This window comes from Mesocricetus auratus, unplaced genomic scaffold (assembly GCF_017639785.1).
Source record: "Mesocricetus auratus isolate SY011 unplaced genomic scaffold, BCM_Maur_2.0 Super-Scaffold_4256, whole genome shotgun sequence".
NCBI classification, from domain to species: Eukaryota; Metazoa; Chordata; class Mammalia; order Rodentia; family Cricetidae; genus Mesocricetus; species Mesocricetus auratus.
In genome coordinates this window covers 82,573,711-82,645,799 of record NW_024429182.1, presented here as the reverse complement: position 1 = coordinate 82,645,799, position 72,089 = coordinate 82,573,711, and the positions used below count along the sequence as shown (strand labels likewise).

General features: G+C 41.9%; 1 protein-coding gene across 1 annotated transcript; it reads left to right on the top strand.

The window, feature by feature from the left end:
* The first annotated feature begins 16,275 nt into the window (after nt 1-16,275).
* Nucleotides 16,276-51,357, top strand: Nucb2 (nucleobindin 2). The gene is made up of 14 exons (XM_005075630.4): nt 16,276-16,401; nt 21,641-21,800; nt 36,369-36,512; nt 37,157-37,264; nt 38,846-38,972; nt 39,195-39,298; nt 40,420-40,605; nt 40,776-40,866; nt 41,604-41,662; nt 41,755-41,847; nt 45,555-45,644; nt 48,077-48,247; nt 50,715-50,796; nt 51,213-51,357. The coding sequence occupies exons 3-14, from the start codon at nt 36,369-36,371 to the stop codon at nt 51,218-51,220; spliced, it is 1,263 nt and encodes a 420-aa protein (XP_005075687.1). The 5' UTR covers nt 16,276-16,401; nt 21,641-21,800; the 3' UTR covers nt 51,221-51,357.
* Nucleotides 51,358-72,089: the final 20,732 nt, after the last annotated feature.

Sequence of the window (72,089 nt, the reverse complement as noted above, 5' to 3'; positions counted from 1 at the left end):
TTGGCTTCTCAGGTTCCCATATCTCAGCTCCCCCAAAGCCCTTGCCCCAGGCCATTACTGGCTGTTCCTGGTTTTAGATAAGGAACTATGTTCCTCCTCCATACTTCAGTGTCTCAGGGAAAGCTTCAGATTGGCCTGGCTCTCAACAGAAACTTTTCAATAAATGTGGACACTAGCAGGGCTGGCTCAGTGGTTAAGAGCACTTGCTCTTGCTGGGTTAGGTTCCCAGCTCCCACATGGCAGTTCATAATCATCTAAAACTCCATTGCTGGGATGAACCAGATGCCTGCTTCAGAATTCCTTGGGTACCAGGAACACACATGGTACACAAACCTACATGCAGACAGGATACTCATACACTTAAAATAAATAAGTCTATAAAAGAAAGCAAGCTTGTACTGCTCTTTCAAAGGACTACAGTTTGATTGCCAGCACCCATACCAGACATTCACATCTTCCTGTGAGGCCACATGCAGGATGACCCAATGTCTCTGGTCTCTATGGACACCTAAACTCATATACACATACTCACAAATGGAAACACACATATGCATAATTGAAAATAATGAAAAAATTTAACAATACCTGAATGTGGTGGCTCACGCCTGTAAACTTAGTACTTAGGATGAGGCAGGAGGATTGCCTCAACTATTTTGTAAATTGTTTTGTAATTTTTTTTAAGACAGGGTCTCACCATGTAACTTTGGCAGGTTTAGAACTTACTATGTAGACCAGGCTAGCCTTGAACTCACAGATATCTGCCTGCCTTTGCCTCCTAAGTTCTGGTGTTAAAGGCATGTATCTTCACACTTGGCAATTTTTTTTGGTAAATTTGAATTTTATTTATGAGTAGTATTAGTTTTAGTAGTTTTGTGTGTGTTTGTGTATGTATGACTATACATGCCTCAGTGCACAGGTGGAGGTCTGTCTTAGTTAGGGTTACTATTGCTGGGATGAAACACCATGACTAAAAGCAAATTGGGGAGGAAAGGGTTTATTTGGCTTACACCTCCACATTACTGTTCATCATCGAAGGAAGTCAGGGTAGGTACTCAGACAGGGCAGGAATCTGGAGGCAGGAGCTGATGCAGAAGCCATGGAAGGGTGCTGCTTACTGGCTTGATCCTCATGGCTTGCTCTGCCTGCTTTCTTATAGAACTAGAACCACCAGCCCAGGTGTGACCCCTCCCACAATGGGCTGGACCCTCCCTCATTGATCACTAATTAAGAAAATGCTCTACAGATTGCTTCCCAATCTTATGGAAACATTTTTCTCAGTTAAGGTTCCCTCTCAGACGACTCAAACTTGTATCACACTGCCATGAAACTAGCCAGCCAGCACAAAGTCAGAGGAAGACTTTTAGGAGTTAATTTTGTCTTCTTGTTATGACTTGGGGATGAAACTCAGGTTGGCAGGCTTGAGAGGCAAGTGTCCACTGAGCAATCTCACTGGATTATTACGGTTTTGAAGCTATATAGAGTTATAGGTCAACCTGGGATACCAAAGCAAGACCCTGCCTCTAAATAAATTTTAAAGTTTTGAAAAATAAGCTGAAAAACAGTTTGGAGGGTGGTTTGGGGTCACAAATGGGATTTTTTTCTTGCCAATGTTACATTATGGAAGTTTTAAGCATATAAAAAAGTTGAAAGAATTTTGCACTCACGTCACTGAATTCTATACTTAATATGTTACTCCTTTTTTTCTTTTAAAATTACATTTCTTTATCCAATAGAAAAGGACTTTTAAAGATGGAGAAACCCTGGTACCATACTCACAGGCCCAGGCAGTGACTCTACAGGCAGAGAAGGATTACAGAAAAGGAGAGAAATAAATAGCCGAAGAGAGGAATGGAGCCATTAGGTGGAGGGGGACAAAGTCAGTTTGAGTTTGGGTTACACATCCAATCAGGCTCTGCAGATTGATTCTGAGATATGGTGAGCACAGTGCTATTGCCTAACCAACTACTCGACTCTGTTCTTCCTTGTTAATGAACCCCGAATTTGGTGTGGGGGTAGCAGTATAGAAAGGGATTGATGGTGATTGGCACAGGTCAGTCATGACTATTGTCGTCGTCCAGTGTCCCCACCCCCCAGCTGTGGGACACTGGCTCTCCCAGGATACCCTGAGGAGAAGAGAGGGATTTGTTGCAGGGCCACTGTGAAAGAGGTTGAAAACTTTCTCAGAAGAGGCTCTTTGCTGCCTGTCCTGCCCAGTCTGTGACCTCCATGCTTTCTACTTTTCAAGTAAAGATTCATGATGTCACTAGGAGTGTAGTGGTATCAGCATTGGGGAACTGGAAGCAGGAAGATCAGTGTTGGGCTTTAAAAGGCTCAGATGTGAGGCCCAGTATAACCTCCTGAGCCTGCCTAGAGTTTGGTGACCTGTCTCTGGCCTGTAACCTCCAAGTGGGGGTGTCTCAGCAAGGCCTGATGTAAGACTGCCCCCTGCCTAGTTACCTGCCAGCTTGGTGGCACATTATCAAGCAGGGCCCCCCTCCCCCGCTCCTCATGTCACCTTACCCCATCCTAAGATTCCCATCCTCTACCTCAGCCCTATATAAGTTCCTGCCTGTTGGAATAAAGCTAGATCCTGCTTCTACAAGTCTCCTGACTCAGTGTGTGTTTCTCCCCAGTAACTAGGAGGGGGGTCTGAGTCGTCCACACTCACGATTCTGCTCAGCCCAGGGAAGAGACCAGCTGAACCTGCTCTTTCCCAGCTTTACCTGCCGGAAGACCTGGGCAGATCAAGAGTTCAAGGTCATCCTTAGCTATCCAGAGGCTAATCTGGGATGTACATGGTCCTGATCCCCCATCAATCCCAAATAAAGAAAAACAAAACAAAAATAACACGCGACTTGGGTTAGGTGATGAAGCTCAGTCTGAGAGCACTTGCCCAAGGTGTGAGCCTTGCGTTCCATCCTAGCATGACAACCCCTCACCCCAACAGAAACAGTAGTGACCAAACTGACAGAATTAAGTTCTCAACAAAGATGATTCACATTATCTGCTAAAAATGAGTGGGAGGGGAGGAAGAAACCCAAAGATGTGTGGGGTGGTCAGGGAGGGTGTGGGAGGAGGAGAATGGAGAGGGATGCTGGAAGGTTGCTGGGCAGTGTGATGGATAGGATAAAATGGGTAGATTATTGAATCTATTCTAAAAGGAAAAAAGGGAGGATATAGATATGATAAGATAAAAAGGTAGATTGTTGAATCTACTTTTTAAAAAACCAGCAACTAGTTTTAAATAATTTTACATTGGATTGAACTTCTGTATTTTATATACAAATATTGTATATTGATACATGTATGAAGTATCAGAATGAAAAGCCAGACACACTAGTTAGCTATAGAAGCTAGGCATCAGTGGCACATGCCTTTAATGCCATGATTCAGGATGGATCTCTGTGAGTTCAAGACCACCCAGGGCTACATGAGAGTGAATCAATCTAAAAGACTGACAGAGCCGGTGCTTTTAATCCCAGCCCTAGGCTGCATTCTGAGATGTAGTCCCCAGTCACGTTGAGGAGAGGCAGCAGTCTGAGGCTTGGAGGAGAGCTTGTAGCGACAGGATCAACCCTTTTGGTCTGATATAACAGTAAGAGATACTGGTTGGCTGCTTTGCTTTTCTGATCTTCAGCTTGAAGCTTGAACCCCAATATCAGTCTCTGGGTTTTTACAATTTGTGTTACGCGTGACTATGACTTTAGAGTGTGACATGTGACTATGACTTTAGAGACATATCTTGTCACTTTTCTCCCACAGCACAGGTAGGGAGCACTTTGGGTTTACCTGAGGCTGAGTTTGTATTAGATGAGAATTCCATAGGGAAATAAAGGCAAGGGAGCAGATGCCTGTGTGGGAGAGATTTATAGATCAATTACAGAAATTAAATAGGTTATGAGGGAAGAAATGACAGGATACCACTGATGTTAGAACCTGAATGGAAGCCGGGCGTTGGTGGCGCACGCCTTTAATCCCAGCACTCAGGAGGCAGAGGCAGGCGGATCTCTGTGAGTTCGAGACCAGCCTGGACTACCAAGCGAGTTCCAGGACAGCCTCCAAAGCCACAGAGAAACCCTGTCTCGAAAAACCAAAAAAAAAAAAAAAAAAAAAAAAAAAAGAACCTGAATGGAGCTGGGCATGGTGATATGTCTAGCACACAGTGTGGAGGTAGAAGCAGGATGGTCAGAACAGAGCAATTCATACAGGAATCCTGTCTCAAATAAATGAATAAATTAACGAATAAATGAATAATAATAAAGAAGGAAACAACAACATACAAGAGCCAAGTTTGTTCCCCCCCCAGGAACTAGCTAGTTAGAAACAGAATCTCTCGCTTTCTCATAGACCTAGTTAATCAAAAGTTGTGGTTTTTTTATCTGCTTTTTAAATTTTATTAATTTACAATCATTTTACATATCAATCTCCCTACCCCTGTGCCCTCTCCCTCCCATCCTCCCATGCCCCCTGCCTATCCCCCAATCCCCCCACCTCCCCCCACCCTGTCCATTCCCCAAGGATGGCGAGGCCTTGCATGGAGGATCAGCAAAGTCCAGCCACATCATTTGTGGGAGGCCTCTGTAGGGAGAAATCATGTACTTGCAACACTGACTATGTCCCTTGGAGTGTGGTCACAGGTAGGTACCTGGGAAAAATCAGGGATAAAAGAGGGTACAGTGTGGGTTCTTGCTCTCTCTTGGATTCCCACCGAAGTTTGGACCCAGTTCTCAGCTTCTCATGTAAGTTACTTCTCTCTATCTAAATAAATATCCAACTGCCCTTTCTTGGCATCCTTAGTGTGATTCGTTTCCTTTCACAGGCCTAGGTCCTCCTCTGTGTAGCTGGGGTGAAATAGTATCACTCCATAGGGAATGGGATCCCAAGGTCCATTTGTGCACCAGGGATAAATACTAATTCCACTGTTAGAGGACCCATAGACTGCCCAGGCCTCCTAACTGGCACCCACATTCACAGGGTTTGGTTTGGTCCAATGCTGGTTCTCCAGCTTTACGACTGGGGTACTTGTGCTCTCATTAGGTTGGATAAGATGGTTCTTTAGGTTTCTCCAGCACGGTCTTGACTACTTTGCTCATCCCTCCTCTGTCTTTACAACTGGATTCCAGGAGTATGGCTCAGTGCTTAGCTGTGGGTGCCTGCTTCTGCTTCCATCAGCTACTGGATGAAGGCTCTAGGATGGTAGGTAGATTAAGGTAGACATCGATCTCATTATAGGGGAAGGGCATCAAAGGCAGCCTCTCCTTGGGGTCATCTTTGTGGATCTCTGAACATTTCCCTAGTGCCATATTTTTCTTTAAACCCATACTGGCTCCCTCTATTAAGGTATATCTTTTCTTGCTCTCCTCTATGCCTCCACTGACTCAGTCTTCTTGATCCCTTCATGTCCTCCTCCCCCTCCTCTTCTTCCCTTCTCTTTTTCCTACCTCCCCCCCTCCTTCCGTGCTCCCAATTTGCTCAGGAGTTCTTGTACCTTTCCCCTTCTTCAGGGGACCATGCATATTTCTCTTAGTTTCCTAGTTTCTCTGGTGGTGTGAATTTTAGGCTGGTAGCCCTTTGCTCTATGTCTAATATCCATATATGAGTGAGTACATACCATGCTTGTCTTTCTGCGACTGGGTTACCTCATTCAGGATGGTTTCTCCCAGTTCCGTCCGTTTGCCTGAGAATTTCAAGATTTCATTGCTTTTTTTTCCGTTGAGTAATACTCCATTGTGTAAATATACTACATTTTCTCCATCCATTCTTCAGTTGAGGGGCATCTAGGTTGCTTCCATGTCCTGGCTATTACAAACAATGCTGCTATGAACATAGTTGAACATATGTCCTTGTTATATGAATGCACATATTTTGGGTATATGTCCAAGTGTGTAATTGCTGGATCTTGAGGTAGACTTATTCCCATGTTCCTGAGAAACTGACATACTGATTTCCAAAGTGGCTGCACAAGTTTGCACTGCCACCAGCAATGGAGGAGTGTTCCCCTTTCTCCACATCCTCTCCAGCACAGACTGTCATTGGTGTTTTTGATTTTAGCCATTCTGATAGGAGTAAGGATTGTTGTTTTGATTTGCGTTTTCCTGATGGCTAAGGATAGTGAACACTTTCTTAAGTGTCTTTCAGCCATTTTAGATTGCTCTATTGAGAATTTTCTATTTAGTTCTGAACCCCACTTTTTAATTGAATTGTTTGGTGTTTTGGTGATTAGCTTCTTGAGTTCTTTGTATATTTTGGAAATCAGCCCTCTGTCAGATGTGGGATTGGTGAATATCTTTTCCCATTCTGTGGGCTGCCTTTTTGTCTTGTTGACTGTGTCCTTTGCCTTACAGAAGCTTCTCAGTTTCAGGAGGTCCCTTTTATTAATTGTAGATCTCAGTGTCTGTTCAGGAAGCAGTCTCCTGTACCAATTCATTCGAGGGTACCACCTACTTTCTCTTCTAAGAATTTCAATGTCGCTGGATTTATGTTGAGGTATTTATCCATTTGGACTTAAGTTTTGTGTATGGTGATAGACACGGATCTATCTGCAGTCTTCTACACTCCAGCATACAGTTATGCCAGCACCATTTGTTGAAGATGCTTTCGTTTTTCCATTGTATAATTTTAGCTTCTTTGTCAAAAAAATCAGGTGTTTGTAGGTGTGTGGGTACATATCAGGGTTTTCAATTCAATTCCTTTGGTCTACCTGTCTATTTTTTTGTGCCAAAGCCAAGTTGTTTTCAGGCCTACAGCTCTGTAATAGAGCTTGAAGTCAGGGATGATGATGACTCTGGAAGTTCCTTTATTGTATAGGATTGTTTTGGCTATCCTGGATTTTTTGTTTTTCCATATAAAGTTGAGTATTATTCTTTCAAGGTCTGTGGATAATTGTGCTGGTATTTTGATGGGGATTGTATTGAATCTGTAAATTGCTTTTGGCAAGATTGCCATTTTTACTATGTTGATCCTACCTATTCAAGAGCATGGGGGATCCTTCCATTTTCTGGTAGCTTCTTTAATTTCTTTTTTTTAAAGACTCAAAGTTCTGTTATACAGGTCTTTCACTTGTTTGGTTAGTGTTACCCCAAGACATTTTATGTTGTTTGTGGCTATTATAAAGCGTGATGTTTTTCTGATTTCTTCCTCAGATCATTTATCATCTGTATATAGTAGGGCTACTGATTTTTTTTTTTGAGTTGATCTTGTATCCTGCCACTATGATGAAGGTGTTTATTAGCTGTAGGAGTTCCCTGATAGAATTTTTCAGGTCACTTATGTAAACTATCATATCATCTGCAAATAGTGAAAATTTGACTTCTTCCTTTCCAATTTGTATCCCCTTGATCTCCTTTTGTTGTTGTATTGCTCTAGCTAGAACTTCAAGTTCAATATTGAAGATATAGAGAGAGTGGACAGCCTTGTCTTGTTCCAATTTTTAGAGGAATGGCACTGAATTTCTCCCCATTTAGTTTGATGTTGGTTGTTGGTTTGCTGTATATTGCCTTTATTATGTTTAGGTATGTTCCTGTTATCCCTGATCTCTACAAGACCTTTATCATGAAGAGGTGTTGGATTATGTCAAAGGCTTTTTCAGCATCTAGTGAGATGATCGTGTGGTTTTCTTTTTCAGTTTGTTTATATGGTGAATTACATTAATGGATTTTTTTGTATGTTGAGTCATTCCTACATCCCTGGGATGAAGTCTGCTTGATCATGGTAGATGATTTTTTTCATGTGTTCTTGGATTCTATTTGCCAGTATTTTATTGAGTATTTTTTGCATCAATGTCCATAAGGGATATTGGTCTATAGTTCTCTTTCTTAGTTGTGTCTTTGTGTGGCTTGGGTACCAAGGTAATTGTAGCTTTGTAAAAAGAGTTTGGCAATGACCCTTCTGTTTCCATTGTGTGGAACTCTTTGAGGAGTATTGGTATTAGTTATTCTTTGAATTTCTGGTAGAATTCTGCACTGAAACCATCTGAGCCTGGGCTTTTTTTGTTTGGGGGATTTTTGATGACTGTTTCTATTTCATTAGGTGTTATAGGTCTATTTAAATTGCTTAACTGTTCTTGATTTAATTTTGGTAAGTGTTATCTATCCAGGAAATTGTCCATTTCCTTTAAATTTTCGAATTTTGTGGAGTACAGGTTTTCAAAATATAACTGAAGATTTCCTGAATTTCCTCAGGGCCTGTTGTTATGTTCCCCTTTTCATTTCTGACTTTGTTAATTTGCATGTTCTCTGTCTTTTGTTAGTTAGGTTTGTCTATCTTATTGATTTTCTCAAAGAAGCAACTCTTTGTTGCATTGATTCTTTGTATTGTCTTCTTTGTTTCCTCTTTATTGATTTCAGCCCTCAATTTGATTATTTTCTGGCATCTACTCCTCCAGGGTGAGTTTGCTTCTTTTTGTTCTAGAGCTTTCAGTTGCGCTGTTTATTCTCTAGTGTGACTATTCTCCAGTTTCTTCATATGGGCACTTAGTGCTATGAACTTTCCTCTTAGCACTGCTTTCAAAGTGTACCATAAGTTTGGGTATATTTTGTCTTCATTCTCATTGAATTCTAGGAAGTCTTTAATTTCTTTTTTTTATTTCTTCTTTGACCCAGGAGTGGTGCAATTGCACATTGTTCAATTTCTATGATTTTGTAGGGTTTCTGCAACTTGTGTTGTTGTGAAATTCTAACTTAAAGCATGGTGGTCTGATAAGATACAGGGGGTTATTCCAATTTTTTCCTGTTGAGGTTTGCTATGTTGCTAAGTATATGATTGATTTTAGAGAAGGTTCCATGTGGAGCTGAGAAGAAGGTATATTCTTTTGTGTTTGGATGGAGTGTTCTATAAATGCCTGTTAAATCCGATTGGGCCATAACTTCTATTAGTTCCTTTGTTTCTTTGCTAAGTTCCTGTCTTGTTGGTCCTGTCTAGTGGTGAGAGTGGGGTTTTGAAGGCTCCCACTATAAGTGTGTGATTTGAGTTTTAGTAATGTTTCTTTTACGAATGTGGATGCCTTTGTATTTGTGGCATAAATGTTTAGAATTGAGACTTCATCTTGATGAATTTCTCCTGTGCTGAATATGAAATGACCTTCTTCATCTCTTTTGATTTATTTTAGTTTAAAAGCTAATTTGTTAGATATTAGGATTGCTACACCAGCTTGTTTCTTGGGTCTATTTGATTGGAAAACCTTTTCCCAACCCTTAACTCTTAGGTACTCTCTGTCTTTGAAGTTGAGGTGTGTTTCTTGTATGCAGAAGGATGGTTTCTGTCTTCGTATCCATTCTGTTAGCCTGTGTCTTTTTATAGTTGAGTTAAGACCATTAATACTGAGGGATATTAGTGATCATTGATTGTTAATTCTTGTTTGTTTTGGATTTGTTGTTTGTGGTGGTATTGTGTGTGGATTCCCCTCCCCCTTTTTTTCTTTTGGCTGTTGGTAAAGTGGGATTATCTATTGCCTGTGTTTTTGTGCATGTAACTAACTTCCTTGGGTTGGAGTTTTTTTTCCAGAACTTTCTGTAGGGATAGATTAGTGGATATGTATTGTTTAAATCTGGTTTTGTCATGGAATATCTTGTTTTATCTGTCTATAGTGATCGAAAGCTTTACTGGGTATAGTAATGTGGGCTGGCATCTGTAGTCTCTTAGTGTTGGTAGAATATCTATCTAGGACCTTCTGACTTTCAGATTTTCCATGGAAAATTCAGGTGTAATTCTTATAGGCTTGCCTTTGTATGTTACTTGGCCTTTTTCCTTCTCTGCTCTTAATATTCTTCCTTTATTCTGCATGTTTGGTGTTTTGATTATTATGTGGCGAGGAGCCTTTTTTTTTGGGTCCACTCTATTTGGTGTTCTGTAAGCTTTCATTGCGTGTCTTTCTTTAGGTTGGTAAAGTTTTCTCCTATGATTTTGTTTAATATGTTTTCTTCACCTTTGAGTTGAGTTTCTTCACCTTCTTCTATACCTATACATATTGGTCTTTTCACAGTGTCCCATATTTCTTGGATATTTTGTGTTAGGGATTTGTTGGACTTAAAATTTTCTTTGGTCAATGAATCTATTTCTCCTAGTGTATCTTCAGTGCCTGAGATTCTCTCTTCCATCTTTTGTATTCTGTTGGTTATGCTTGTATATGTAATTCCTGATTGTTTACCCAGGTTTTCTATTTCCAGTGTTCCCTCAGACTGTGTTTTTTTATTGTGTCAATTACAGCTTTCAAACCTTGCACTGTTTGAATTGTTTCTTGCAATTTTTGGTTTGTCTTTTCCTACATTTCTTGAAATTTTGTTTTTTTTTCTACCATTTCTTTAAGGAATTTCTCTCAACACCTTTTTGAGGGTCTTTATCATCCTCATAAAGTTGTTTTTTGGGTCATTCCTTCTGCTTCATCTATACTGGGGTGTTCATGTCTTGCTGGTGTGCAGTCCCTAGATTCTGTTGGCATCATATTGATCTTTCTGTTCTTGAATGTGTTCTTATACTGTCATCTTCCCATCCCTTCTTCCAGTGGGTGCAGGTGGGGTCTCTTCCTCTCCTCTTGTCTCCTGGTGAGTGTAGGTGGGCCAAGACTTTGATGTTGGCATCTCTGGATGGTCCAGCCTCTCCTGGTAGTCTCCTCACACAGAGGGCATTGGGGGGCCAAGATTCAAGCTCAAGCTCAAGCTGAGGGTGTAGAGGGTCCAAGACTCAGGCAGAGGGCTTAGGGGAACCGAGACTGATATGAGGGCAGACTCTGGAAAGGTCGACTACCAGGGCGGTCAGCTATAAGTGGAGCAGACCCAGGAAGTTCCAAAGAGGGAATGGGGAGGGGAGTTGGGCCTGAGTTGGCTCCACACTCACTTCAAGCTGAGGGCATAGAGGGGCCAAGACTGCAATGTCCCGACTACTTGGGCAGTCCACTACAGGTGGAGCAGACCCAGGAAGGTCCAGGAAGGAGATGGGGGAAGTTGGACCTGGGCAGAACCCAGACTCACCTCAAACAGGGTGTAAGAGGGGCCAAGAGTGTGATTCAGGCTGACTCTGGAGAGTCCGACCTGCTGGACGGGTTTCCTACAGGTGGAGCAGACCCAGAAGTTCAAAAGTTGTGTTTTATCAAGCTCTCCAGGGCCAGGGAGATGGCTCAATGGGTAAAGGTGCTTTCTTCCATGAGTTCAATCCCTGGAACCATTAAAATTGGAAGGAGAGAACAGCCTCCAAAAGTTGTCTTCTGGCTACCCACTTACATCATGCATGCACACATAAAAAATCACAATAATAACAATAATTTTAATTACACCAAGAGGTTTGTATATACATGAAAGGCTGAGAAGTAATGGATTAGAGGACTTGATGGCAGTGAAGCATTTTTCTTTTTTGCACTAAGGATTCTCTGTGAATTATCTAGACCTTGATTTACTGGTCTGCTTTTTGTAAAGGACCACGTATTTTCTTGTTCCATGAGCCTGGATGCCATTTATGCTAAGAAAGCACTCTCCCACTGAGATATATATCCAGTCTTTTTACATTTTATCTTTAGATCATTTTGCTTAAGATGAGGCAGGTCTCAAACTTGCAATCTGTCTATCTCAGTCTCCTGAACAGTCTTGGATTACAGATAGGTGTATGCCACTGCACCTGGCTCATAATTTGCATCTTGAGAGCTGACTGGTTTTTAAATATCTATTCAGATCTGCCACTTCAATACCAAGGTAGCCAGAGACACTATGTAAAGATACTGTGTATGCAATGCGTGTAGATATTGAATATGGCTGTATGCCAACAAAACTATCTACAAAAGCAGGCAGTGGGGTAATTTGGTCCCATAGCCACAGGTTGCTGATTTGTGAACTAAACCTTAATACAATTTGTAAGTCTTGGCTCCCATGGTTTGCTGTTGGGTTTTTAAGTTTCTGAGTGCTTAATGTATCTGGAATAATAAGTAGTCTCTACCTTCTTCTTCTATCTTCTGAACACAAAGAGTTTGCCTTTGAAGCAAACTGATCAGCCAATGTCATATTAAATCCGGGAAGAAGAATACAGAGGGGCCATACTGAAGTATTAAAAAGTCATAATAGGCCAGGCATGGTGGTGCACACCTTTAATCCCAGCACTTGGGTAGACTGTGAGCACCCTGGATCTCTATGAGTTCAAGGCCAGTCTGGTATGTAAAGCCATGGCTGTTACAAAACCAAAACCAAAACCAAAACCAAAAAAAAAACAAAAACAAAAAAACCCCACCAGAATAGGTGGGACATGATGGCACAGGACGTACCTGTAATCTCAGAAGTCAGGAGACAGAGGCAGGAGGTTTGCCAATAGTTCAAGGCCAGTTTGGTCTACATAAGGAACTCTAGGGCATCCAGAGCTACAGAGAGAATCTGTAACAAAACATTAGAATATATACAATATATGTACATAAATATCACACACACATATGCACACACACACACACACACACACACAAAAAAAAACAAAATAGCCAATCCTTTAGAAGTTTCTTACACCATCTTTTCTCCTGAGGTACAAAGAACTACACTATGGGGCAGGGCTTAGAGCTGCTAGTTTGCTTAGATGTTTTCCTTTTCTTCTAACCTGCCCTCCAGCAAATTCATTTTGAGTTTCTTAGCTGAGCCAGGTTTCCTTGGAAATCAAAGAATCAAACTGTGTAGATCAAGTTAAGCTATATCCCATAAAGGCAATAATCAGCCAAGGTTTCCTAGGTAACAAGCAGAGGGTGTGTGAGGAGAGAGGATAAAATCTATCCAGTATCTTTTCCAGCACCTCATCTGAACCACAGGCTACAGGTGCAGAAATACCTATTTACACATCACTGTAGAACAGCATGCCAGACACCTGCTGACTTACTCTTCACTATCTCTGCAGCACGAACCACTACTGCCTAGAATCTTGCTGAGTGACATTAGCTAATAGGAATGGATTTGGGTTTAGTTAGTAATGTTAAGTAAGGGCACATTCTAAAGACAACGGGGTGTACTGCCCAAGGCAATACTTTCATTGATTATTGATATTTGGGAATATAACATTATGTACCCTATTATACTTGCCAGGCTTCTCAAGTAAGCCCCCCCCATCCTTGTGACCTCCCCCAAAAGAAGAGAAACAACAAAAAATAATGCGAACAAAAATGTTCAAATTGTGTTGCCCGTATACTCACTGGAGCATGGTCAAACTCCCGGGGCCAGCCCAATAAAAAATAAAAAGAATCCTTCCCCACCCTTTAATCCAGGTACATTGGCTTTCTGCTCATGCTGCCTCTCCATTCAGAGGTTGACTTATTGGTTACCTGGTGGACTGATTGGTTACTCTGAAAGAACACACACCAGAACTAGAGTCAGATAGCAAACTCAAGTCCAGACACAAATGCCAAGCATTTGAGGCAGGGTTGGGGATGGATCCTGACTTGTGCTATGTACTGGCTGTTCTTCTGTCTTCTCCCTATCAGGAAATTCTCCACCCTCGCTAAAAGCCAAATTTCAGGTCTTACTTACTAAGTAACATTTATTTTTCTTCTTAAAACTACATTTAGTGTGTGTGTGTGTGTGTGTGTGCTCGCGCTTGTGCATGCATGTCTGGAGGTAGGGGTGGGGAGTAGCGCATGTCACAGTGAACATGTGGAGGTCATGGACAACTTATTTGTCTCCTTCCACCATGTAGGTCCTGGAGATGAAACTCAGGTTATCCTCTGAGCCATCCTGATTTAAGAAGTAATATTTCTTCTTAAATTCCTCAGATAATAGGATGCATTCAGGACTCTCCTCCCTCCCTCCCTTCCTCCCTCCCTCCCTCCCTCCCTCTTTTCCTCCCTCCCTCCCTCCCTTTTTACTTTCTCCCTTTATTTTTTTCAGTGCTGAAGACTGAACCAGGACCTTGAATATACCAGGGAAGTAGTTCTCTGCTGATGTTATTTCCCTTTATCCATTTTTACTGTAAGAACTTTTTGTTTTTATTTAGTACTGTTTAGTGTGAGAGTTAGAGACAGGGTCTCACACTGCTGCTCAGGCTGGCCTCAAATTTAATGTGGATTCTTCTGCCTCAGTCTCTCAAGGGCTTCGATTAAAGGCATGAGCCACTACTCCAGGATTTATCCTCATGGCCGCCGTTCATCCTGTTTTTCTTGTCTTCTCCTTGCCATCACCCCAGAAGGTGTTACCGTCTCAGTCACCACATGCCATGATCTTCCTTTTATTACATCATTGGGTGAATCTCATCTTCTTGTTTGCCAGGTTTGCTGATTGCCATTGGATTTCTACGAATCATCCAGACAGGGCACCACCAGGGCTTCTAAGGTCTGCCCTTAGAAAAGCTATACCCAGTTTTTGTGCCTGGTCCAGATAGTATTTGTCCTTGTGCTAGGTAATAGTTAATAAAAAATGTTCAAGACGGTTCCTATCTTCAATGTGTTTACAGACTAGTATTTTGTTTGTCTTTGTTTCATAAGGCAGGGTCTTACATAGCCCAGGCTGGCCCTGACTTCCTAATCCTCTTACTTCACCTACCAAGTGCTAGTTCTAAAGGTGTGGGTCACCATGCTCATCAAGTCTAGTAATTTCCACAGTGTCAGGGTGTAAAATCAGCTCAAGGTTACTAACGACACCAATGATGTAGGTAGTATTTCCCGTGTTTATCAAGTTGAAATTTAGTGTCCCTACACCACAATCTTCTATCTTCCTCAAGTGTCATTATGTTTAACCTATTCATTTCCTTATATAGGTCTCTGCTATTAACCCTTCAGTGGAGACAGAGCCAAAAAATAAAAACTGGAGAACCATCCCTCTAAAACACAAAAGGAGCTTAACCTTGGGATATTAGTCTAAGTAAATGAATGCTTAAGAGTTAAAATCTAAACTGGGCTTTGGTGGTGCATGTCTTTAATCCCAGCACTCAGGAGGCAGAGGCAGGTGGATCTCTGTGAGTTCAAGGCCAGCCTGGTCTACAAAGCGAGTTCCAGGACAGCCTCCAAAACAATACAGAGAAACCCTGTCTCGAAAAACAAACAAACAAACAAACAAAGTTAAAATCTAGAGCTGAGTATAGTCTTAACATTTCAGGCACCAACCCAAGAAAGGCAGTTACTGCTTTCAATGTGTCATATACTTCTCTGTTGATTGGCTATCCTATAAGTGGGAGGTGTGTGTGTGTGTGTGTGTGTGTGTGTGTTTTATAGACCACATTCTACATACAAGGAAATGGAAGCACAGTGCTTTTATACGTTGCCCCAAACGCCCAAACGATGGGTTAGAGGCAAGTTGAGTGCTGCAAGAGAGGAAGTCTGGTCCCTAATGGTGCCTGCAACCATTAACCTATGTTGCATCTTGCTAACAGTAGCTTCCACTGTAGCTTGCCTTTCTCTGTATCTGTGGGTTCTACACTTGTAGATTCAACCAACTGTAGATTCTGGAGTCCTCTACTGCATTAGAGAGAGAGAGAGAGAGAGAGAGAGAGAGAGAGAGAGAGAGAGAGAGACAGAGACAGAGACAGAGAGACAGAGACAGAGACAGAGACAGAGACAGAGACAGACAGACACAGAGACAGAGCGCTAAGCACCAGCATTCATTTCTCTGCTTCCTGACTGGGATGCCTTGTGACAAGCTGTGGGCAAAATAAACCTTCTTTCCTTAATTGCTTTTGTTAGCTTTTAGTTGCAGCAAGTAATAATACACAGTAATACATAACCTAGGACCAATTTTTTTTTTAGAAAAAAATTAAAGATCAGTAAGGTGTGAGTAACTGGTTCTCAAGCTTCCAAGCCAGCTCCAAGGGCTCTAAAGGCTTTTCTAAGCCTCCAACTATGTGCATCCAGGAGCCCCATGGTTAAAATGAGACGAAGATGTCTCTGCTCCACGAGGCAGGGAGTAGAGAAGGCTGTATCTGAAGATGTACATAAGATAAAAATGAGGTAGACACAAGCCACAGTGACTCGAGGCCCAGGATAACTAGAGTTAAACACTATTCCAAGTCTCTGGACCCGCAAGAGGCCTGCCACCTTTTTCTCCATCACTCTGGACGCTGCAGGCACAAGAAGAGACCAAAAGCCCGGCTATCCCTAAGATTCTGTGGTAGATCCCCGGCTAAGTTCTGCTCCACAAACTAAATCAGAACACCAAGCTAAGGAAGAGGCGCGGCCTCCTCGCTGGCGTCGGAGAGCGCCACGTCCCTCTTGGCTAGATCTTCCCGAAGCTCCTACGCGTAGGCGCTTCCCTGAACCAACTCACCAATAGGCGTCCTCCGCGATCCGGAGCCCGACCAATTAGTGGCTGTCGGGGGCGGAGGCAGTCACCATGGCAACCAGGAGGCGGGCATGCAGGAGGCTGTGGAATAGAGCACGGCGGAGGGCCGTGGGCTGGGAAAGACTGGAGTTCGCGCGGCTGGCAACAGTCGGCTTAGCCTCGCACGCGGAGATCCTGCAGAGAGGTCAGTGGCGCGGAGCTGGATGCAAATCCCGGCCTCAGGGAGGCTTGGGCGGCTCCAAGGGGGAGAGGACGCAGATCTTCGCTTGTCTTGCCCGGGCTGTGAGCTTAAGAGGGCCGAGTTGTGGGCTGGCAGGGCTGGAGAGGGTCTCCTAGCTATAGCTCCAGGCTCCGGCTCCTCTCCACCGCTATTCTTACTACAGAGCACCTGATCTGTCTTCAGGGTCGGTGGCACAAGCAGGCGGTGTAGGTGCTGGACTAAAACTGGGGCGGGGTTCGTGGGTGAGGGGGATGCCTACTGGTGAGGACTCTGGATCTATCAATTCCGTGCAGATGCTCAGCGCCGCGGAGCAAAGCTAGGCCCAGGAACACAGCTCTTCCCTGGGGTATGTGAAGCCAGCATCTTTTGCTACTAAGGAGAAAGTTCATGCCAGCTGTGGTATCGTTTGCCCCAAAGTGACAAATTAGGCGAAAGAAGAGCTCTTTCGATATAGGGGAACAGAAAGATAACACTTTCTTGTTGCACCTGCTGAATGTTAACTCGGTGGACTGATGTGGTTATTGTGGTTGAAGCAGGCAACGGTCTTACATGGCAAGTATTTTGCAAAATTAGAAAGGGGTGGAGGGGGAGAGAACGAAAATGAACATAAATTGGACGCTGTGTGCTATTATCTTAAGTTCCTTTTTTAAGGCTCTGTTAAATTTGTGGATGAATAATATAAATACTACCGTCTCCAAAAAAAAAAAAAAAACCACCTTGATGATAACAAAAGGCAGGAAGCTGTGACTCACACAGTCTCAGTTCTTAGGGGAGCCTGAGGCAGGAGGATCTTTTGCCACTGATCTTAAGAAATCGATACTAGCATGAACAGCAGTCTCTCTCTCTCTCTCTCTCTCTCTCTCTCTCTCTCTCTCTCTCTCTCTCTCTCTCTGTGTCTCTCTCTTACACACACACACGCACACGCACACACACACACACACACACACACGACTTAAATGGAAATATTTGTTTTGGTGAGTTATGTTTGATTGCGGCATTTCCCTATTGGATAGCTGAAAGAGTTGAGATTACCCTAAACTCAGGAGGTGATAGGATTGTGTCAGGCATTCAGACCAGATAGCCTTTGGCTATTTAAAATGCTTCCCTGACTTGTTTTGTTAAGTAACTGTACTCTAGTAATATGCAGATTATTTTGTCTTGCCCTTCTTAGAAATTACATCAGGAGTTTTCCTCATTTAAGCTTGTTATAGTTTTATAAAACTCGAGCAAATTCAACAAATAATGAATGAATGTTCCTTGGTTAACACAATAGTGTGAAGTATTAAAATCATGGAAATTTAGAATTACAAATGAAATCTCAGATAGTATCAGTCTAGTTATTAAGTAAGCACAGAAGCTCTCAGCATCTGGTTTGTAGGTGTTCTCATTTCTGAGAACCATTTAGATGACTCAGTGAATAAAGTCTCTTACAGGCAAGCCTGATGTCCTTCTGTGTGACCCCTGTGGCCCATGTGGTAGAAGGAGGACACCAATTCCTGTTGTCCTTTGACCTCCACACAAACATCCATAAATAAAAAATTTAAAAACATCTATCTGCCTCCTTGTGGATTTACAGATGCTGTTCTTAGGACTTCCTGATTTTACCCACAGACCTGTGGTGGAGCCCCTGCTGTGTTTATTTTTCTCTGTTCTCCCAAGGTGCTTACTGTTTCAGTGTGTGTGTGTGTGTGTGTGTGTGTAGGCCAGAGGTCCATTTCAGTTCTTCTATCACTTTCAGCATGTTTTGAGACCTAGAGCTCACCTGTGTGGCCAGAATAGCTGGCAAGGAGCCCTAGGGATCCTCCTGCCTCTTCCTCCCTGCTGGGATTATAGGCATGCAGCCTGCCTGCCTTTTTATGTGGGTGCTTGGGATTCAAACTCAGGTCCTATGCCTGCCTCTGCTGGGATTAAAGGTGTGTGTCATCACTGCCCTTGTGTTTCCTACTTTCTAAGGACACTTTAAGTGGCTGGTGTCTGCAAAATATTTCTTTGGGTATTTGGGAGTTCAAGTGCCAGTTTTTTTTTTAAATATATTGAAGGGCTAGCAAGATGAGTCTGAGAGTAAAGGCGCTTCCTGCCAAGCCTGATGACCTGAGTTCAATCCCATAGCCATGTCAAGGTGGAAGAGGAGAACTGACTCCTCCAGGTTGTTCTCTAACTTCTGTTTGAATGTCATGGAGCTCATGTCCACATACATGAAGTAAATACATAAATACAGAAAAATAAAAAAAAAAGAATTCTTAAAAGTGATACTATGTGAGTTGTGTAACTGGCTCAGCGATTAGGAATGCTTGATTTTCCAGAGGATCTGTATTGGGTTCCCAGTACTCATATCCAGCGGTTCACAGCCACTTGTAACTCCAGTTTAGGAGATGACATCCTTTTCTGGCCTCTTCAGGCACACTCACACATGTGATACACACACACACACACACACACACACACACTACACACACACACAAATAAAAAATAAAACGTGTTGAAGATAACTTATATTCTATTAATAAAATTTAATAAATTTTATTTAATTTTAAGACAAGTTTCATGTAGCCCAGGCTGTCCTGGAACTCACTGTGTAGCCCAGGTTGGCCTCAAATTTAAGGCAATCTCCTGCCTTACCCTCCTGAATTCTGGGATTACAGGTAGTAGCCATCACGTCCAGTCTTATGGTCAGGAAATCAAGACTCAGAAAAATCAAGTCACAGACTAAGGATATGGCTCAGTGGTAGAGCTCTTTCTTAGCATCCACTCAATTTCAGGCGGGGAGTGGGGGGAGGCCAGTGGGGGTGGAGAAAAGTGCAGGTAACTGGCAAATAAATGAATGAGGCTAGGGTTCAATGTGCTGTTTCTTTGTTTTTACTATGCTGTATTGAAGACATGTACAAAATACAACCTGCATATTCTCGCTGCTCTATGTAGATAGTCTTATATTTAATATGCCACCTAAAAAGACACCTGTTACTAAAATTTGAAGAGGCTTGATTTGCTTATTTTCTTTGCAGACGACACAGAAAGACTTCTCTTCAGCACTGAGTTTCAACATGTGTGTCTTGTTTTACGTAGTGGGGTTTCAGAAAAGGCTTTGAAATGTACTGCTTTTGATCTCTGTGGCAGGGAGAGTTGGCTCAGTGGGTAAGTGCACTTGCTGCTGTTACAGAGGATCTGGGTTCAGTTCCCAGAACCCACATCAGGCTGCTCACAACTGCCTGTAACTTCCATTTCAGAGGCTTTGACGCCCTCTCCTCGCTCCCACAGGCACCTGCATGCATATGGTACACATCCAGATAAGTAGACACGCACACATAAAATATAATAATAATAATAGCAATATAACACATCTGTGACAAACTGGGATCAGTGTAATGAAAATATTTCAGTATTTATTTTTGTATGTGTGTACCATGGCATGCATGTGGAAGGTCAGAGGACAACTTAAGAAGTCATTTCTCTTCTACCATTTGGGTTCTGGGCCCAGGTGTGTCAAGCTTAGTAGCAAGTGCCTTTACCCACTAAGCCATCTTACTGCCTTCAAGTTACTTGTTTTAAGGTAGTAGTAAGTATAAGAATTTGTTAATTCTTCTATGATGAAATTCTCCTTTATTCCCCTTTCTTTCTTGTTTTGCTTTGGTTTATTTTGTTTGTCAGGTTTGGTTTTTTAGTTTTTCTTTTAAATCTTATTTTGTTTTGAGGTTGCAAGGGTGGGGGGATGGACGAGGATAGAATGCTTTATATGAAAACTTCAAAGAATCAATAGCAAGTTTTAAAAAAAGAATTTGTTAATTCTTTAATTTTTTTCGGACAGTCTCATTTTTCCATGACTGGCCTCAGACTCTATATATAGCCATAGATGGCTGATCCCCTGTTTTTTCCCTCATGCTGCATCAACAAGTTGTGTAATACCATACCTGACTTTCCAGCTAAGGACTTAACAGAACAAGTTATTCTTGGAGCTGGAGAGATGGCTTGAGGTTAAGAGTACTCGTTACTCTTGCAGGGGACCTGAGTTTTGTCCTCACAGTGGCTCACAACTACCTATAACTCCAATTCTGACCTCTAGGACGACCAGGCATGCAGGTGGTACTCATACATACTTACATGAAGGAACTCACACATACACATAGAATAAAAACAAATACCTTTAAAAAAGAAAAAGAAAAGGTTACCCTATGCTTTAGTCAATGTTTTATTTCTGTGAAGGGACTCTATGACCATGGTGATTCTTATAAAGGAAGGCATTTAACTGGGGCTTGCTTACAGTTCCAGAGGCTTATTACATTATTATCATGTTGGAGAGCATGGCAGCATTCAGGGAGAAGGAACTGAGGGTTTTACATCTGGATCTACAAACAGCAGCAAGAGAGAGCCACTGGGCCTGGCTTGGGTTTTTGAAACCTCAAAGCCCACCCCCAGTGACACACTTCCTCTAACAAGGCCATACCTGTCAATCCTTTCAAATAGTGCCACTCCCTAAGCTTTTAAATATATGAACCTATGGTAGCCATTCTTATTCAAACCACCACAGTGTTTGTCATAAAGTCTGTGTATTTGCTGAGAAAAACAAATGCTCTTATCCTGAGTTTTGTCCAGCGTGGTGCAACTTAGGCATTGTGAACAGAATCTGTTTGTTCTGATCTTTGACTGTTTATTTTACCATTAAACTGGCAGGTCATAAAAACATGATACCTCAGCCGGGTGGTGGTGACGCACGCTTTTAATCCCAGAACTTGGGAGGCAGAGGTAGGCGGATCTCTGTGAGTTCGAGGCCAGGCTGGACCGACAGCCTCCAAAACAATACAGAGAAACCCTGTCTCAAAAAAACCAAAAAAAAAAAAAAAAAAAAAGAAAAAAACATGATACCTCTCTCTTGTTTTCTCTCCCTTCCTGCCTCCCTGCCTCCCTCCCTCCTAACCTCTTCCTGTCTTTCTTTTCGTTCTTTTTTTTTCTTTTTTCTTTTTTTTTTTTTTTGAGACAGGCTCTCTTCATAGTCCTGGCTATCCTGGAACTCACTCTGTAGACCAGCCTGTCCTCAAATTCACAGAGATCCTCTGCCTGGAGAGCTAGGATTAAAGGCATGGGCCACTAATATTTTGCTTTTCTACTAATTGTATGCTATGTATATAATAGCACATATTCTTGTGTACTATTCCCACTGAATAAGGATACGGTTATAATTCATTGTCATGTTTAATCTCTCTCCATTTAGATTCCAAGAGTCAGTTTCTCAAGGGAAAAAACTGGGCCAAGAGCCAAGACCTGTTCTCCAAAACTTAATATTGTGTAGATCATCTTACCCCTTGAGATCTCAGTGGCCTCATCTGTGAAAAAAAAAGAAGAAAAAGATAAAACCTTTAACCTGTCTGAAGGTAAGTGTTAAGTGAAGAATTGTCTTTTGTGACAAACAAAAACAGAAGAAAACAGACATAATGGAAACGTGGTAGCAGTGTTGGTGGTGGCACACATCTTTAATCCGAACACTTGGGAGGCAGGGGCAGGCTGATCTCTAAGAGGTTGAGGCCAGCCTGGTCTACAGAGTAAATTCCAGGACAGCCAGGCCTACACAGAGAAACCCTGTCTCAAAAAACAAAACAAAACAAAAAAACAAAAATAAGGAAATAAAAAAATAACCCCCCCAAACAATGACAAAAACAATAACTAGAACAAAAACAAAAAAACAAACCAACAACCCAGGCACAGTGGTGGCTTAAACACACAGAATTTATTTTCTCATATAAAATATTTGTCTTTATGGGAGGAGAGGGGGAGAGAAAGTAAAGACAGCTCTCTGTGTAGCCCAGGCTGACCTTGTGCTGACAGTAATGCTCCTGCCCTAGCTTCCTGTGTGATGGGATTACAAGCACTCAGCACCACATCTGGCTTCAGCTAATTTCTTAAAGGTTTAGTTGATTTAGTGTGTAAGTGTATGCATGCTTCCATGAGTGCCTGCAGAGGCCAATCTCAGGCCAGTGGAGCTGCGATTGCAGGAGACTGAGCTGTCCAACACATGTGCTGAGAATGGAACATGGGTGAAGAGGAGTGTGTGCTCCTAACCCCTAGCCATCTCTCTAGACCATAAAATAACTCTGTTTTTCAGTTTCAATTTTATTTTATGTGGATGTGTGTTTTGCTTGCATTCATGTCTGTACCATGTGTGTGCCTGGTGCCTTCAAGAGACCAGAGGAGTGTGTCATAAACCCCTGGAACTGGAGTGACAGGCGGTTGTGAACAGCCATGTGGATGCAGGGAGCTGAACATAGGTTCTCTGGAAGAGCAGCCAGTGCTCTTAGTACTGAGCCATCTCTCCAGCACCTAAGTTAATTCTTGAAGTCATAGTTCAGAATAGGCAGAGTGACTTCGTAAAGTAGTCTGAGAGACCTAATCTTCTAGTTTTGATCTGTTGCCCCTAAGGGTCTCATAGGTCTCAAAATTAAAGATGACTGCCAGACCTCCACTGTCACAGTGGGGTTCCAGACAGCAAGGCAAAGACAAAGAAAAATGCATTCTCTCTCTTTGGAGACTCCTTGAACCAAAGCTCAGGCTTCAAGGAAGCATAGCTGGAGATGTGACTACTCTCAATAAAATGGGGTTTGTGCTACTGAGAAGGAAGGAATAATCTGGATATCAGCAGGAACGCAGAAGTTTCTGCCATAGGTGGGGTTTCCTATTCTCACTTCTGAGCTTGGGGCCTTGGCAGTGACTTACAGTGACCCCTGCCTAGAGAAAGAAACAATGTTTGCTCTACATTTCTGTTATTTTCTTGGGTGGTTTGTTTGTTTCTTCTAATTCTTTGTGTCTTTTTTTTTTTTTTTTTTTTAGACAGGATCTTGCTATATAGTCCTGGCTGATCTGAAACTCAAAATGCAGCCAGTCTGTTGAACTAGCTTGCTTCTGTTGTGATTACAGGCCCATGCCCTGGTGCTTGGCTCTGCTTTCCTTTCATTCCATGATTCATTACAGAGATACCTCTCTCTTGTTTGGAGGTTTTTTCTGGTTATTTAAAAACAACCACCCATATGTGTTCAGTGGATATTTGTTGTGCAACTGATGGATGTGTAGAGATGAGCTGATTTCTGTCCAATTGCAAGCAGTAATGTAAGCAAGACACTAGAATGATAGAGACCTTTTCTCAAGGGTGTCACCTGACCAGTCATTAAAAGTGACTGTATTGATAAGTGTATTCCCTCTTGGTGTATTCTTTGCATTTGAGATGGTCACACAGGACACTTGTTTGCCTGCCTTTCTAGTTGAAAGGAGTTGGTTGTTTTAAAATCACTTAGCTCTTACCTGTCAATTAATTTTTTATTCCACTACTGGCCCTTGCATAATTTAAGTATACCATTTTTGGGGGCAGTATTAGAATTGAAATCAGGGCCTCACAATGCTCCTTAACTCCTCTATACAGAGCTACATATACCCAGCCTCAAGGCAGACCAATATTTTCTTTCCAGATTTTCCTTGTAGTATTTACAGATACCATATTTTGTCATTTAAAATGGTTCAGATGGCCAGGTATTGGGGGACACGGTTGTAATCCTAGAACTTTGGCGGTAGGTAGAGGTTGAGGATCAGGAGTTGGAGGCTAGCCTGGGATACAAGGTTCAATTGTCATTATTTTGGTGTAAAAAGGTGAATTTAGATTAATAACAGCAATTCAGGGAATGGATTTTTTAAAATCTTTTTTTAAAATTTAAATTAGAAACAAGCTCCCTTGGGGGCTGGAGAGATGGCTCAGAGGTTAAGAGCACTGACTATTCTTCCAGAGATCCTGAGTTCAATTCCCAGCAACCACATGGTGGCTCACAACCATCTATAATGAGATCTGGTATCCTCTTCTGGCATGCAGGCATACATGCAGACAGAACACTGAATACATAATAAATAAATAAATCTTAAAAAAAAGAAACAAGCTCCCTTTCCCTCAATCCCAGCTCCCTCTCCCTCCCTCTCTCACTTCCCACCAACTCCCCCAGTCCCCTACTCAATCCTCACTCTGCTCCCCAGGTGAGGGGAGGGTGAGGCCATCCATGGGGGATCTCCAGAGTCTGTCATTTCATCCAGGGCAGGGCCTAGGCCCTCCCCCATGTGTCTAGGCTGAGAGAACATTCCTCAATGTAGGATGGGCACCCAAAGTCCACTTGTATGCCAGGGATAAATGCTGGTCTACTACCCAAGGTCCCATAGATTACCTAGACCTTCTCACTGACACCCACGTTCAGGGGGTCTGGATCAGTCCCATCCTGGCCTCTCTCAGCCATCAGCCTGGGGTCCAAGAGTTTCCCCTTGTTCAGGTCAGCTGTTTCTGTGGGTTTCACCAGTCTGGTCTTGACCCTTTTGCTCATCAGTCCTCCCTCTCTTTCACTGGGTTCCAGTTCAGTTCAGTGCTTAGTGTGGGTGTCTTCCTCTGCCACTGGATGAAGGCTCTAGGATGGCATACAAAGTAGTCGTCAAACTCATTATCAGGGAAGGGCATTTAAGATAGCCTCTCCACTATTGCTTAGTTTACCAGTTGGTGTCCTCCTTGTAGATCTCTGGAAATCTCACTAGTGCCAGATCTCTCCTCAAACCTATAATGGCTCCTCTATTAAGGTATCTCTCATCCTGCTCTCTTCTATTCTTCTCCTGACTCAACTTTCCTGCTCTCCTATGTCCTCCCCTCCCCTCCTCTTTTTCCCAGCTCTGGGGATGGAATTTTAAGTGAGGAAGAATCTAAGGAGCCAATCAGCAGTGTAGTGTTTATAGGCAGGAGATAAAGAGAGATTAAGATTTTATGCCTATGAAGTGTGTTTACATTTCACAGGCGCTTGTACTTTTCCTCTTAATACTTGGGCATGGCACAACTTCCGACTGGCCTTGATCTCACTGTGGAATTTAAAACGACCTTGAACTTCTGATTCTTCAACTTCTGCCTCTCTAGTGTGGGGATTACAGGCAGGAAGCACCATGCTGGGTTTTGTGCAGCCCTGGAACTCTAAGCAAGCAAGTTCTCTCCCATAATCAGTGTCTTCTGAGCCTCTTGTTGGATTCAAGTCCACTTGACATTTGAGTCACCAGACTAAATATGTCTATCCCTGAATACCACACTAATATCTCAGGTTTTGTTTTGCTTTGATGGCTTGACACAGTCTTACTCTGTAGTCCAGGCTAGTCTCACACTTGCTACCATCCCTCATGTTTTAGCCTCCTTCATGCTGGGCTCAGCTTAGTTAAAAAATTTTTTTTCAGGGCTGGAGAGATGGCTCAGTAGTTAAGAGCACTGGCTGCTTTACCAGTGGACCTGGGTTCTAGTTCCACCACCCACAGGTGTCTCACAACTGGCTGTAACTCCAGTCCCAGGGGATCTGACACCCTCTTCTGGCCTCTGTGTACACTACATACTCATGGTGTATAGACATACATGCAGGCAAAACACCCACATATCTAAAACTAAATGTGTATTGTTTTAAAAGTAACTTTACCCTCTCTAAATCTAAATTGCTTATTGATAACCCGCCTCTCTCACAATATTAAAGACTTCCATGTTGAAGAACCATCTATCCTACTTACCTTTGCTTTCTTTTGTAATATCTGATATGAATACTTAATATATAAACATTTGTTCAACACACACACACACACACACACACTCACTTCAGCCTTAAAAAGAAGAGCAAAAGGGAGGATTAAGGGAGGGAAATTTTTTTAAAAAGGGGGAGGAAGAAAAAAGATTCACAAAGTCAGGGGCAGGGCTAAGAAGATGACCCAGTGGATAAGAAGGCTTGGTGTGCAAGCATGAGGATCTGAGTCCAAATCCCTAGAACTTGCTGGGTCGTGGTGACACACACCGTTAATTCCAGGTGACAGAGGTAGGCAGATCTCAGTGAGTCAGAGGCCAGTCTAATCTACAGAGTGAGTTCCAGGTCAGGCTCCAAAACTACAGAGAGAAACTCTGTCTCAAAAAGCAAAAACCAAACCAAAACAAAACAAAAATTCCCAGAACTCAGGTAAAGAGCTGGGCATTATCCCTTGTGTACCTGTAGCCCCAGCCTCTCTGTCTTGCATGTGAACACACACCACCATACAATATTCCCGCCCAACTTACAGTTTATACTCCTAACTGGATCACTACTTGACTACTTGAGTGATTTCACAGCTAAGAAATCTGGCTCTGTGTGTGAGTCACAGCTTTGTTTTGTTTTTTTTTTCCTGGACTTGGAACTTGGGAGGCTTGTTTTGGATTTCCTGGATACATGGGGAAGACTCTGATTCCTTCTGGACCCATACATTTTATGTTGTCTTATCATGGGACTGGGGATGTGCTCATTTGTCAAGTGTTTGCCTGGCATTCACCAAGCCCTGGGTTCAGTTGCTGGCACTTAATGAACTGGGTGTGAAGGCGCACGCCTTAGTCCTAACACCCAGGAAGATGGAGGTAGGAAGATTCAGGTCACCCTTGACTGTATAGTAAGTTCAAGGCAATCTGGAAGCAAAATGAAACAAAACAAAACATCCTACTACGTCCCACTAGATGTGGTGGCTCCTGCCTGTGATCTCAGCATTGGGAAGGGTGAGGCAGGACTGCTTGGAAGGATACCAGCCTGGACTGTACAGTGAGTTTATTCTGCTCTTAAAGAAGTTATTGTCAGCCTGTAATGTTTGGCTCCATCTCCTGGTCAGCAGTTGGCACACTGTTTCCTTTCAGGGTCTGTATTGGAAGGAGAGGAATGATAAAGAATGGCCACTCCTACTGACTGTCAGTTACCTCTCCTCTTCCTCAGCACTTCTGTGCAAGATTCATACATTTTCCAGTTGACAGCAGTCTATAAATGGATCTGTCACTTTTGACATCATGTTGGTGCTTAAAGAGATTTCTCTGTCATTTCCTTTCACCTAATGTATGTGAACACTTCCCATTTCTTCTGTTGCTGTAACAGTTGATATTTATTGAATCTTTACTAAGGACCTAAGTGATGTTTAAGTTAATTGTTCTAGTTATATCTAGAATGAGCACAAAAGACTAAAATCTTATGGGGGATATATTTAAAATAGTTTTCTATTTTTGTTGTTGTTTTTTCGAGATAGGATTTCTCTGTGCAGCCTTGTCTGTCCTGGAACTCACTCTGTAGACTAGGCTGGCCTCAAAAATCTCAGAGATTCTCTTGCCTCTGCTTCCTGAGTGCTAGGATTAAAGGTGTGTGTCACCATTGCCTGGCTAGAATGGTTTCCATTGATCAAAAAGGAGTGAGCAGGTAAAGGCGCCACTGCTGCTGCTGCTGCTGCTGAGCCTATGACCTGAGTTCTGTTCATCCACCCAGGTGGTGGAAGGAGTGAACTGGCTTCTTCAGCATTCCTCTGATCTCCACATGGCATAGGGAGAGGCAGTGGCTATTAAAAGTCCAGGTAAATAGAAAGTCCTAAAGAAGATGGTAGATGCCATACTCTGTGTTTCATTGACAGGACACACGACTGTATGGCATGTAGAAAAAAAAATACTGTCCATGAAAACTGAGGCAACCATACATGTTATATCATGCACAGTTCCATTTTGCTTACTGAAAGAGCCTTTAAAGATTAGGCATACAGCTTTTGTGCAGCATTTATAAGATTTATTTTTCTTTTATGTGTGAGTGTTTAGCCTGCATGTCTGAGTAGCACATCTATTCAGTGCCCAAGGAGACCAGAGAGAGTGTCAGATTCCCTGGGATTGGAGTTACAGGCAGTTGCGAATCACTATTTGGGTGCTGCGAATTGAACTGTGGCCCCCTGGAAGAGCTGCCAGTGTCCTTAACTGCTGCACCATCTCTCCAGTCCTGCATTTTCTTGTCAGGCCCCATTGCCTGGCAGTTTTCTTCTAATCCTGTAGCTTGAATTTCCCAAGCTTTGGTGCTGGAGTTTTCTGTGTGTGACCATTAGCTGGCAGACAGCTTTCAGCTCTATGTTCTTCCCCAAACTCTTTAAATGGTTTGTTAACCAGAAGCACTGACAGCTGTCAGCTGTGGAGCAACACCACCAATCTGTGTTCTTTTCCAGGCGTCTTGTTCCTTAACTGCTCATCCACATGGTATCAGAATGCTTCGGGTGCTAAGCTAACATGCTTAGCAGGTTACACTGGGCTCTTCAGCATTTAACCCAGATTTACCCATTCTAATTTAGCTGCATGGCTCCCACCCCCACAAGAGCACACGGTGACATCTTTGGGAAGCTGCTTTGTAGTTTCAAATGTAACGTGTCCGCAGCTTTGGCCAGCTATTTTTTCTGATAGTCTTTCAGTGGAGTGCTCTAGAAACCTACTCATGGACTGGAGATGTAGTTCAGTTGATAGAGTGCCTACTTGGATGTAGGAAGCCCTGGGTTCATCCCAGCGTGTGGACCCACTGGATACAGTGTTCTCGAAGAGAGGCTAGCACCGTGGACATCCTCATAGTCGTCACCGAAATATCTTGTGCGACCTGATGAAATGAGCATTCCAATAAGCAAGTCTGCAGGAATCAAAAGTAATGGGCTGGGAATGGCTCAGTCTGCAGAGTGCTTGCCTAGCATGCACAAAGCTGTGGGGTCAGTCCCCACCACTGCGTAAGCTGAGCATGTCAGTGTATATTCATAATCTCAGCACTACCAGGAGGTAGAGGCAGGAGGATCAGAAGTTCAAAGCCGTCCTTGATTACCTAGGCCAGCCTGTCTAAGAACACACAAATAAATAAACATTTCAAAAAATAAAAACCATTATATGTACACTGTTGCATACCTGTAATCTCAACATTTAGGAGGCTGAGGCAGGAGGTCCCCTTGAGTTTGATGCCAGCCTGAGCTACATAGCAAGACCTTGTTTCAAAAGAGCAAAAGCCCATTCTCTCATGCCAGTCTCTTTCTCACTTTCGTGAAATGATTTTGAGGAATGGGAAAGAATATCAGAAGTTTGCCAGTGTTCCCATTGATTGGAATCAGCTTTGACCCTCATCCTGTGGTGCTGGGATCAAGCCCTTTGCCTGACATATGCTAGATAAGCACTGCCACTGACTTATATTCTCAGCCATTCTTTTCTTATGTGACACACTGCTGGGAGTTATGACACATCTGCTCAGTGCTAGGAGGACATTACTGACAGTTTGACATCCATCGTATCAGCTCAGTACTTGGGAAAACACATTGGACCTGTAGTCAGTTTCTGCTGCCCTCAACTGTGCTCTGCAGCTGCTCATAGGGAATTCTGTTGTGTCTCACAATGTAAAGCAACACGGCTTTGTGTAATAGCTTCCTGTTCAAAGTCTGGTAAAGCAGTTAGTGCCCATAAAAAGAGAAGGCCAGCTTGTTCCTCTAACAACAGTGTTTGCCTCACCTAGCTGCTTCATTTCCTCACACAGAAGAACACTTGAATGCCAAACTTTAATCCTTTTTTCCTTGGAGGTCTGGAGATTGAGTTTAGGGCTCTATGCATACTCTGTACGAATTCCACCACAAACTATGTCTGCAGCCCTTTGTTTGTTCCTTTGTAGCCCAGGATGGCCTCGAACTCTCTGCTGTCCTTCTGCCTCAGCCTTCTGAGTGCTATGGTCATGGGTGTGCACCACGGAGTAGACCAGCAAGACATAACAATAATGCGAAAAGTCTGAGGTTATGACAGTAAGAAAAACTGTAATAAAGCGTAAGACATTGCTCTTGTCACCTGGCCAGTCAGTTTTTTTTTTCAATTAACTGAAAGACAATCCCTGATGTCTTATTAATCTAAAGACTCATGTATCAAGTTGATCAAGTACAGAATCAGTAATCTGAGTACATATAAACAGGAAATATTTGAATTAGAAGGCAGACAGGGCTGGAGAGATGGCTTGGTGGTTAGGAACACTTGTTGCCCTTGCAGAGGACCCAAATTTGGTTCTCAGAACCCACATGGCTGCTCACAACTGTCTGTAACTCCTGTTCCAGGGGATCAAACCCCGCCTCTTCTGAGCTCCTCAGGCACACTATGTGGATGTGATACATAGGTATACATGCAGGCAAAAGCACTCATATGAAATAAATAAAAGAAATCTCAAATTTTAAAAAGAAAAGAAGGCAGAGATTACACTTGCATAATGGAAGGAGGGAGCCCAGTCGTCACAGTTCCTCTGTGACTGTCACACGTTCACTATGGGACATGTGCACACACATACGCAATAAGTCAATAAATGAAAACAAAAGGAAAGAAGGCAGAGGTGGTCAGCTATACAGAACAGTGTATGTGTATATACATGCACATGCTTATGTATTAGCACACTGATAGGAACACAACTGGATCAGCAGTGCTGGTTTCAAATAAAACTGACCTAAGGCGAATTGAGACAGAGTCACTCAAAAGCAAAGGGCTAGAAAGTCTTTAATTTATGAAACTCGTGCTTAAGTAAAAATTGACAGAATTATCAGTAAAGTTACAAAGAAAGCAGATCATGCTTTTTTTCTGATAGATACAGAGCAAAAGATGAAATTGCTAAGAATATAAAATTTAGACAAAATGATAAAGCATGCCTAGTGTAGATGCCAAGCGTGGGTGACAAATTATGGCTTTTTCTCCACATTAAAAACATTTAGCTTGAGTTTTTTTGCAGTATCCCTTTTTGTAAAATTGAAAGATGATTTTATATCATGTAATTTACACACACACACACACACACACACACACACACACACACACACACACACTGTAGTCCAGGCTGGCTTCAAGCTCACAATCTTTCTTCTTTAGCCTCTAGAAGCCGGAATTACAGCATGTGTCTGTAACACAAATTAATAAATGACCCAGAGACTGATATTGGGATTCAAACTTCATGCTGAATATCAGAAGAGCAAAGTAACTTGCCACTAGCTTCTTACCTGTATCTCAGGCTGAATGGGTTGATCCTGTCTCCACAAGCTCTCATCTGGCTTGAGAATGAATGCCTTATACTGAATCCTGATACTGACTTATATATCTCTCATGAGTCCTGGGATAAAAGGTGTGAGCTATAATTCTCTTTTAAACTAATTCACTCCTGTGTAGATCTGGGTGGCCTTGGACTCACAGAGATCTGTCTACCTCTTAATACTGAGTTCTAGGATTAAAGATGTTTATACCACCTCCTAGCTTCTGACTGCTGGGATTAAAGGTGTGTGCCTGGCTTCTATGGCCTGCGACTGACTTCACTTTTCTGAATCCTCAGGCAAGCTTTAGTGATCATAAACAATATATCACTACATGTGTCCCCATACTGAGCTACACTCCATCTCAATTTAAAGTGTTCGGTTGACTGATGTTTAGTGCACTCTGATGTTGTATGGCTGTTCCCTCTATCTGAATTAGCACAGTTTCCTCCCCACTGAACAAATTCTTCCCAGCAGCCTTTGCTGCTCCTTTCCTCTCCTGGTGCCCTTAGCCCTAAGCAGTGATAATCTACTTCTCTAGGGATTTGCCTGTTGGGGCATTTTAACATGGATTGAATCATATAAATAACATGTATCGTTTTTTGCTTTTGATTGTGTTTACTATTATATGGGATTGATAAAACCACAGATTTCTCCTTTAAAATCTCAGTTTTTGACTTTTCAAAATGACTAAAGAGCAAAATAGTCTTTGGTTTTGAATGGCATATCATGATGAATTGTCTTAGCCATGTAAAACTGAAACTGGACCCAGAGTGAATGAACACAGGCCCATCAGCTTCTCAGCCTGAGCATCTTTCCTGCCTGCCTGAAGCAAGCCAGGAGTTAGGTCAGAGCCTGTTTCCAGAGTATGGTCTTTTCTTGGATTTATCTCTTTTTCAGTTGTCTCTAGGTAAGAACTTCCTTTGGTAGTAGATCTGTGCTGGCCTTGCTATTGGCTTTTGTGTATGAGCACTGGTACCAGCTTCTTGCTTTACCAGTATAATGCTAGGCTCTCTCTGTAAGCCCTGTTCAACTAGAGGTTTAAAAGGTTTTTATAAATTGTTTAATCTCGTAATTTTGTACAGTTGGTTTGAGCACAAGCAATTTTATTGGTATTTCTGTTTTAGGTGCTAGAAAAGACCTCTACTTTACCCACTGATTTGATAGTGGGATTTATAATACGAGGGTTGAACTGGATGTGGTGGTCTAGGCCTGTGAAAGGCGGGAGGACCAAGAGTTCAGGGTTATCCTTGGCTACACAGAAAGTTTGAGACCAGCCTGGACCACATGACTTTGTCTCAATAAAGAAAAAATAGTGAGGTCTAGAGAAATCCCCCAAGTTAAAACAGTTCGGTGACTGATTTGTGATGACACAAGTACTGCTGTGGCTAGTTTCAGCCAGCACTGGAGTATAGACCTAAGGGGCAGTGGGGAAGTAGCTTAGTTGGTAAAGTGCTTGTTGTGCAAGAATGAGGATTTGAGTTTGACTCCTAGAACCTCCATAAAAAGCCAGGCTTGGTGGCAAGTGCTTGTAATCACAGCAGAGGGCAGTGAAGACAAGTAGATCCCCAGCCAGCCAGCTTAGTCCACCTAGCAAACTCCAGGCCCCACCGAGAAACCGTGTCTCAGAAAACAAGGTAGAGAGCTTGTGAAGTCTCTGGTTACCATGTGAGCACAAGCATGGGTGTGCACCACATCCCATCTCCATACAAAAATGCAAACAAAGAAGACTATACACCTAAATTTGATCCTGCCCTGCTGTTAGTATAAACTCATTTTTTATTACATTTGGATCAACACACTGCCACCTACCCTAGTGCAGGGGATGAAATCAGGGCCTTATTCATAATTGGCAAGTGTTTCTATTGCCCAGCTGCATCCCCAGCCCCCAAACTACCTTGTAGATAAGCTTTCTAAACAGTACAGCAGAGAACAGTGGTTTCTGTTGCTTTTTTTTGTTTTTTGTTTTTTGTTTTTTTTTGTTTGTTTTACGAGACAGGGTTTCTCTGTATTGTTTTGGAGGCTGTCGGTCCAGCCCGGCCTCGAACTCACAGAGATCCGCCTGTCTCTGCCTCCTGAGTGCTGGGATTAAAGGCGTGCACCACCACCGCCCGGCTTCTGTTGCTTTTGAATTAGCTACAGGACTTGATAAAAGAGATTGTGGGGCTCTTCCCAAGTCTGTGGTTTGCAAGACCAGTGTAGACCCTGGGAATTTGCATTTCTGCCGAGGAGCTACTCACAGGTAACCTGCCACTTGGGTGTCAGTCACTTCAGGTCTCAGCCCTTCTCTATAGCATTCTGAGTACTGTATCTGTTTCCTATATGCCTTCCTTCATGCTGTGCATGTTATTAGCATTATTCTTGATCTGATCCCTAACCTAAGCCTTCATGTGTATAAGCACACAGTGTCAGATATTAATCATTTCTGATCCTTGCAGAGTGCTGAATCAGTATGAAAACAGAATAAAACTTGAACTATAGTATTCAAAATATTTGAAACCTTTTACTCTTTTCTTTTAACCTCTGACATCCTACTTGTGAGAGGTGAACATAATTACTATACTACAGAAAACTTTCCTACCTGATAGACCCGTGATTTTTTGTTATTGTCTTTTTGAAACATAGTCTCCTCTATATAGCCCTGGTTGGCCTAAAACTTTCTATGTAGACTAAACTGGCCACAATCTTTCTGCAATCCTCCTGCCTCTGCGTCTTGAGTTCTATGATTACAGGGGCGTGCCACCACACCTGGCCTACTTGGTATTTTATTGACCTGTTTATTTGAAAGCAGCTATGGGTTATTTTTGTTTGTTTTGAGAGAAGGTGTCTCTTTGTAGCCCTGGCTGTCCTGGAACTCTCTGTAGACCAGGCTGGCCTCAAACTCAGAAATCTGTCTACCTCTGCCTCCTGAGTGCTGGTATTAAAGGCATGCACCACCACCAACGGACTGTTTTCTGTTTGTTCTTGGTTTTGTTTTGTTTTTTAGATTCATTCATCATTCTCTGAGTGTGCCTATGTATCATGGGATACCTGTGGAGGCAAAAGGACAGCTTTCAGTGGTTAGTTCTCTCCAGCCATCAATGTGGGTACCAGGGACCAAACTCAGTTTGTTAGCCTTTCTAGGAAATGCCTTTACTCACTGGGCAATCTTACCAGCCTAGCTGGTTTTACCACTTTTTTTATTGTTGTTATTTGTTTGTTTTTAATGCCTACATATTTATATTTTATGTCTGTACATTTGAATGTAGTGCTCACAGAAGCCAAAAGAGGGCACCAAATCCTCTGGAACTGGAGCTGCAGGTGGCTGTGAGCAGCCAGATGTTTCTGAGCAGCAGCAAGTTCTCACAACTGCTGTCGCTGCAGCCTTTTGTTTTATTTATTTTTAGGGTTAAATTTATTTATTTATTTATTACTTTATGTGTATGGTATTTTGTCCTTGTGTGTGTTTTTGCACCACACGCACTCCTGCTGTCTTTGGAAGCCAGAAGATCCTGTGGAACTGGAGTTAGGTACAGTTGTGAGCAATCAGATGTGGGCGCTAGGGACTGAGCTCAGATCCTCTGCAAGAGCAGCAAGTGCTCTTAACCACTGAGCCATCTCTGTAGCCTCTTGTATTGAGCATCTTGTAATTAACCTTTTTTCCCCCTCCTGCTTTTTTTTTTTTTCCTCTCCCCTTTCCCCCTGAGACAGGGTTTCTCCGTGTAACTTTGGTTGACCTGGAACTCACTATGTAGACCAGGCTGGCCTCAAATAAAGAGATTCACCTGCCTCCTGAGTACTGGGATTAAAGGTGTGTACCATTACCACCCGCCCAGCTTGCTTGCTTTCTTCCATTTTTAGTTAGTATACAAAATAAATAATGGGTTTAATTACATTTTCATAATATGCATTGTGTTTTGTTCCTGTTTACTTCCCACTGCTCCTTCCCATCAGTCTTCCTCCTCTCTCTGGACCCCCTCTCCCTGTCTCCCACAAACAGCTTCCTTTCTGGTTTTCTGTCACAGGTGTGTAAATACGTGAGTTTAAATGTAGAGTCCTCACATGACATTAAACAAGCAAGTTTTATCTCCCCACCCCTTCCTCTTTCACCCTGTCATGTCTCCCTCCGTCTTTGCTGTCACCCCTTCCTCTCACCCTTACTTTCTCGTGGCCCCCTGGTTCCTTATTCCCATTGTGGTCTAAATGTTTGCCTTCTTTTGTTTATTTTTTTACTCAGAGTCTCTGCACCCAGAGTGGCCTGTAATTTAACTATGTAGCCCAGGCTGGCCTTGAACTCATGGCAATCCTCCTGCCTCAGCCTTCAAAGTCCTGGGATATAAGAGTGAGCCACCATGTCTAACTTTTAAATGTTTTCTTATATACTCAGTTTAGAAGTCAAAGTTTTGTTTCTTGTCTTTTTTAAATTTTGGCTGAAAAACATTTCTTCCTAAATTTCCTTCCTACCTTCTTCCCTCCTTCCTTTTGGTTTTTGAGACCGGATCTTGCTATGGTATCCTGGCTTGCTTGGAACTCACACTTGTCTCAGACGTACAGTGTCTTCCCAGTCTAACCTCCAAAGTGCTGGGATTATAGCTATGCACCAGCACACCAAACTTTGTTTGTTTTGAGGCAGAATATCGCCAGTAGTCCATCCATGATGGCCTAGAGCATACAATCCTGCTTCAGCCACCAGAGTACTAGGATGACGGGCCCATGCCAACTCCTCAGGCTCTCCTCTGATTTTCTTTGGTGATTAATTATAAGCATCAATTAAAAATAATAATCTAAAGCTGGGCGGTGGTGGTGCACGCCTTTAATCCCAGCACTCGGGAGGCAGAGGCAGGTGGATCTCTGTGAGTTCGAGACTAAGCTTGGTCTACTGAGTGAGTTCCAGGACAGGCTCCAAAACAATACAGAGAAACCCTGTCTTGAAAAAACAAAAACAAAAACAAAATCTGTTTTCATCTCATTTCCTGGAGTTTTTTTCCCCCTTTTAAACCTCTTGGGGATGAATATATGATGGACGCGGCACTGGCACTGGGAATACATGTCTGCAGCCTTATAGCATCTTTCCAGACTTTGCTGTAATGACTTCTTCATTTCAGATGAGGTGGAAGATCATCCAGCTACAGTACTGTTTTCTCTTGGTCCCGTGCATGCTTACTGCTCTGGAAGCTGTGCCTATAGATGTAGACAAGACCAAAGTACACAACACTGAGCCCGTGGAAAGTGCAAAGATAGAGCCACCAGTAAGTGCATGGGTGGATTAGAATAACTAAATGAATTCTATGGCAGTGGAGTACGAGGATTGCTGCTAAATGACTCGTGGTGAAATTCTGACCAGCTGAAGGACTGTGAAGTATTGCTGATGTTGACTGTGCATAGAATTCCACATTGAACAACTGTTTCCGGAGAGTACTGGGCAGGATATAACACTGACCACTGCTATTTAGTGTAATTGGTATATAGAAGAATTAATCAGAGTACATTTTTAATGTAGCAATACTCATTCAAAAGAGAAAGACTGTTATTTTCAAAGGAGGGAGAGATGATCATAGGGAGAAACCATTCATCACCCCCCCTACAGAAATTCATCCACACCACTGTGTTGTTTTCAGTGGTGGGGGTGGAACATGGAGCCTGTGCATTCTAGCTACATATCCAAACTTAAGTCTTCCGTTTCTAGACCACACAGGACATTTGCACTTATCTTGTAATAAATAAACAGTGATATTGGTCCCAATTCAAAACTCTTGATCTTGATTGCTGAAGTTGTCAAAGAACATTCTGTCTTGGTGCCATTTTGATAGATGTTGCTTTCCTGAGATGCAAGTCTTTCTGTTCAGACCAAGGCAAACTTTCTGAGCTGTGACTGTTGGTTTCTGATTCGAAGGACACAGGACTTTACTATGATGAATACCTCAAGCAAGTGATTGATGTTCTTGAAACAGATCAACATTTCAGAGAAAAACTCCAGAAAGCAGACATAGAGGAAATAAGGGTGAGTAGAGCTTAGCAACGGGTGTGGCAGAAAAATCTCACTGAGAAATAGATTGGAGGGTGGATCTGTGCTGTTACATCACAGAGTGGGTAGAAAACAGGCACGTGACCCATACAAAGCACAGTATGGAAAAAGGCTCAAAGTCATTCTCCCCTGCAGAGATTATGTCAGAGCTAAACTGTAGAAGGAAGAGGGAGGGGCTGGATGATGTATAAGCCATACATGCAAGGGCAGTGACTCATGCCACGAATAGGAAACACTTTGGAGTTAGAAATGGAGGCTATGAGTGATCAGATAATGGTGTTGGAGTCATGGGCCAAATGGCAGGGAGCTGTGTACAAGGGCAGTGACTTGGATTGTGTTCTGAGGACAGTAGGAAGTTACTCAGAGGTGAAGAGCAGGTTAGGGCCTGATTCTTCAGTCACTTCCAGATTAGCAGATGTGATAATGAGCTGTATCTTACATTAATACAGCAGTTGCAACCATTTGCCCCCATCCCAAGAACACCATTATGTATAATGTCCTGGTTGTATTGAAAATGTACAGTTGTACAGGTTATACTTGACACTATTTCATTATATATAAAGGGTTTATGCATTATGGGTTTCAATGTGTGTTTGGGTCCTGGAAACAATTCCCTATTCTAGGGGCTAAACTGAGGAAGGGCTGTTGTAGGTTTTAACTGTTCATCAGTTGTGAAGACATTTGGGTTATATCTGTTTATTTTGGTTGGCCTGAGTAGTGCTGCTGTGAACAGTGATGCTTAAGTTACTGTGTTAATGTGTTTCAGCCTGTCAATTATAGACCTGGGGATGGAATTGCTGGGTCACTTGCCCACTCCGGTTTTAACTTTTTAAAGAACTGCTTTGAAAGAATAGTTTGTTTCTGTCTTTCATGGCAGGGTCTTAGGTAATCCAGGCTCATCTCAAGCTCACTGTATAGCCAAAGCCTTTGAATTTTTGATCCTTCTGTCTGCGATTACAGGTGTGGCCTACCACATCTGGATCTTTTAAATGCACTGCTAACCTTGCATGGTAGACAAGCACTGTATTAACTGAGACAGATTTCTCTACATTTTAATTTTTTTATGAGATTTTATGAGGATTACATGTAGACTAGACTTGAACTTTTGATCCTTCTGTCCCCACCTTTCAAGTGCTGGTATTATAGGAATGAGTCATCATGCCCAGCTTAAATGAGATTTTTGAAAGGAATGCTTTTATAATGTCAGATTTCTCTGAGTTAGTCAAACTGTTACTCACTTAAGATAATGCTATTTTAAAAATATTTGTTTTAATTTTTAATGTGTGGGTGTTCTGCTTCTGTGTGTCTGTGTGTCATGTGCATGCAGTGTCCACAGACATCAGATGGAGTGTGGAATCCTCTGGATCTGGAGTTACAGATGGTCGTGGGCTGCCATGTGGATGCTGGGAACCACACCCTGGTCTGCTGGAAGAGCAGCCTATGCTCTTAACTGCTGAGCCATCTCTCCAGTTCCTATAATGCTCTTTTTACTCTGTTACCTCCGGTCTCAAATGGAATATTACTAGACAAAACTAATTTATTGATTTTTGTTGACAGAGTGGGAGGCTGAGCAAAGAGCTGGACTTAGTAAGTCACCACGTGAGGACGAAACTGGATGAACTAAAGAGGCAAGAAGTAGCAAGGCTGAGAATGCTCATCAAAGCTAAGCTGGATTCCCTTCAAGGTAGGCTCTGCACAGATGGGAGGGCACTGCCAGTACTTGTTTGTTGAGACTTGGCTTATGTAAAGTGCTTATAGCTTGCTCTTTTATGTGTGCATGGTATGTTTGATTTTGTGTGTGCATGAGTAGTGTGTGCACACTCATGTGTGCTTGTGTGTAGAGGCCAGAGGTTAATGGTTGGAGTCCTCTGAGACTGATATATGCTGTTTTCTCTTGCTCTTGCAGATACTGGCATGAATCACCAACTTCTTCTGAAGCAGTTTGAACACCTAAACCACCAGAATCCTGACACATTTGAATCCAGGGATTTGGATATGCTAATCAAAGCGGTGAGGGAGTGCCTCCAAAGCAGGGTCTTGATGTTCCTTTGAGGGTCTGTGATTAGACAGATAAACTCGATGAGGTGGGAACACAACTTTTGTAGTCTCTGGAGAACATGTATCTTCTGAGGAAGGTTGCCTTAAGCTTTCTCACTACAGATACCATTACCAACATGGTACACATTGCTCATCCATGTCTCCAAATCCAAAATGCTGCAAACACTGAACCAGGCTTGAACTAGCCACTCACAATGACATCTGTAGGTTTTGTTTAGACTTTGTAAGGAAGTCCTGCCTATGAAGGGTCTATGGAAGAATCCGTTTCCTTTGCCAGCGTATGGTGTTTCCTGGTATTTCTTGGCATGAGGCAGTGTGACTCAAGTCTCTCCCTCCATTTTCATTTGACCTTCCTTCCTGGGCCCTAAAATCTGGAAAATCCCTTAAAAATTTTATTACTAATATATTTATTTTATATATGATATATTGATATAATATTTACGATTCTCATATAATATTATATTACTATATATGATATTTGTGGGTGGTGCTAGGAGAGTAACTCAGATTTCTTGCATGTGAGGGAATTCTGGCAATCCTGGTATGAGCTACCACAGCTGGCTGGCCCAGGAGTTTTAGGTGAGAGTTTATGGACCTATTGTATTACTTATGAGAGCAATTGACAAACTTCATGTGTTAGTTGGGTGGTTATGAAGTTCAGTGAAATAGCTGTTGACCACTTTTCATTTCGTGTCACATCCACATTTGACCTAGTTCCTCCTTCTTGAAATCAGTTTATATTTGCCCTGTTTTGAATAGTTCAATGTTTATTTGCTTGTTTTACTCTTCTATTCCATATCTGATAGAGCACATATTGTACTTTGAAGGGCTGTTTTATTGTTCTAGGGAGACAGCTCTGGGCTCAGTTTCGAGATCCTGCCTCAGTGAATAAGGTGGAGAGCAAGGAAGACTCCCAACACGCACTTCCACACACGCCTGCACACAAATGCCCACACATGTGTGAGTGCACATACACACGCGCAGGCACCCCACACACATGCATGAGAGAGGAAGGAAAAAGATTGACCGTTTATACTTCGCTAGCAGGTTGATTTGAATGTGCTGTGCTCTAGGCAACCGCGGATCTGGAGCAATATGACCGAACTCGGCATGAAGAGTTTAGGAAGTATGAGATGATGAAGGAACATGAGCGCAGAGAATATTTAAAAACGCTGAATGAGGAGAAAAGGAAAGAAGAAGAATCTAAATTTGAAGAAATGAAGAGGAAGCATGAAAACCACCCCAAAGTCAATCATCCTGTAAGGACAGTGATTTGTGGAAACCATATTCAGATGAAGTGAATTCTTTATAGCAGAATTTTATCCTAAGTTTAGCACATAATTCTGAAAAGTTCTTCAGACATATTTTTGAGTCTCTATATACTTAGATTATATTTTGTTTTGAGCAATTTCTTAAAATTGGTTCACAGGGAAGCAAAGATCAACTAAAAGAGGTTTGGGAAGAGGCTGATGGATTGGACCCTAATGACTTTGACCCCAAGACATTTTTCAAATTACATGGTAACAGATTTGATACAAATATTGATATTTATATCTGCTGTTTGAAAAGTCTGTATTTAATTTCCTCATTATTGATCACTGTGATGGTTTGCTGTTGCGTTCTACCAATTGCCATATTTAGAGTTTTTCCTTCAGATGAAATTATTAATAGTCTTTTAGCTGATCTCCATAGAAGATATTTTAGATCATAGCTGTGTCTTTCTGCTCACTTTTGCTATTGAATCATTGTGTGACTCATTCCAAAGCTCTCTGTAAACTGGAGGTACTTTTGTGGCTGGTTAGGTTATATCTAACAAGCTTTACATGACAATTAAAATTTTGCTAAGCTTGTCTGTCTGGTGGCGACGCCTGTAATCTCAGCACTCGGGAAGTTGAGGCAGGAGAACTGCTGTATGTGTTAGGCTATCCTGGACTACATAGTGAATACCAAGTCAGTCAGGGAAAATAGCAAGACCATGCTTAAAATTTTTTTAACTATTTTTATTCTTATTGATACTGATCTATCTCTCTGGACAGAATAGATAATATGTACTTTTCTAAAACATGATCATGAACTACAAATATAGAATTGTCCCTTGAGCTGACAGGAGGCTTTGTGAAAAAGATGAAGCCCTGTCTGCAGTCGGATTGTCACTTTTCATCAGCACTACCCTTGCAGGCTGTTGTAGTTGTAGTTTAAGTATTTGTTCTCTGAAGGATTCAAATCTGCTTTTGCATTTGTAACTATTAAACTTTAGATGTCAACAATGATGGATTCCTGGACGAACAAGAATTAGAAGCACTGTTCACAAAAGAGGTAAACAATTGTATGTCCTCAGTCTCCTCTGCCCTCTTCCCCTTGGTCACCTCCTCTTCTCTCATGCTGGTTTTCACATTTTCTTGTTTTAGTTGGAGAAAGTTTATGACCCCCGAAATGCAGAAGATGATATGATAGAAATGGAGGAAGAAAGACTTAGGATGAGAGAACATGTCATGAATGAGGTATATGTCATTTCTATCATTATTCAAGTCCTTGCACTGATTCTTATCATAAGATGGAAGAATAAATATACAGTTGGTATTTTTTAGATTTATTCATTTTTATCTTATGTATGTGAGTGTTTGCCTGTCTGTATATATATGCACTTGTATGTGCCTGGTACCTGAGAAGGCACAAAGAAGATGACTGATCTCCTGGAACTGGAGTTACAGACAGCTGTGAGAGGCCATGTGGGTGCTGGGAACTGGACCTGGATCCTGTGCAAGAGCAGCAAGTGCTTTTGACTGTTAAACCGTCTCTCCAATTCCCATAATAGGTATTTAATTGGATTTTGTATTTTTAACCAGAATACTATACTATGTTTCTTTAACAAAATAGTTTGTAACCATTTTAAAATATTTAACAAAATTATGATACTTACTGCATATCAGCAGTAAACATTTTGGGCAGTAAAAAAAAAAGCAATGATGTTTTATAGTTAACATTTTTTAAACCTACATAAGCTTTTATGGGCTGAAAAGCCCTAGTCAGAAATTCAAAATGCTGTACAATTCAACATTGTCTGATCACTGACAAAGATGCAAGATATAGGAAAGCCTATATCATGCATTTTTATGTTTCATGCACCAAATTACTTATAAAATTGTATAACGTTGCCTTCAGGCTGTATGTATAAGTTGTATATATGAACCATAAATCAATTTTGTTTGGGCTCTCAACCCCAAGAAACTTCATTATGTATGTGCAAATATCTCAAAATTTTCTTTTTAAAAATCCGAAATTTAGGGTTAGGGTTAGGGTTAGGATAGTGGCGCATGCCTTTAATACCAGCACTCAGGAGGCAGAGATAGGCCTCTGTGAGTTCGAGGCCAGCCTGGTCTACTGATAGAGTTCCAAGACATCCTCTAAAGCTACAGAGAAACCCTATCTCAAAAACCAAAAAAAAAATCTCTTTTTGGATAGGGGGTACTCAGCCCATACTAAGAAGATTCCCACGTTCTGTTACTTTAATAATTATGACAACAAATATTTACATCTTACTTACCTTCCTTAAGCTTTAAGGGTACGAGAAGGTAGGGCTGGCTCAGCCAAGCTTGGGCCTAGCATGGTTTGGCTCTTTGGTGTCCTTCATTCCCAGACTGCAGGAATATTGTCTCACTGGATGGTATAAGGACATAAGAAACTCAAGACTGCTTCACGGAGTAATGTGTGAGACTCGTGCCCAGTCATCCAGGCCCCATGCCTGCTCACATCCCCCTGACTGAAGTGGGTCCCCAGTCAGGAGAGGATGGGTGCCTCTCACAGGCTGTCTCAGCAGCACGTGCTGAGCTGAAGGCAGGGATGCAGAACCTTGATGTAGGGCAGAGCAGTAATTGTACTACAAACATAAACCGTTACAGAGATGTAAAATTTTAATGTTGGTCTCTTAGAGCAACTGATTATTTTATCACCTTTACTTGTTCAGTGAGTTTTCCTTTTTCTCTTGACTTGGGTCTCCAGGAACAGAGTGATCTTGTTGTTGAGTAACTGACAGATAGGAGTAGAAGGACAGTTGCCTCAGCACAGTGCTTGTTCTAGTGTGTGACCCTGCTGCTGCATGCTCCCCCAGCCCTCAATACTGGAGCAGAGACGTGTGGCTGGAGACTAACGTAAGCATGCTAACTGGCCTCACTAGATCCAGGCTATGAACCCAGATCACTAGCCGGCTCTCTGCCTGACAGCTCTAATCCCTGGTCCACTAGGTTCTCCATTCCCAGCATCCAAGTCTCACATATTCTGGCCTCTCCTCAAGATGTCTTCTTCCTCTGCCCTTTCTTTCAGTTTCCTACAAAGACAGGTGCAACCAAGAGAAATTTGAACTTTCCTCACCAAAACTTCCAGCCACTCTGACCGTTCATTTTGCCTTGCATCTGATACATGGGTAGTCATGGCCACTGCTCCCGTCGAAGGCCCTCTACTCTATGTGCTTGGAGTCCTGGTCTCTCTCTTCAAAGACATTTCTGCATGCTGTTGACTGCCTTTATCTCCTATTAGGTCAGGTTTCCTCTCTCTACTGATCACTCCCACTAGAGGGCAGACGTGATCTCCTCCTTTTCACACTGGGAACCAGCTGCAACCCTTAGCCATTGCTGCATTTCTTTTCTTTCACAGCTAGGATGTTCTCAGAGTCTTGTTCCATCCTTCCTGCTTGTCTCCTTTCATTTCCTTCACAACCTGTGTTGACTGTGCTGTAGCCTTCGCCATCCCAGTGCAACTGTCCTGTCAGGGGACCGCTGTCCTGGCCAGTACAGTGTTGTTTTGGCTCTCTGATACAGTTTACACCCTCCTCTTCAAATCTCTGGATTCCTCTGTCTGTCCCCCCTCTAGTCTGAATGTGACGGTGCCTGGGCCTGTCCTTGGCCTTGTTCACTTTCCTGCTTTCATTCATTCCTTGGGTGACATAGGATGTCCTCCATCACCATATATGCTCTATAGACTGGAACTAGAAGTGCAGGCATTTGTGAGCCACTAAGTGGGTCCTGGCAATTGAACCCTAATCTTCTTCAAGACCAGCAAGTGCTCTTAACTTCTGAGTCATCTCTCTAGCCTCAGGGTAGCTGTTTGGCTTAGGTGCTTTCCACAGGAATATTTGATCTTTCAGTGCTGAACTGAGGCTCCTGTAGAGTGGAGGTTAGCCTAGACTGACAATGGAGACCTTGTCTTGTACATCCATTGTCAAATTAGTTTCTTTGTCATTAAAGTTCACCATTGTAACTGAATTTGTCCAGAACTGTACACTGAAGAGGACTTGGAGAGGCCATTGACTTTTGCTTTGCTTTAGATATTATTTCTTTAAAAAAAAGTTGGGTCAGGTGTGGTGATACATGCCATCATTGTTCTATTACTGTGATGAAACACCACAGCCAAGACAATTCTTATAAAAGAAAGCATTTATTTGGGGACTTGTTTACTGTTTCAGAGGCTTAGTCTAGAACCATCATGGCAGGGAACATGGTGGCCCATATGGCAAGCATGGTGCAGGAAAAGTAGTTGAGATCTACATTCTAATCTGTAGGCAGAGAGAATGAGACTTGAGCTTTTGAAACCTCAAAACCTACCTCCAGGGACATACTTCTTCCAACAAGGCCACACCTACTCCAATAAAGCCACACCTCCTAATCCTTCCCAAACAGTGCTACTTCCTGATGACTAAGCTTTCAAATATATGAGCCTATGGGGGCCATTCTTATTCAAACTGCCACACATGCCTCTATTCTCAGCACTTGATAGGCAGAGGCAGAACTACTAGAAGTTCAGGTCAAACTGATCTTCATAACTAGGTCCAAATTTACTGGGACCTCCATCTCAGAAAGTGTACCCTGTGCCTGCTAAGAGAAGTAAGCTGAGCCTCTTAACCTTACCTGCTTATTTTTGGCTATGGCAGCTGCTTTGTTGTGGCAATTTTTCTTGTCTAAGCACTTGGATCTAGCTGAATTGCATTTATTGTGGAGAATGCATTGGCCATAGCAACATAACCCCCCAGATTACTGACTCGGTGTCTTGGTCTTGAGCATATCAGGTTGTATTTTCAAGCTTTAACTATACAGACAAGGAAGATTTGTGCTTCTTGATTCCATAAAATGGAATTTTCTCCTCTTGTTCCTGTGTATGTTAACCTAGTCCTAATTGGTGACTTATTTATGTTGCTTTCATATTTTCCTTTGATCAGATTGACAGCAACAAAGACCGATTGGTGACTCTGGAAGAATTCTTGAGAGCTACAGAGAAGAAAGAGTTCTTGGAGCCAGACAGCTGGGAGGTAACAGGACCAGCTTCAGAGGGGTACATGGTTCTAGAGACGCTGCACCTCTGTGCCCTGCCTTTAGCTGTCATTCCTCATTATGTTTGTATGTGTAATCTTACAGTGTTAATGTTTTACATAATGTCACTAGAAATTGTTCCTTGTCTCCTTGGAAAACTTTCTAGCAGTTTATCTTTATGATCACGGTACATAAAATTAGAAATACTTTTTAAAAAGGATTTATTTATTTTTATTTTATGTGTATGTGTAAGTGCCTGCATGTATATATGTACACCATGTGCATGCCTGAGGAAGGGAAAGGGGGTGTGTGCAGTCACCTGGAATTGGAATGACAGACCATTGTGAGCTACCATGTGAACCAAACAGTGCTTGGAACCAAACCTGGGTCCTTTTCAAAAGTAGCCAGTGCTCCTAACTCCTGAGTCATCTCTCCATCCCTCAGATGAGAAATCTTGTTCAAAGCATACATTTGCTAAGTATAAAATAACATCACTGAAAATTTAAAACACAAATATATTTTAAGAATAAATTAAAGGATCCACTGAACTGTGTCTACAGATCTATTTTTGTTGTTGTTTGAGGCAGTATTTCATGTAGCCAAGGACAGCCTTAAACTGACCTTCCTGCCTCATCTCCCATGTGTTGTGATTACAGGCATGCACCACTATCTTTTTGTTTTTGAACACTGTGCCTCAAGCTTATACTTGCAGTAACCTTCCTGCCTCAGTCTCCTGAGTGCTGGGATTACAGGTATAAGCCCCTAGACCTGTCTTCTATATATTTTATTGCTATTATGAAAGAAACTGGGATCTGGGAAGATGGTGCGGGGATAAGAATACTGCTGTGCAAGTATGTGGACTAAGTTCAAATCCCCAAAATCCATGTAAAAAGTCAGGCATGGTCACACCTGTATTCCTACTGCTACTGGGGGACAGGCAGAGATAGGAGAATTGCTGGGACTCGCTGTCTGCCGGGCTAGCTCCCAGTTCGGTGAAAGACCCTTCGTAAGGGAATAACAGTGGAAGAGACGGTGTAGGACACCCATATCTTCTCTGGCCTATGCGTTGCCCCCTCCCTACACTGTCCATGCTGTCTGTCTACCTATCCATAGAAAAGCTCAACCAGTGATGCAAGTCTGTTAGCCCAGATACTCTCCAGAGACTGAGGCAGGAATGTTATTCTTAAATTCAAGGCCAGCCTGAGCTACAGAGTGAGTTCAGGGCCAGCCTGGGCAAGTTAGTAAAACCTTGTCAAAATAGAAAATGAAAAAAGGGTCGTGGTGGGGAAGAAAGGGAAGCTGAGAGTGTCACTCAGTGGCAGAACACTGTACAGTCGTGTACAAGGTCCAAGCCATGTTCAGTCCCCAGTAACACAAACACATAAAGAAGCACATAACCTGGGTGTGGCCATGTATTTGTAATCTCAGCTCTTAGAAGTCTGGGGCAGGAGAACCAGTGTTCAAGGTGTCATCTTCAGATACATAGGAAGTTTGAAGCCTTCCTGGACTATATGCCAGTCTGTCTCCAAAAAGCCAGAAAAGAAACAATCTTAAAAAGTATAAACAGGAGCTGGAGAGATGGCTTAGTGGTTAAGAACATTTGTTGATCTTGCAGAGGACCTTGGCTGGATTTCCAGCACACAAGGTGACTTACAACTTCCAGTTCCAGAGGATCCAGCACCCTCATCTGGCCTCTACAGGTACCAAGCATGCACACGGAACACATAAGTATACTCAGTCACACACCCACATACATATAAATAAATATTTAAAATATAATAAATTAGTTAAAAGGAAGTCACCAATATCAACACATTTCTTCCCCTCTCCCTCTCCCCCTTCTCTCCCTCCCCCTCTTCCTTCTATCATTCCTTTCTGCTCACTCACTCACTCACTCACTCACTCACTCACTATGCAGTCCAGGTTATTCTGGAAGTCATGTCACTAATTTGGACATGAATCCTTTTTATTTTGTTTGTTTTGTATTTTGAGAGGATCTCATTTTATGGACCAGAGTGGACTGGAACTCACTATGTAGCTTGAGCTGATTTTGAACTGGAGACCATTATGGGGATGAACCATCATGCCTTATTATTTTTTCTTATTTTGCCAAAAAGTATATTATATATTCTCTTTTGTACAAAGATAACTCTATAATTTTAAATGTTTTATGATATATTTATTGTTGTTTTATATGCACTGGTGTTTTGTATGTTTGTCTGTGTGAGAGTGTTGCATCCCTTGGGGCTTGGAGTTCCAGACAGTTTTGAGTTGCCATGTGGATGCTGGGGATTGAACCTGGGTCCTCTGGAAGACTAGACCATGCTCCTAACTGCTGAGCCATCTCTCCAACCCAGACAATTCTAGACTTTTAAAGTTGAACATGGCATCCCTTTGTTTCTGGCACTATTATTTACTTCCCTTTTTTTAGACATTGAGTCAGCAACAGTTATTCACTGAGGAAGAGCTAAAGGAATATGAAAGCATTATTGCTATGCAAGAAAATGAACTAAAGAAGAAGGCAGATGAACTGCAGAAGCAGAAGGAAGAATTGCAGCGCCAGCATGACCACCTTGAGGCTCAGAAGCAGGAGTATCATCAGGTAGACTCTGAGGGGGTGTGGCTTGCAGGGTCTGTCACGGGCTGCATGAGGCTCAGAAACCTGAGTATTAGTGGATGAGATGTGGCTTTCAGGGAATGTCAGGGCCACTTGACATGATGTACATTTGTAGACAAGCTACTCAGACAGGGTTGCTTGAGCCAAGCCACCAAATTGTATCACAGAGTGAAACATGTTTCAAGTAAGTGAAAATAAACAAACTCAAGTTAGGGGCTGGAGGCTATAGCCCAGAGATGGAGAATGTTCTTAGCATGTATGTGGTCCTGGGCTCGGTCTCCAGTGCAGCAACAATAGTAAGAACCCCAAAGCAGAATTTAGATGCTTTGCTGAAAGCCTGTGGCTTTTTGTTGTTGTTGTTGTTTATTGTTTGTTTGATAGTTTATTTCATATTTTGAGACAAGGTCTCATATAGCCAGGGCTGGCCTAGAACTCCTGCTCCTTCTGCCTCTGCCTCCCTAGTGCTGAGATTATAGGAGTACTACAGAATACCAAGCTAAGTTTGTGTACCATTAAGCTGTCATATTTTAAATTTTAGTGTATTTTAAAACTAGCTTTGCTACAAGTTCTGATTTGGAATTGTGGAATCAATGAGACCATGTCACACCAACTGAGCAGTGAAGGTGACTTTTATCTTTGTCAAGAGTAGGAAAAGTGAGGCAGACTCACAAATCAATCTCCCCATCCTTGACTGCTGGAAGATTACAGATAAGAGTAAAAGAGACGAGGGGGATGTAGGCTAATGAAGGGATGTCTGTGTCCTTTCTGGGTAAAGGTATAGATTTCCCAGAAGTCAAGTACTGCCTTCTTTTGCTCCTGTTATCATTCCTTCCATGACACTTGCCAACTGTCCCAGCACAGGGAGGTGTGTCCTTTAGTGTACATATCACCTAATAATGAAGTTAGAGACCATCCGACATCACTCTGGTAGCCAGCCACCTTGGATCCAACCAGTTTTGGCTCAGAGTCTGAGGGTGCAGCCCATCATGGCAGGAAGGCATGCAGGCAGCTTTGGGTATAAGGGTACAGTCTGTTATGGAGGAAGTCAAGGTGTGCAGCTTTGGGTGTGAGGGTGCAGTCATAGTCAGGAAGCAAACACTGATGAATGTGGGTACTTCCCTTGTTTTCTCCTTATTATGACACTGAGGGTGTTTTTTTCCCCCACATCAGTTACCTCAGTCTAGAAACTCCCTCACAGACATGCCTGGAGTTTTATCTTCTAGATAATTGTAGATCTCATCAAGTTGGCAGTCAGTATTACCCATCACACCCACCTCTGTCTTATTTCACCACTTACTGGTGATTCCTGATGGGCAAAGCTTAGCTTATAGCTTTGTAAGCTGAAGTTGAGCATCATTAAAGGAGCTACTAGAAGACTAGAATCTCCCTATGTAGTCTTAGGCGGGTTTCCCTACTGTCTGCTCAGAGACCTACCTGTTTATACTCCAAACTCTGTGTAACTTTTCAGGCCATCAGCCCTTTCCCAATGAATGCGACCAGAGTTGACAATATATAGACCAAATAATGGAGCCAAGCAGGAGAGCCATCAAGGTGCCAGGACAAACAGAACCAGTATTGTTAACTAGGCCCTCTCAACCAAGGTTCAGATCTCTTTACTGTGGTTTGATATGGGGCCAGGTTGCCTTTTCTAAAAGCCCATGGACTCCTTTTACGGCTCTATTGGCATTTATATACAAATGATTGGGTATGTTAGGTGACTGCCAGTGTTTCAAGACATTACCTTAAGAAGCAATGTTTAATTCTCGAGTAAGGGAATTAAATCATTGTTTAATGTTACCTAGGCAGACAGACCTACACAAGAGACCAAATCATTTGTTTATTTGCTTTAATGGAGGCAGGGTTTTGTGTAGTGAAGCTGGCCTCAAATTCTGCGGAGTGAAGATAACCTTGAACTAGTGGTCTTCTGGCCTTTCCTCTCAAGTGCTGGGTTTGCAGGTGCTAAGAGGGCAGTCTATTTCAGAGGAGTAACTGGATGTGTATAATAATAATGGCAGTCCTCACACAGGCTGGAGAAAGACCTGATGGGGACCACATGGAAGACAGGGCTTTTATTATTACCAGTGATCAGCTATGCCTCAGAGCCCATCTCACCTGCTGTCTTCTGCTTGAGTCTTAGTGTGACATTAGACAGTATTCGTCCTTCCTCAGTGTCCAAGAGTGTGATAGGACAGTGTTCTAGGGAAAAATACTCAGTTTATTTGCTTAGCCAAAGAGCGTATACATGCCGGGCGGTGGTTGCGCACGCCTTTAATTCCAGCTCTCGGGAGGCAAAGGCAGGCGGATCTCTGTGAGTTTGATACCAGACTGGTCTACAGACCTAGTTCCAGGACAGCCTCCAAAGCCACAGAGAAGCCCTGTCTTGAACCCCCCCCAAAAGTGTGTATATATGACCAAAACAAGCAAAATTTTCATATTTTTTCCCTCCCACCAGGCTGTACAGCAACTGGAACAGAAGAAATTTCAACAAGGGATCGCTCCATCAGGACCAGCAGGAGAACTGAAGTTTAAGCCACGTATGTAATTTTCTTTTGTTTATTTAGGGAAACAAATCATTATAAATTGATAACCATTTTTACTTTAAATACAGTGTATCTTCAGATGATTGGAATTCATGTTGTATTCTATGTATTTGAAGAAGTAGAGAAATCTATGTTAAAGAAAATTTGAAAAGTTCTCCAAAATTTTCACTGGTGAACATTTTGCAAATGCCACATATTAGATGACCATCATTATGGTGCAGTGATTTATTTCAAAATTATTTGTAATTCTTTATGATCTATATTGATCTTACCAGAGAACATGTTTATAATTTGTAATCTATGATGAGCTGACCATACTTTCAAAAAGTAAAGTAATGTATCTTTAAGTAAAAGAATATTCAGGATAAAGGAAGATATGTTTAAAATGTGAGTATACTTCTTTTGAACAGACACGTAAATTCCTGACATCTGCCACAACTTGGAAGAAAACTGTTAACTCAACATCTGTTTCATCTTTCAACATCCCTTCTTTTATCTTCACTCAATAAATATTTTAAAGCACATTTGGAATAAAGGAAGAGACCTTTCAAGTGAGAACACAATTTCTTATTTAAGGATTGAAATCTACCAGAACCAGGACAAAAACAAACTCAGCCACCCCTCCCATTGCTCTTCATTATTGTTAGTGGTTCAAGGGCCACATCCCAAGGTGTGATGTCGTTAGCTAGGTGAGAGAGTTCTGCCTATGGCTTGAGGATAACTTGCTGTCACTCTGAGAATGGTTTCCTTTCCTGGGTGCTTATATCCCTCTCTCAGCCAGCCCCTCTTTGATACTCATGGTTATTCTGAAAAAAAAAAAGCCATTTCCCCCAGTGTGTCTGGTAACTTTGGCCTGTTTTTAGCACCTCACCCTCTATAAGGCTTCAGTTGAGCAGCATCTGCCCCCACCTCAGAGTTGCTTTATTCATGTGCTTGCCTTCCGTCTCTCATGTGATAGAAAACCAACAACAATGATTTAGAATTGGCAGAAAGTCTCTCTCTTTCTCTAAGGAAATCTAGGAGTAGTGTGAAAGTCTCCACTTTTCTGTCTGTTATCCCCAGTGCATAGTTTCATCCTCAAATCACTCCACTCCACTCTCTGTCTGTCATGGCAGTAGGGGAAGGACAGGAAAAAGAACTTGAGGAATTTTCCAGAAGAACTCACCAGTACTTGAATTTACAATTTACATCTCCCATGTTTTTACTGTCCTTAGATGTTCAGGGACATACCTGAATTGACTTTAGGATGGATGTCCTACTTGGCTGACAGCCTTAGTCTGTGTCCTACTACTGCAGGTCACACAGCGCTCCTCATTGCCCTGAAAGCTGAATAACCCACAAGGGGAAGTGACCAGCCTCAACTTAGGAATGTTTGGAAGACACTATTTGGTCTTAAATCAACCCCAGTCAACTTTGTTCATCATCTACATTTCTATCTGCACTCTCCTGAGACAGAAAACACTCACCTCTCTAGCCCCAAGGAGAAACTCACCAATCATCACCACACATTAGCCCCAAGACCATGATATTGCTCTGTTGTCCTCTCAGTCATACTAGGCCATGGCTCCTTGTGTTTTCTGCCCCAAGAACACCACATACAGGATGCCTGGGCACAGGGGAACTGCAGCAAGTTTAGAGGAAGTATGACTCATGGGCTCGGGGACAGCATTTGCTTGCCATGAGCAAGGCCATCACCAACCCCCAGAACTGCAAGAAATTAAAAAACAGAAGAATCAGGAATGGGATAGTTGGTCTTTAGCACTTAAAAGGTACTGTTTGGCAAGAACAGTGGCTTCTTTGCTGTAATGTGTGAATATCCCTTTGCTTGTCCATCAGGAAATCCCTGATTGACAGTTCGGAGAGTAGCTCCCCTGTCTCGGTGTCCTCAGAGGCCTTGGATTCTGTCCTATAGGAGATTTTTATGTTCACGAATATTCTGTGACGTACCTGAATGAACTTTATACAGGATGTTCTACTTAGCTGTGTATTAACCCATGTCCTATTGCTACAGGCTTCAGGCTCAAGATTTGCTTTAGGCAACAGCTGTGGGCATCGCCAGGTTGGGTCATGTTTGCTTGTTGTGTTTTTGCCAAAAAGTTTTGCAAGTCTTAGCAGGTTATCTTGGGGTTCTTTCCTTCCTTCTTTTTAATCATTTTGATGAGCGGCTAGTGAGAGATACAGCTTTCGTTGTTGTTGTTATTATTATTACTATTACTATTATTATTTTGAGCAGACTCACGGGTTGGCTGGGAACTCACTATAGAGCCGGGGCTCACCTTAGACTTATGGCAGTTCTCCTGTTTCAGCCTTCCAAGGGCTGGGATTGCAGGTTTAAGCCTGGATATTTGGTTAAGTTATGGTTCCATCAAGGTTTAAACAGGTTCTATTTATTTTTCCTGGGTTTCTGATAGTGTGGATCGAATGCAGAGCTATCTGCATGCTAGGCAAGCGCTCTACCACTGAGCAACAGCCTCTGCAGACAGGTTTGAAGAAAGGGTCTCATCATTTGTCTGCTGGCCTCTGTGCTGTCTCCTCCTCTGGGGTCTTAGCCCACAGTGCCTCCTGAGGCTCTTTCAGATGAGAGGTTTACATGAGATGACATGGCCTTCACTGGGTCTTTCATGGGATGGTTATTATCACTGGGAAGAAAATCCTTTCTTTTAAAGATTTAACTATTTTTATTTAATGGATATGGATGTTTTCCTGAACATTTGTCTGTGCATCATGTGTGTGTCTGGTGCCCAGGGAGGCCAAAAAAGAACACTAGGTCCCCTAGGACTGGAGTTAAAGATGGTTGTGAACCACCATGTTGCTGCAGAGAATTAACCCTGGATCCTCTCAAAGGTCACTAAGTACACGGCCGAACCCTCTCTCCAAGGCAGAAAATTCTTAAGGGAGAGTCCTTGGAAAGACTGAGGAAAGTTCATTTCCTAGAGCCTTTACTTACTCCCAGTTCAGTTGGGAGGACATCTGCAGTTGATTTTTTGAGTTCTTCTGGGCTCAAGATTTGGGCATTTCTCAGTCTATACCATTGTTACCTTTGTAACATAGCCTGAGTCACATTTATGTTGTGGCTTTGCTGAATCTTTTCTCCTCAACCAAGCCAACCCCTTCCCTCTTTTTATGGTGGTGGGCCTTAAATCTACACATGACCTTGCATCCACTGAGCATGTGCCCTTGGTGGATGTGGTAGTGAATGCCCATCATTCTAGCATTAGGAAGGCTGAGGCAGGGTATGGGTGCCACAAGTTTGACCTACATGACAAGACCTTGTCTCAAAAAATAGGTGATGAGATCTTCTCTAAGAGGGTTCTTCTCATTCTTTAGGTAGAAGGGGTTTAAAGAGTATAGCTAGCAAACAGAATCTTTGGGAGGCTTTCAGATTTATCCTGAGGAAATAAACGTAGGACCTAGGATGGAGTTCAGCATGTATAAACTGGATATGGTGGCACATGCTTGTTATCCCAGCTCTTCAGATGTATAGGCCGGACGACCAGAATTTTAAGGTCATCCTCAGGAACGTAAGGAGTTCAGAGGCAGCAACACAAGACCCTGTCTCAAAAAGAAAAGACAAAGAAACAGAGCTTCAAAGCGCCTCATCACAAGAGTAGGCTGCGGAGGAGCTGCTGCTTTGGGGACAACCAACAGCCAGGAAGCTGCCTGCTGTGTCAGGAAAGCCAGACACGTGCCAGCTCCAGAACCTCACCTGCTCTGCCCCATGCTGTGGCTACAATGGTGAAGGAATGACTTCCTATTCCCATGCCCACATAACTGCAGCCAAAGTCTCAGGTAAGTATGCCTGATTACCTAACTAAAAGATGAATGTCCGGAGCCCGTGCTGTATTGGAGGTTGGGAATGACAGTGTTTGTTTTCTCACTGCCATGTTATGGGAATGTGTATTAAAAGACAGTGTTTAACCTTCCTGCCTGTTATAGGGATGGGTATCATCCACTCTCGTGCTTCAGAATTTGCACCAAGTTTCTCTGGCTGTTTGTTTTTGAGACAGGACCTCACTGTAGCCTTGACAGACCTGGAACTTGCTATGTAGATGAGTCTGGCCTTGGATTCACAGAGATCTGCCTGCCTCTGCCTCGAGAGGAAGTTTCTCTTAACCTTTAATTGATTAATGAGCCCTAATCTGTTTACAAGCAAGCACACTGTTCTCTTGGTGAGTGCTTATTGGCAGATGCAACAGAAGAGAAACTAGTGGAGAAATGCTATTTGCAGTAAGGAGTGTGCTGGGCTTCTTCTGAAAACAGTTGCCCTCCTCAAGCAAAGGCTGTGTGGGGATATTCATATAGGATGCTGCTGTGGGGTCTCACAGTCCCCAGCATGCTCATTTGCAGATGTATATTATTGCCCAGCCTAGTGGCTTACATTTGTAATCCCAGCACTGGCTAGGCTGAGGCAGAATAGGCTGCATAGAGAGTTCCACTGTGCTCAGTTAAAGGTCATACTTGAAGACTGGACCCATCCTGGCCATGCTTAGCTCAAGGGAGCATTTAGGGGCAGACAGGGCAGCTCAGAGGGTAAAGGTATTTGCTACCAAGTCCAGTGACCTCAGTTTGATCCCTGGAACCCACATGGTGTTGGAAGGAGAGAACTGACTCCTATAAGTCCCTGTGACTTCCACACACACACTCCTGTCCAAACACCATAAAGAAATGTTTGTATGTTTTTGTTTTTGTTTGAGACAGTGTCTCACCTTGTATTCCTGACTGGTAAGGAACCTGTTGTATAAGCCTTAGAGATCTGTCTGCCTGTTTACTGAGTGATGGAGTTAAAGGTGTTCATCACTACGCCCAGCAATGAATATAATTAAAACAAAACAAAAGATATGAACACTTCTAAGCATGCTCAGTTGGTACCATAGAAAGATAGTGGGCAAGTAGACTAGGAAGATGCCTCCGTAGGTATGAGTGATGGTTGTGCAAGCATGAGGACCTGAGTTCAAATCCCAGGACTCATGTAAAAAGTTTAGCATGTTTGCATGTCTGTGGCATGTCTGCATGCCTGTTACCTCAGCATTTGGGGATGAAGATAGGTGGATTCCAAGAGCTCACTTGTCAGCCAGTCTAGCTTCTGGTTTGGTAAGAGATGCTGTCTTCCAGGAATAAGGCAGAGAGCAATAAAGGAAGGCACCTAATGTCCTGCTCTGGCCTCCATATGCAGGTGCACCAACACACCTATATCATACACCAGATATACCACATACACAAACATACCAATAAAACAAACCAAAATCCCCAAAGGTGGGAGGAATTCTTCTAGATATGTTCAGTTTCTTTTTCCCAAACCGTTTAGCTGATACCAAAGAAAAGGATACTTGAAGATGTGTTAATAATCTAGGAGCTTCCTTTAAGGGCATGCACCTGACCAGGCTGCTATGCCTCCTCATCACTGCAAACTCCTATGCATGTTGCTTTCTTCCTCTTCTAAAGTAACAGATGTTTGCATTACTTTATAGTTTACATAACAGCACCAACCAAACACTTGGTTTTTCTCTTCTGACTGTGTTCTTGTAGTATGTGTGACACAACAGAAGCTATCTTTCCCCACAGCCATGCACTTTGATTCCCATGTGATTCATTAGAAACGTAAATAGCTCAGCTCTCCAGTTTCAGCACGATGGCTCTCCTGTTTTATTACAGCCCTGTCTGACTGTGCTGGGGCACTGCTCTTGTCCTTCCCTCCATGAGGAGACCTTAGACCAAGCAGGCTCTACATGATGCTGCTCTTGGAGCCCCAGGTTGAGCTGTGAGGCTTGCAGTGCCTGGTTCTGTTACTGAGAACTGATCTGGGAGCAATGTACACTGTGGCAACCATAGTGCTGCATGGCAGCCATGGCTCCGCACAAGACCTGAGGTGGCTATTCTGTTACCCAGGTTGTGTGATCTCACTGTCAAGCCACTGAGAGGCAATGCGAATGCTACAGAGATGCGGGATAGCTTCTCTAGGCACTGGATAGAATGGTTAAGTCTCAAGCTAGAGCAACTTGGCAAGGCATCTCATGGAGTTCTGGTAGCTAGTGGGGGCTGCTGACTGCTCACTCTGAAACCCAGTGTCCTGCAGGTGAAGACAGATGGCCACCCTCAGACTATGAGATGTGACTCAGGAATAAGCAAACAAACAAACACACAAATAAACATATTTCTTTGGTCCTCATACAGAAATGGCCTTGGCCTCTGGATAAATCCAGAACTTTCCAATCCAAACTTTAAAAAGGGGTTACCTAGTAATGAAGATTGATTAAAAGGCAGTCCAGATTATGTTGTAGAATGAGGACACAGCTTCAAAAGCCATGACTCTAGAAGATGCATGAGAGTGTGGGGAAGAATGATTCTAGAAAATGCCAAAAGTGTCTTGAACTTTGCCTTCTGCTTCTCCTGGATACTGTCCCACAGCCAGGCTGGGATGCGGTGATGACTTTGAGCTGAGGTCTGCTTGTCCATACATACCTCTTCTCGTTCTTTTTGCTCATGTCCTTCCTTGGCAGAATTTTTGTCTGGTTTAACCCCCTATTTTTCTGCTGCTTGGTTACTCTAAGCTCTGTGATGCCTTTGAGCTTTGGGCCCATTTTGGACTTGTTTTTAGGCCTCCATGGCCCAAGTCTGCAGTTGCCTGAATGGACTGCCTAGGTTTTTTTTTTCCTCTTAAATCTCAAAATTAAATATAGTAATTTAGAGGAGATACATGCCTTTGGTCCCAGCACTTGGGACTTTGGAAGTGGAGGCAGGAGGATCAAGAGTTCAGTATCATTGTGGACAATAAGAGATCTTTTTCTCAGCCAGGCAGTGGTGGCACATGCCTTTAATCCCAGCACTCGGGAGGCAGAGGCAGGCGGATCTCTGTGAGTTCGAGGCCAGGCTGGACCGACAGCCTCCAAAACAATACAGAGAAACCCTGTCTCGTAAAACCAAAAAAAAAAAAAAAAAGAGAGAGAGATCTTTTCTCAAAACAAAACCAAAAACTAAACAAGAAAAAAAGAGAGAAGGAAAGAAAGAAAGAAAAGGAAACATTTATTGGCTGGAGATGTTAACTTATTGGTAGAGCACTTATCTACCAAAGCCCTGGATTTGATTATCACCACACACACACACACACACACACACACACACACACACACACACACACACACACACATGTATTTGGCAAAAATTTGTGTATACTAGCATAGCATAATGTTTTATAAATTGAATATATTTGTAATACTGTAAGGCTAAATGCACACCTGTTTTTCTCATATAAAATACTTGTGATAATAATAATGATTTTTAAATTAACTGAGTTAATTAGAGGGGTATGAGACATATCTATTATCTTTATAGTGAGATTTTGAGGATCCTACTTCTGGTTTGTACATAAAATTTTAATCCTTGTCTTCCAGCTGTCCTGAACGATCAAGACGCTGACAAGGAGTCAAAGTGAGAAGGTGAACCCTTTCATGTTCATGTAAGAGTCCCATCCCCAAGGATCTTCCAAAGAAGTCTACCCTCAACCTGAACTGCCTAGGTGGGATGCTTGTAGACTAATGAGGCAAAGTCTCATAGCTCAGGCCAACCTTGACCTTGAAATCCACTCCCTCTCTGCTGCCTGAGTGCTGAAACAGAGTCATGTACCTCCACACCCAGCTGCAAGCTCAGTATTTTAAAAAAACTTGTAGTACTTGTTGAGACTGAAGTTTAAAGTGTATTGAAAAGAACAATTTGTATTGTCATTTCTGAGGGTGATACGATGGGACAACAACTGGGAAGTGTGACATTTGAAGCTAGTCAGATCTGTTTTGTTTTTTTTTTTTTTTGAGATGGGGGTCTCATGCTGGCTTTGGAATTTGCCATGTAGTCCCGGCTGGCACTTGGCTTATAGGAACCTTCCATGTTCAGCTTTCCTACGTATCTTTAAAGCTTATTTCCCAATTAAGTAGTTATCTATGAATTCATAACCACTTCTCGGAGAATCATAGAACTGAGCCAGAACAAACTGCAACAGTTGCTTGCTATGCCAATCTGAGAAATGTGAGTTTAAGCTTTTGGCACTGTCAGCCTATTTATTGAGAGGGCAACAGAAAATCAATAAAACTTCAAATGAAAAAATTTAGAGCCTTACAAACATTGCTTATTGGACGTTATAGAAAAACAGTAACACTTCACGATGACAGATGTTTACAGGTTTTACTGGTATTTGACTGCACTGTCTTTACTGTAGGTCTTAATTATGGTATTCCCACACTTGCTGACAAGGGAAGCTTTAGACCATCTTGGGCATCAGCTACAATGTGCACTTCTGCCTACTTGCTCGTTTTTCTGGCTACCCTTTCTGTAGCATGGCTATGAGATTGGGTTTTGTTTTGCTTGTAATTTATTTTTTTCCTTCTAGAAGTTGGACCTAGGATTTGGCACATATTATGCAAGTGCTCTATCTACTGCCTAGCTATAGTCCCAACTCTTTTTTGGGTGGGGTGAAGTAGGGTGGAAGTTGTTTCAAGACAGGATTTCTCTGTGTAGCCTTGACTGTCCTGGAACTCATTCTGTAGACCAGGCTGACCTAGAACTCACAGAGATCTGCCTGCCTCTGCCTCCCGAGTGCTGGGATTAAAGCATGTTGCACAAATCCCTGGCTCCCCAACACGTTTTGAAAAATGTTTGTTAAGACTGTAAAACTTTGTGAGTACCTTCATGCAATTTAAAGATCTAGAGAAGTCCTTGATATCTAGAATTCATAGAATTCACACTTTGATCTCAAAACCTTTATAAGTATGGGCAGCATGAAAATGGTACAAGATGACCACCACAGGCATTAGTCCCACTTCTCAGAGGCAGTGATGTTCTCCTGCAGCTCAGTGTGTCAGGGCTGTGAGATTACTACATTATTCAGAATTTATAGCTTAATTCCTACAGTGAACAGGAAGTTTCATGGTTCCTCCATAGTAAACTGTCCCTAGGAAATACTCTTGACTGGTTTCTCAAGCATTCAAGTTCAGGTGACAATGAGCTTTTCTGTCCCACCAACCTTTTACAGTTTCACCTAATGTTCTCGAGTCTTTTCAGTACAGAGTTAGTTGAAAAGCTTCATTGAATGGTGAAATCTGACTTCAGGGGATCATATAATCGAACTTTTAGTAAGAATAGCTAGCATATATTCACAAGTCTACAGTGAGTTTGAATGAAAAGGAACTCAAAACTACCCTGCTCATCCTAGAAAAGTGGTTCTCAACCTTCCTAATGCTGTGACCCTTTAATACAATTTCTTATGTTGCCGTGACCCCACTCATAAAATTACTTCATAACTACTTCATTACTGTAATTTTGCTACTGTTATGAATCATGATATAAATATCTGATATTCAGGATATCTAATATGTGACCCCTGTGAAAGGTCATTTGACTCCAAAGGGGTTGTAACCCATAGGTTGAGAACCACTGCCCTAGGAATACTCATTAGCCTGAGGTTAATGGTTTTCCACCATAGGCGCTCATCTCATTCCGATGTGGAACCATACAATTTGTAGATATATCAGCAAGACCATACATTGACACAAAAAGCATGAGCAGCCCTCCTAACACTAGGGAATGTTACTGGGGCTGCATACCTCTACCCAAAGGCTCATGGGAAATAGGAAGTCCCAGCCTTTGTATAAATTCATCAAGCTAAATAAGGGGTTGGCTAGAGTTCTAGCCTGGTTTATAATCTATAGCAAACAATTGATTTGTCTTTTGCTGTGTAAATTTGATTGTCTATTTTTATCTTTATTAATAATGATATTTTCTAAACCTTTTCATATTCATTAGTAGATACGTATCAAGGTGTTAAAATATTTATTTTACAATTTTTGTAATTTTTCTATTCCATGGAATTTTCATAATTATTTATCATTTATATAATTTCAAAGTTATATCCCCTTTGGCAGCTCTCATGAAGCATTGTGTTTAACATGTAATTTTTGTTCCTTTTAAAATGTTCAGTTTTAGTGGTGTCAGAGTGTATGTCATAAAGTTAAATCCATCTCCTTGCTTGGGATTTTCCTGTGTGGGATGAGAAATATGTATGTAATCTTGGTCATCCTATTATTGGTTTTGTTCCATGTTGCTTTATCTACTTTATTGTCACTATGACCCTATGGCCTTCAATTTATACTTGGGGCTGCTTTAATTTTTACCCTTTTTGCATGGTGTTACTACTCCAAATATATCGTTGTGGTAAAATATCCATTCATTTGTTTCTTTTGAGGCAGGGTCTCCAGATCTGAACCTGTAGGACTAGGGGTCCCAAAAGGCATGGTGTTGAGTGGGAGTACCAGTGATGAGAAATAAAGAAGACAAAAGCAGTAGCAGGGACCAGTAGGTCTTGCATAATCTCATGGCTTATGCCAAGCAAGCTTATTAAGAAGCACAGCATCTTATTATTTACAGAGGCAGGAAGGGCAAGGTCAGCAGAGCTAGGTCAGACAGTGCTGGCAAAGACAATACAGAATGCACAGACACAGTTGTCTTTAGAACTGATCACCACAGCCTTGACTCCTCCAAGGCACTGGCTGAGCCCAGATAGGCATGGACATGGACACAGCACTAAAAGTTACCTTTGTTCTTTTAATAGGGCCTCTGAGAAGGTCTTGGGTCCGTCTGGCTCCTCATGGGTCCCCCCTTTTTATTTTTTAAGGTTGTATCCAAATACCTCAGAGACCATGATATCCTTAAATCAACAAATACCTCCTAATATTATCAAAAGAGTCACCAACACAAACAATATGAGACTAATACTGAACGAATGAAGAAGGATGCTAATGGGGTTAAATCCTTGCAGATTGTGTAATACTCTTTGGCCAGCCCCAAAGGGGAATTGAATGTGAGATGAGTTTGACCTAAGTCAGTAACTGATTGTTTGAGGGTTACTAAACCTAAACTTACATTCTCATGCTGTCATATTCCCTGTGATTTTTTTATTTTATCCCATTTTTATTCAGATTCATAGCGAAGCCAGCGGGACACTGCAAAGTCTTTAATTGATGTGCTGTTTATACTTTATCTAAGTGAAATACTATGGCTTCTAAAGCATTTAACTTAGCCTCTAGGTTTGTATCTATATGTTCTTGTGTTGCCAAAACCAAAGAATTATTACAAATGTGCTGATTAACAAAATGGGAAGTTTGCATTTGTTGGGTATGGGCCAATATGGAAGCAGCTACAGATGATAAAACAGTGACTACTGTAAAACTGTTAAAATGTACCAAGTGTTAGAAGAGAACAATTGATGCAGGTAACTTTTGTGAATAGAGGAACTCCCAGTCAGTTACATTTATTAAGGGTTAGCAGTGAGTCGGAACCTGAAAGGATGTCCATACCATAGCTGTTTATCTTTTCCAGAAGTTCCATAGATGGTTACATTGTCCAGGGATGTGGATAACAGCCAAATGTCTGGTTGAACCTTTCCTCTGGAGACATTTATAGCAGGATATACACAATGAGGAGATCGTGGGAAGTTACCTTCTTCCAGATCAGGTGGATGCCTCCAAGACAAGATATCCAGCACCTCAGGTTGTCTACTCAGAGGTACAGAGTTCTTTAGAACCATGGATCATGCCACCCAGGGGGAATTCCATTCTGAAACCAAGACACCAAGACTGCATACTGGAAAATGCCTATCCAACAGGGTAAGCTGTCAGTGATCAGAAACTGGAGAACTCAAGTGGGAATGAATTGATGCTGTCTATAAAACTGAACATCCAGTCCTTCCTATACCTCAAATCCATAAGCTTTATGGGCTACTCAGATGAGAGCGACAGATAAGTACTAACACACCAATGACAAACAAGTAGGAATACTGGATGATATCCCAGTGTAGTTAAAGAGAGGGATAAGAAACATCTAAATCAGTTAGCCTCAGTCTGATATTTATAACGATTATACAATAATTTAATATCCAGATATTTTTGACTGTAAACATTTCATTTTAATTTTTTAACATAATATTTTAATTGATTATTTTGATATTTCACATAATGCACCCCAATCACACTCACTCCCCAGTCCTCCCATGTCCACCTCTTTGTGACTTCCCCCAAAATAAAAGAAGAAAGAAATAGCAAGCCCACTTTGTGTTTCCTATATACTCACTCGAGCACGGTCAAACTCCCAGTGGCCAGCCCCTTAAAAAAATTGAGTCCTTCCCCATCCCAGCCCCTGCCAGAAGTCATCACCTGTGAAGAGCTGCACTTTAGATTCCCTGTCACAATTTTTAAGAGTTCTCTTCAATGGCTTCCTGTCTAGACTGTTTCCTTTTGTTGCAGGAGCCTTCTGTGTGTCTTATTCTCAACTATGAGTCTGCAGTTATGGATACTACTGCAAAAGAAACATCCTTGCCCTTTGTAGTCAGCAGCAGCATGGATCATGAACCTCCACATGGTTTCTGGTGACAGCAAAGATCATAGACATCCTCATGGCCTTCAGTGGTAACATGGGCCATGGATACAAACATTGTCCTTGGCACCAGCATGACTCATTTACATCAGCATGGTTTCAGGTGGTGTCACAGACCATGAACATCCACATGGCCTAGGTAGCAGCACCAGTCACACGCATCAATACGGCCTTCAGGGGTAGCATGGGTCACAGATATCAGCATGATCCCTAGTGGGAGCATAGGGTATGGACATCCATAAGGTCTCTGGTTATAGCACGGAACACAGAAATGGACATGGATCCAGGTGGCAGTACAGACCATGGACATTCCCATGGCCTTTGGTGGAGACATGAGCATGGCCATCCACATGGTCCTTGGCCACAGCATGGACCATGGACACCATTGTGGTCCTTGGTAACAGCATGGTCTACAGACAGCAACATGACTTCAGATGGCAGCTCAGACTAACTTAGCCTTTGGTGGTCATCACCCACCACTGGACATCCAATAACCATGGACAACCACAAGGACCCTGGCGGATGCCAGACCATAGAAATCAACATGGCTGCCTGTGGCAGCTTAGACTGTAGATATCAACATGGCCTCAGGCAGCAACACAGTCTAAGACCACAGAACATCAATATGAATAGCCAGATATTTTAAATCTTGATTTGACATACATTATAGCCAATTGTTAATCATATACCTTATAAACTTTAATATTATTTTTAAGTCTTATCCCCTATTTATTTTATATACCTCTACCATTCATTAAATAACTTATTTTGATCCTTGTAACATATAAAAGTTTTTTTAGTTATTCATTCTGTAAGCATATATCTATCACAATCTTTATATATAAACTTTTATCTATTAAAATAGTTTTAATATTTGTTTTTTGTTAAAATATTTTTATCTTTATCCTTATAACATTTTTGTTTCTTGGTGCCATATATTTTTATTCTGTTAGCATAATGTATTTTATTCTTTAAACCATATCTGTTTATAATCACATAGATCCATCTCCCCTTTATTAAAATAAAATTAATTGGAACCATCTATTCATCTCCTTTTATTGTGAAGGAGTATTAGTATTTAATATGTTTTGTTGAAGGTAGGAAGATAGAAGTTGTTTAACTTGGAAGATAGGGCAGAAGCCCTGAATTGGATCTTTAAAAACCTATTTGACTGTTGGCATGTATGTATTTTTAAAAATTTATGTTTTTCATGTGCATTGGTGTTTCATCTGCATGTGAGAATGTCAGATGCCCTGGAACTGAAGTTATAGACAGTTGTGAGCTGTGATGTGGGTGCTGGGAATTGAACCTGGGTCCTCTGGAACAGAAGACGGTGCTCTTAACCTCTAGAAATCTCTCCAGCCCCCTATTAGTATGTATTTAAAGAGACCATGGGAGTCAAAATATCTTTAAACTCTTTAAAAATGTTTGTATTTATATATGCATATATATTTAAAGGCATTAACCTAAGTTGTTCTTATGGAAAGAGAGAACAATTAGATCTTCACTTTCTCTCCTCCAAATCCAATCCCCTAGTCTCAACCCCCTCTCATCTGTAGCAGACCACCTGCTTTGGCCTCCCCTTCCTCTCTGCCCCCACAGTCAACAGTTCATGCAGTTCTCCTACCATCTTCTGTCTCACCCATCCCTTTGTCTCAGCCCCCAACTCCTACATGCATTCCCCGGGAGCCTGTCCACCATGCCTGTCAGAGAAGCAAATAGGCAAGGGAGGTAGGCATGATTGTCAGGTCTTCATTCTCCTCCAAATATAATTCCCCACTTTCATCCCTATCTCTGTAGCAGATCACCTGATGTGGCCTGTCCTCCCTCTCTGCCCTCATTCCCAGGGAATTAAGCAGAATCTGGGGGTACACTCTGCTTTCTAAGTGTCAGTTCCCAATATCTAGAACATTCTATAACTGGAACCTCCAGTGATCACAATTGGCAGTATCACAGAAGCATTCCCTACCAGGCAACCTACAGGTACCACAGTCTCCTAAGAACCAGAGAGGGCAGCAGAAACCAAGGAACAAAACACCCATCCAACAAAGTCAAGACCAGACACCAGCACCTAAGAATTACAATCATCATAAACCCAGCTGCCAGCCACCAGCATAAAAACACAATTAACAGCCAAGACAATATGTCTCCACTTGAGCCCAGAAACTCTGCTACAGTAGGCTCTGTAACTGAGCATAGCTGAAGCATAAGATAAGGACTTGAAAATAGCCTTTATGAATATGTTAGTGGTATTTAAAGAGGAAATGAATAAATCTATGAAAACACAAGCAGTAGAATGAAATGAATAGAATAGTTTGAGACCTGAAAGTGAAAAGATAATCAATAAGAAAAACCCATACTGAGGGAAAACAAAGTGAAAATTTTAGGAACTTGAACAGGAACCTCAGAAACAAGCCTCACCAAGAAAATACAAAAGATGGAAGAAAGAATCTTAGGCATTGAAGAGAAGACATAAGAAATGATACCTCAGTCAAAGAAAATGTTAAAACTAAAATTAAAAAAAATTCCAGCACAAAATGTAGGAAATCTGGGACACTATGCAAAAACCAAATCCACAAATAATAGGAACAGAGGAAGGTGAAGAAACCCAGGTCAAAGGAACAGAAACAATTTTCAACAAAATCAAAGAAGAAAATTTCTGTAATCTAAATAAGGGATGCCTATCAAGGTACAGAAGTATACAGAATGTCAAATAGACTGTACCAGAAAAGAAATTTCCCATGACACATTAGCAGAAGCCTGCAGAGTTCAGCTCTAAAAACTTCCTCCAGAGTTCAGGTTAGATGACCCAGCATAGTGGAGGGACTTAAGGACGGCTCCAATTAGACTGAGGGTTTATGCAAAAGGCTCACTTGCTTGCTGTTCCAAACATGTCTCTTTATTGTTCTGCCCCTGTTCTAATCCTTCTGTCGTAATTTTGTATAATTTCTTAGCTCTAATTCCCGATCTTAATTCTAACTTCAATTCCAATTCTCTGTTCCAGTTCATTCTTGTCCCAATTATTTTACATTCTTTTTTCTTTTCTTCATTTTCTACATTATTTTTCCTACGTTCTTTATTCCTCTACATTATTTATCCTTCTACATTCTTTTCTCCTCTGCCGTTACAAATTCCCAAGCACGCATGAGCACAGAGGCACACACACACACACACACACACACACACACACACACACACACACACATCCATGCAATAGCAACTTGCTAGTAGAAAACAACACAAACAAAACAACAACAAAAAACCTACAAGGCAAATTCTCAGGGATACAGGCATTCTTTGAAGATACATAGCAAAATTTATCAGTTAGTTTGCAGCAGCAGGGCAGCTGCAGCTGTGAAGGTTCCGGCTACCTCTTAAAGGGCTTTTACAGGTTTACAAAGGAAGGAAACTAAACCATTGAAAAATCTTTAAAAAAGCAAAGAATAGTGCATTATTTTACATTTTTTAGGTGTAACTAAATAGCATAGGCTAATATTTTGTGGTCAGAAAAATGCAAGAAGGCAAACTGTATGAAGCACTGCTTTCTTTGGCTCAGAGAGTGCAGCTTCCTCTGAAAGTAGGCTCAGTGAGTAACCATGGCAACCTGTGTAAACAAGGAGGAAGCAAACAGCGCTGATTTTCCCCAGCAGTTTTATCAAAAAACTGGCTGCATTAAAAAAGGAAACATTTCAGATCTAAGAGTACATTTTCTGCCTGATAGTAGTTTCAGAACTTAGGAGTGGAGCAAGTAATGTTTTGTTCAAGGTTGAGAGACATGACAATTGTTTCATAACTCTGACAGTTGCAGAGCTTATTCCCATGGTAGAGCTGAGCTTAAGGCTAGATCCCTTCCAGACTGGTTTAGATAATTAGCTGGCTAATTCTCGGTTGTTCACACAAAATCCGAGACTGAAGGTAAACAGTGAACAACAGATCTATAAGTGTTTTATAGTCCACCTGGAACAATAGATCTAGTTATGAAGCATATTTTAGTATGTTTCTATTCATCAAAATTATATAGTAAATGAGAAATCATCTTTCTGACTATTCACTAATTTATGTGCACCCAGGAGATGGAATATTTTCACCAAATAAACCCTCAAGCAGCAGGAAAACACCCAAAGCTATTCTTAGGGAAGAAATGAAGTGACACGTGAGAGAAATTGCAGATACAGGCAACTAGTTTTCAGAATCAGTGGTCCTGTAAGCCATGCTAGACAGGATTGTCTCCACCTGAATTATCAATTGCTATAAGCTGTAATTGTGTCATGGCCCACAATCACTCCTGACAACTGTTCCTAACAGCATATAATATTTGAAGCACTAAATGGGCAGAACAAAGAATATTTTTAAAAAACAGCAAGGGAAAAAGACCAAATAACATATAAAGGCAGACCTATTAGAATAATACCTGACCCTAAAAACCAGAAGAAACTGGACAGATATTCTACTGACTCTAAGAGAACACAGATGCCAATCTAGACTATTAGACCCAGCAAAACTTTCAATCATAATAGATGGAGAAAGAAAGACATTCCATGACAAAACCAAATTTAATCAGTATTAATTTTAAATTAAATCTAGAACTACAGAAGGTTTGAGAAGGAAAACCAATCTGAAGAAGTTAACCATATCCAAGAAAACACAAGGAATAAATAATCCCAGAGCAGCAAATCAAAAGTATATGTGTAAGGACACACTACCACAACAAAATAATGGGAATCAACAAACACTACACTTTAATGTCTCTCAACATTAACAGTTTCAATTCCCCAATAAAAAGACACAGACTAACAGAATGGATGTGAAAACAGGTTCCATTCTGTGTATCCAAGAAACACTTTAATATCAAAGATAGATACCACCTCAAGGTCAAAGGATGGAAAAAGATATTCCAAACAAATTGACCCAAAAAAGCAAGTTGGTGTACTAGTTTTAATATTTGGCAAAATAAACTTCAAACCAAAACTAGCCAGAAGAGATAGGGAAGGATACTACATACTCATCAAAGAAAAATCTACCAAGAATATATTGTAATTGTTAACATTATGTGCCAAACACAAGAGTACCCAAGTTCATAAAAGAAATACTACTACAGCTTAAATCACATATTGATCCTAATACACTGATAGCATGTAGCTTGCCAGGGTCAGGTCATCTAGACAAAAACTAACTGACATAATAAACTAAATGGTCATCATATATTTACAGAATACTTCACCCAGACACAAAAGAATATACTTTCTTCTCAGCAGCTCATGGAACTTTGTCCAAACTGAAAACATACTTGCACAATGTAAGGATCAACAGATATAAGAAAACTGAAATAACACCCTGCATCCTATCTGACCACTACAAATTAGAGTTGAATTTCAACAACAACAGAAAGCTTACAAACTCATTGAAACTGAACAACTCACTACTGAATAAAGACTGGATTAAGACAAAAGTTAAGAAACATAAAACTTTCTAGACTTGAATGAAAATGAAAGAAAATACACTCAAACTTATGGGACACAATGAAGGTGGCTCTAAGATGCAAGTCCATAGCACTAGTTGCCTCTATGAAACAAATTCCATGGTCTGTGGGCCATGTTGCTACTTGGGGGCCATGTTGGTATCCATAGTCCATGCTGCCACTGGAGACCATGCTGATGTCTGTGGCCTGTACTGCTGCTGAGGGCCATGGTGGTGTCTCTGGCCAGTGCTGCAGCTGAGGGTCATGTTGATATCTGTGGTCTGTACTGCTGCTGGAGATCATGCTGGGGTCCATGGCCTGTGATGACTCCAGAGGCCATATGGATGTCCATGATTTGTGCTGTCAGAAGAAACCATGTGGAAGTCCATGATCCATGCTGCTGCTGACTGGAAGGGGCAAGGAAGCTTCTTTTGCAGTGGTATCAATGACTTGCAGACTCATAATTGAAAATGAAAGACATAGAAGACTTCATGACAACTTCCCCACCCCTGTTGTGGGATCCTGCTTGGGTCCTGTTGCTGATTTAGCCCCCAAATAACACACAATACACTGTATTAATTATGACGTTGTGGACCGTTTGCTATGGTTTCTAGTCGGCTAGCTCTGACTTAATTACTAACCCATAATTACTAATATTTATTTTTATAAGGACTTATCTTTCCAAGGATGCAGCCTCATGTGTCCTCTTACCGTGATCACATGGTGATGACTCTCTTCACTACATATCCCAGAATCCTCCTAGACTCCTAGTCCCACCTATCTTGTTTCTCTATTTACCAACAGTGCTTTATTTATATCAATCAAACATATACACAGAAGGACTTCCCCCATCATACCTCCCAAAAAGAAATGATCTAGACAGGAAGCCATTGAAGAGAACTCTTAAAAATGGTGACAGGGATGCTTAAGTGCAGCTCTTCACAGGTGATGGCTTCTGGCAGGTGCTGGGGTGGGGAAGGACTCAGTTTTCTTTAAGGGACTGGCTACTGGGAGTTTGACCATGTTCCAGTGACTATATGGGAAACACAAAATGGATGTGGTATTTTTTCTTTGTTCTTTTATTTTTAAGGAGGAAAGAGGTTACAAGGTTGGGGTTGAACTTGGGAGGACTTGGAAGTGTGATTGGGATGCATTATGTGAAATTCCCACATAATCAATAAAAATATTATGTTGGAAAAAAGGAAATGAATAAACTCTATACATACTTGGTAAAAAATTGGAGAGATCTCATAGTAGTAACTTAACAGCACACTGAAAGTTCTAGAACAAAAAGAAGAAATCACTCCCCAAAGAAGTAGACACCAAGAAATAATCCAACTCAGGGCTGAAATCAATAAAATAGAAACAAACAAAAATCAATGCAAAGAATCAATGAAATAAAGATTTGGTTCTTTGAGAAAATCAACAATATTGACAAACTTTTAGCCAAATTAAGTGAAAAGTAGAGAAGATTCAAGTTAACAAAATTAGGGATGCAACAGGAATGTAACAACAGACATGGAGGAAATTCAGAGAATCATAAGTACATACTTTAAAAACTTGTACTCCACCAAACTGGAAAAACTAATGTGGTGCCCAAATTCTGAACCCCCAAATCACCAAGAGACCCATTCTGATGCAAAAGCAAAGAGTCTTTTATTGTTTAATGAGTTATCTCCATCAACTCGGTTCCTCCACACAGCAGGCAGAGCAAGAAGGACCTGGAGGAACCAAGAGGCAGGGAATTTATTGGGGCAGAGCAAGAGGAGTGTCTAGGGGTCTACAACAGTCTCAGGATTGGTGCACTTCCAGGCATGGACAACCTGTCCTGACATGATTGGTCAACTGCAGCAGGTAGGTTGCTATGGCCTATAGGCCCTCCCAGGGCAGCTGGGTTGCTAAGCTCTGCATTCCACTGTTATCATAAAGCACATCCAGAGCCTGCCACCTAACTTCTGATTGGTTCCTTGCAACAAGGAGGGTATCTGGCTTCCTAGTGACTAGGAGGCTGGGTAAGTGTGGTAACTCAGCACATGTTGCTGAGTCAGGGGCTTTTGTCTTGCTGGGTCTTTTATGCAGCCTGTCATGGCTGCCAAAGTGGGGGCCTGGGTGAGAGTCTGGTCCCTTCACTAACAGATGAATAGTTTTCTTGATACATACTATCTACCAAAGTTAAATAAAGATCAGATAACAAAACAAGACTTTTATAGCCCTTAGTGAAATAGAAGCAGTAATTAAAAGTGTACCCCTCTCCCCAAAAAGTCCAGGGCCAGATGGTTTTAGTGAAGAATTCTACCAGACTTTCAAAGAAGAGTCAATGCCCATACTCTTGAAATTATTCCACAAAATAAAAACACAAAATGAAATGCCCAATTCATTTTATGAGGCCACAGTTACCCTGATATCTAAACTATACAAAGACCCAACAAAGAAAGAGAATTACAAACCAATTTCCTTTATGAACATAGATGCAAAAATTCTCAACATAATACTTGCAAATCAAATTCAAGAACACATAAAAAATAATCCACCACAATCAAATAGGCTTCATCCCAGGGATGCAGCAGTGGTTCAGCATATGTAATAAATGTAATCTGCCATGTAAACACACTAAAAAACAAAAACCACAGGATCATCTTATTAGTCTTATTAGTTATTAGAAAAGGCTTTTGATAAAATCCAACATCCCTTCATGATAAAAGTCTCAGAGAGATTATGGACTTACTTAACATAGTAAAGACAATTTACAGCAAGCCTGATGGGGAAGTCCTGTGTATATGTCAATAAAGCACTATTGGCCAATAGGGAAGCAAGATAGGTGGGACTAGGAGTTGAGGAGTATTCTGGGAAAGAGAGACAGAGTCAGTCACCATGTAGTCTCCACAGGAGCAAGAGGTCTCGACCCTTTTCTCTGGTAAGAGAAATACTTAGATTAACAATTATGGGTTAAATATTTAAGTCAGAGCTAGCCAGTAAGAAACAAGCAAATGGCCAAACAGCTTCATAATTAATATATCCTCCTGTGTGTTCATTTGGGACTGATGCGGCTCTGGAACTAGGTTGGTGGGAAGACTTCACTCTACACAAGCCCATAGTCAATATCAGCTTAAGTGTTTCCACTGAAATCAGGAAAAAGACTAGTTGTCCACTCTCTCCAAACCTATTCATTATAGTACTTGAAGTCTTAACTAGAGCAATAACACAACTGAAGGAGATTAAGGAGATACAAATAGGAAGTGAAGAAGTCAAAATATGTTCATATATTGTCAGAGTATACTATATCTATATGTAGAAAAGATAAGTGACCCTAAAGATTCCACCAGGAAACTCCTATAGGTGATTAACACTTTCAGCAAAGTAGCAGGATACAATATTAACTCACAAAAATCAGTAGTCTCCCTATATACAAAATGAC

Excerpts from the sequence above, each read along its gene's own strand:
- Nucb2 (XM_005075630.4), top strand. The coding sequence starts at position 36,369 with ATGAGGTGGAAGATCATCCAGCTACAGTACTGTTTTCTCTTGGTCCCG. Across the intron at positions 36,513-37,156 it reads GTGCAAAGATAGAGCCACCA|GACACAGGACTTTACTATGA; the intron begins GTAAGTGCATGG and ends TCTGATTCGAAG. Across the intron at positions 41,663-41,754 it reads AAGCACTGTTCACAAAAGAG|TTGGAGAAAGTTTATGACCC; the intron begins GTAAACAATTGT and ends TTCTTGTTTTAG.